Raw genomic sequence first — 72089 nt, forward strand, 5'->3', positions numbered from 1 at the left:
CTGACAGCCCATATTTGTTGACTTTTTTACTGACTGTCAGTAAATTTACTGACGGTTGGCAACACTGGTATGCATGAGTGCAGATGAGTACTCTTATTGGACCTTTTATCCCTCTCCTGACTGAGGATGTGAGGACTCACTGTCATCCCTTGGATGGGAGCTTTCCCTGGAGCTCTCCGGGGATGGGCTGCGGTTGGTACGTTTTCTGCGGAAAGTTCCTCTGCCTCGCGTGCGTCTGGGATTTTGGTTAGGAAGAGTATCTGTGCCTGCGATTGCCCCAGCTGCGTACATTTGGTCTAGTACAACAGGTAAGCGGAATTCACTGTACCAGTCTGGAAGATCAATGTGTGATATTTGAAGGACATCACAGAATTTTCCGAGGTCAGAGGGTGTTTTTAAGAAAGCAGCCCGGTCATTCTTTGATGCGTAGAGCCCAAATGGAAATCTCCATTTGTATGTGATCCCGTGCCTCTGTAGCTCGGATAGTAGTGGTCTTAATGCACGCCTGTTACGCAGTGTAATTGGGGAGAGGTCTTGGTAAATTGTGATAATACTGTCGTTAAAGTAGATGGTGTCCTGTTCTCTCGCCATCCGCATAATATCTTCCTTCATAGTAAAGTCTACCAAGCAACAGATAGTGTCTCTGGGCTGATCGTTAGGTTTAGCTCGTGGTCTCAGGGCCCTGTGCGCTCTTTCCATCTCAATCGTACTCTCTTTGGGTCGTCCCAGCAAGCCCTTAAAGATTGCTTGTAATGCTACCTGTATGTCTTCGTTTAGGACAGACTCAGGGATTCCCTTTACCCGTATGTTGTGGCATCTTCCCCTGTTGTCTAAATCCTCCATGTGACGGTTCATCTCGATAAGCTGAAGGTTATGGGAAACAGCAAATTGCTGTAGTTCCTCTATTGCTGCGTCACGGCTATTTCCCGCTTTCTCTACCTTATCTAGCCGCTCAACTAGGCCTTGCATCCCATCTTTGAGTTCCAGCATCGCCCCCATCATACTGTTCTTAATATCAGTAGCCAAGGAAGTCATATCTGACATTGTAGGTAGCTGGCGCATGTAGTTAAACATGGCGAGATTGCTTACCGGTGAGTCAGTATCGGCAGCGGGAGGGGGTTCAGCCGCATGGTCAGAGGCAGTAGCGGACGCCATGTTGGAGGCCTTGCGGTCAGCTTCAGCGGCTTTGTGTGAGCGGAAGATCGCAGGGATACTCCTGCTTTGGGTGTCGGGGTCTCCCTGAGCCTTTTGAGACGAGTTGGGCTTGTTCATTTTGCCTGCCATTTCTTTTTGAAAGGGTGGGAGAGGTTACGTGTCAGGAGCCCTGCCGGAGCGAGAAGTTAAGCGTCCATCTTGTTCGGCTTCCGGCCACGCCCCGATCCAGGGCTTTTACCTATGCCAGCATACAAAGGCAGCAAGTCTAATTGCAAGCCTCACTGACAATGAAAAGCGGGTTCTCCTTGTTCACAGTCTATTTTACATCCCTGTTAATATATTCCTCCCTTTAGGCAGTCTCTTTCTGTCAGTCCAATCATCACTGGCAAGTGGCAGCTTGCACCTCCTGGCTGGGTGGGCCCACTTGTCCTAAGAGACCTTAGTAGGATTTCCAGTAAGATGAGTTTCGTTTTCGCCCTCAGGTTATGGCCGACTTTAGCTAACTTTCTGTTCCTCAGTATGACCTCAGAGAAAGCCAGCCCTGGAATCTGGTTTAGAGATTGCCTCTTTTAATGGATTCTCCTTTGGCCTCTGGAAAGTGTAATGTCACTGTAAGGATACAAAAAAGCTATGCACAGTAACTGAGCTCCATATTCATATTCATTTCGTTACATTATGATATTTCTTAAAACAATACAGTAATCATATTCTTAAAGCATCACTCTAGCACGCTGGTTTGATTATATTAGCGCTATTCTTATAGCAGCAAAGGAATATAAAAGGTATACACACAATTAATTATAAAACTTTCATTGATTCTTTCCACAAATCATAAAGGATTCCAAAAAACACCACACCAATTACAAGAGTAATTGCTATTAGGCTTAATTATAGACGCAAGCAGGGCTGGTCGTAGTCAGTCAACTTCGCGACGCTGGAACTACGCGTAGTTTTACACAATTACGCTTTGCCAAACTACGGCTTCAAAATCAAATATTTGTTTTGTATACATTTTGCAGACTATGGGCTCGATTCACAAAGCGGTGCTAACCCAGTTAGAGACTTTAGGCATGATAACCATTGCACCACGCTGGTGAAAAGCCAGTTTAGGTGTGATAAGTTTAGGCGTGATAAGTTTAGGTGTGATAAGTTTAGGCATGCTAAGTTTAGATAAGTTTAGTTCGCTTGCAAAGTCCCGCACGCAAAGCAGCGCCATTAAACTCTATTCAAAGTGCACCAGACTTTGCTAGCGCAAAACTTTTGATCAGCTGTGCACTGCGGTGCTAACCCAGTTGGTGCTTAAACTTATCATGCCTAAACTTATCACACCTAAACTTATCATGCCTAAACTTATCACACCTAAACTTATCACACCTAAACTTATCATGCCTAAACTGAGTTTAGGCATGATAAAGGGTTTTTCACCAGCGTGCTAACTGTTAGCACCGCTTTGTGAATCAGGCTCTATGGGCTCGATTCACAAAGCGGTGCTAACCCAGTTAGCATGCCTAAAAGACTTTAGGCATGATAACCATTGCACCATGCTGGTGAAAAGCCAGTTTAGGCGTGATAAGTTTAGGTGTGATAAGTTTAGGTGTGATAAGTTTAGGCATGCTAAGTTTAGATAAGTTTAGATCGCTTGCAAAGTCCCGCACGCAAAGCAGCGCCATTAAACTTTATACGAAGTGCACCAGTCTTTGCTAGCGCAAAACTTTTGATCAGCTGTGCACTGCGGTGCTAACGCAGTTGGCGCTTAAACTTAGCATGCCTAAACTTATCACACCTAAACTTATCATGCCTAAACTTATCACACCTAAACTTATCACACCTAAACTTATCATGCCTAAACTGAGTTTAGGCATGATAAAGGGCTTTTCACCAGGGTGCTAACTGTTAGCACCGCTTTGTGAATCGAGCCCTATGCGTTAAAATACGCAATTATGCGTAGTGCGAAGCGTAGTGTATGCGGATGCTTAAGCCCGTATGCAGAAAATTTTACGCATTTATTCCTCATTATTTGCTAATACCGGGAACTCTTCTATGCGTACATTCACCTTTCCAATGCTTAAATTTGTAAGCATACAATCGCACGCGGAAAATTAGACGCGAGTAACGCATTTGTAGTTCACTACGCAATACACTTGTTCACTATGCATAGTGGGTGTAAGCTACGCGTATCGGTACTTCGCTACGAGTAAATTCGTAAGCGTAGTTTTGAAATTTCACCTACAAACTACGAAGCGTAAATTCGCACTGGCGTAGTTTCTGCTCATCCCTGATCGCAAGCCCTGAAGAATTTTAGAAGCATTGATGCTCCAAGACAAAGCATAGCAATACTGGTAGTTATAACCAAATTTGCCTGGTTTCAAGAAGAAAAAAGCAAAGTGCAAACAGTGTACAATAACTGGCAGTAGATTGTACAGTGCTGAAAATTGCACACCCAAAAATTGCATCAGAAAATGTGTCTGACGCTACACAAAGCGCTAGCGTAATTCGATCTTTCAAAGGAATTTTTATGATCAAAAATAATCTGATGGTAATTATTGATTGTTCAAATTTACTGAATAATTCTTTCTTCAAATTCTATTATAAATGCAACTTTCGGATCTATTTTATCCTGTTTAGTAATCGACCAAAGTTAAAGGGGCCTATCCTTCAGATCAGGGGCTCGATTCACAAAGCGGTGCTAACCCAGTTAGAGACTTTAGGCGTGATAACCATTGCACCACGCTGGTGAAAAGCCAGTTTAGGCGTGATAAGTTTAGGTGTGATAAGTTTAGATATGTTTAGATCGCGCGCAAAGTCCCGCACGCAAAGCAGCGGCATTAAACTCTATGCGAAGTGCACCAGACTTTGCTAGCGCAAAACTTTTGATCAGCTGTGCACTGCGGGGCTAACCCAGTTGGTGCTTAAACTTATCACACCTAAACTTATCATGCCTAAACTTATCACGCCTAAATTTATCGTGCCCAAACTTATCATGCCCAAACTTATCACGCCTAAACTTATCACACCAAAACTAATCACACCTAGGGCTCGATTCACCAAGCGGTGCTAACCCAGTTATCACGCCTAAAGGACTTTAGGCGTGATGACCTCTTCACCACTGAGTTAGCACCGTTTTTGCCTGCACTTCGCGCGAAGTTATCGCGCGCAAAGTTTTGCGCGCGCACCCGCACAGGCGCGCGCGCAAAGTCCCATAGGGTTTAATGGGCGCATCGCGCGAAGTGCGGGGCGCTTCGCGCGCACGCACGCGGGAGCGCGCGCAAAACTTTACGCGCGGAAACTTCGCGCGAAGCCCTTCTTATCATGCCTAAAGTGACTTTAGGCGTGAAGAGGGCCTTTTCACCACGGTGCTAACACTTTGCACCGCTTGGTGAATCGAGCCCCTAAACTTATTACGCCTAAACTTATCACACCTGGGGCTTGATTCACAAAGCGGTGCTAACAGTTAGCACGCTGGTGAAAAGCCCTTTATCATGCCTAAACTCAGTTTAGGCATGATAAGTTTAGGTGTGATAAGTTTAGGTGTGATAAGTTTAGGCATGATAAGTTTAGGTGTGATAAGTTTAGGCATGCTAAGTTTAAGCGCCAACTGCGTTAGCACCGCAGTGCACAGCTGATCAAAAGTTTTACGCTAGCAAAGACTGGTGCACTTTGTATAAAGTTTAATGGCGCTGCTTTGCGTGCGGGACTTTGCAAGCGATCTAAACTTATCTAAACTTAGCATGCCTAAACTTATCACACCTAAACTTATCACACCTAAACTTATCACGCCTAAACTGGCTTTTCACCAGCATGGTGCAATGGTTATCATGCCTAAAGTCTTTTAGGCATGCTAACTGGGTTTGCACCGCTTGGTGAATCGAGCCCCTAGGGCTTGATTCACTATGCGGTGCTAACCTACTTAGCACGTCTAAAGTCTTTAGGCGCGCTAACCAGGGTGCTAAGTAGGTTAGCACCGGTTTTCTCAATCAGATCGCACGCTAAGTACCGCACGGAAAGTATTACACGCGCAAAGTCCTATGCGCACGCTAAGTCCCATAGGGTTTAATGGACACTTTGCGCGGAGCGCCCTGCGCTCTGTGCAGTGCGCGCGTAAAGTTTTACGCGCGTAAAGTTTTGCGCGCGCGAAAAGCTCGTTTAGACGTGCTAAGGGGTTTTTCACAGGCGTGCTAACAGTTAGCACCGCTTTGTGAATCAAGCCCCTAAACTTATCACGCATAAACTTATCACACCTAAACTTATCATGCCTAAACTTATCACGCCTAAACTTATCACGCCTAAACTTATCATGCCTAAACTTATCATGCCTAAACTTATCACACCTAAACATATCATGCCTAAACATATCATGCCTAAACTTATCACACCATACTACTAGAAGTGTTCATGCACCAATGTAAAAAGATGACGTGCCAGGATCCACTCTGGAGTAAGAGTAAACGATTATGATACTTCAAGATCCGCACCGTCAATAAAAATAGCTTTTATTAGAAGTTTAAAACATCAACATGTTAAAAAGCATGGGTCCGGCCAGATGATGACGCACAGGCGTTTCGGACTCCCCTGGTCCTTTCTCAAATCCTCATAGACCCATACTGAACAACCTCTATTCATATCGTATTATATACACATCAAAGTGGACCACATAGAGAACTACCTACTTAGTGTGGTCGCATATGCATGAAAAGCAGCTCACCAATCACATGTAACCAACAGCTGGGCGCAACCAATCAGGACGCAGCACACTGGAACATATGCCCAAATAGAAATAGAAATAAATGGTACTCACATGTCCCACCACATATAAATCCTTATAGTGAGATAGGGACAGCGCTCATCATACCCCTGTGAAAAACAGTACTAATGCATAAAAATATCCAAAAGGGGAGATGTAGAGGCCGGCCAATCGTCAACTCGCCTACAAAGTCCGCAGCTGAAAACTGCAGCCCCATCCAATAAGGTTCTACAAGCAACCCCTCTGTGGTCCAATCAAAATCCACAGCACAATAGCCTATAGAAGAAAACGGGACCTACACCAAAGGCGCAACCTGTCGTCAACATGCCATTTTTTATCTATGCCACTTGTTTTGCTTCCACCAGCCCTAATTATGGGTGGTCACTCTAAAGGGGCGAATGTTTTTTCGTTGCCCTCTCTAGAGCCAGTTCTATCTGACTTATTGGCGCTTTTATTTTGGCGCACTTTTGCGTTTTGGTGGCAGTTTTGGGCCGTTTATTACGCTATATGCCATTAGAGCCATTTGAGTTTCCTCAGTGGCGGCTATGTGGAGGTAATTGCCGTTTTGGTGGCGCTCTGCGTTACGACTGCTCAGTCTTTACTGAGCGGCGGACGCTGTCGGCGCGCACCTGACTGGATGCGCTGTCGTCTCCGCCCCCATCCTTCTTGCTGTCAGCGGTATCAGTCTCTACTTGTGGCAGACGTTGCCGGCGCGCACCCAATTGGCTGCGCTGTCGTTTCCGCCCCCACCCCACTCTAGGTCAGTCTCTGTATGAGGCGGACGTTGTAGGCGCTCACGCGATTGGATGATTTTTGATCACGTGTTGCGCCTTTGGTGTAGGTCCCGTTTTCTTCTATAGGCTATTGTGCTGTGGATTTTGATTGGACCACAGAGGGGTTGCTTGTAGAACCTTATTGGATGGGGCTGCAGTTTTCAGCTGCGGACTTTGTAGGCGAGTTGACGATTGGCCGGCCTCTACATCTCCCCTTTTGGATATTTTTATGCATTAGTACTGTTTTTCACAGGGGTATGATGAGCGCTGTCCCTATCTCACTATAAGGATTTATATGTGGTGGGACATGTGAGTACCATTTATTTCTATTTCTATTTGGGCATATGTTCCAGTGTGCTGCATCCTGATTGGTTGCGCCCAGCTGTTGGTTACATGTGATTGGTGAGCTGCTTTTCATGCATATGCGACCACACTAAGTAGGTAGTTCTCTATGTGGTCCACTTTGATGTGTATATAATACGATATGAATAGAGGTTGTTCAGTATGGGTCTATGAGGATTTGAGAAAGGACCAGGGGAGTCCGAAACGCCTGTGCGTCATCATCTGGCCGGACCCATGCTTTTTAACATGTTGATGTTTTAAACTTCTAATAAAAGCTATTTTTATTGACGGTGCGGATCTTGAAGTATCATAATCGTTTACTCTTACTCCAGAGTGGATCCTGGCACGTCATCTTTTTACATTGGTGCATGAACACTTCTAGTAGTATACTGTACGGAGTACTGTTCACTGCACAATGGACGATCTGGGTGACAAAGCATCTAGCAGATCCTTTGCGTATTCGCAGGAACAAGCGGTCAACATTGTTGCCATGGTGTCGAATAGCGGAGGCTTCCTGAAAAAACCTGATCCCAAGACGATCAAACGTGAATTGGAACAATTGAAGAAAAAGTATATTGATCTGGATCTATATGCCAAAACGTTGGTGGAATACTACAAGGAAGGCAAGATTCCAAGGCAGATCAGGGCACAGATTGCACCCATCCTTTTTCCAAAAAACAAAGAGTACTGTGGAAGGTGGGAGTTTATATGGAACCGTGTTGCCTTTGACGCCATCTTGTGTATAGAGTTGGGCCGAACGGTTCGCCTGCGAACGGTTCCATGCGAACTTCCGTGGTTCGCGTTCGCATCCCGCAGGCGAACGTTTGCGGAAGTTCGGTTCGCCCCATAATGCACCATGGAGGGTCAACTTTGACCCTCTACATCACAGTCAGCAGGCCCAGTGTAGCCAATTAGGCTACACTAGCCCCTGGAGCCACTCCCCCCCCTACTAAAAGGCAGGCAGCGGCGACCATTACGGTCACTCGTGTGCCTGCATTAGTTAGAGTAGGGCGAGCTGCTGCACACTCTCTCATAGGGAAAGATTAGTTAGGCTTAGCTTGTCCCTGGCTGCATACCTGTTCTGTGAACCCACCACTGCATACCTGTTCTGTGAACCCACCACTACATACCTGTTCTGTGAACCCACCACTACATACCTGTTCTGTGAACCCACCACTACATACCTGTTCTGTGAACCCACCACTGCATACCTGTTCTGTGAACCCACCACTGCATACCTGTTCTGTGAACCCACCACTGCATACCTGTTCTGTGAACCCACCACTGCATACCTGTTCTGTGAACCCACCACTGCATACCTGTTCTGTGAACCCACCACTGCATACCTGTTCTGTGAACCCACCACTGCATACCTGTTCTGTTCAGTGAACCCGCCACTGCATACCTGTTCTGTTCAGTGAACAGTTTGGTGTGTCAGTGTGAAGCAGTACCTTAATTACACTACCTGATTGATGTATACACATGCAAGATGTTTTAAAGCACTTTAGGCCTGTCATTTAGCATTCAATATGATTTCTGCCCTTAAAACGCTGCTTTGCGTCAAATCCAGATTTTTCCCGGGGACTTTTGGCGTGTATCCCACTCCGCCATGCCCCCCTCCAGGTGTTAGACCCCTTGAAACATCTTTTCCATCACTTTTGTGGCCAGCATAATTTTTTTTTTCAAAGTTCGCATCCCCATTGAAGTCTATTGCGGTTCGCGAACTTTTCGGCGAACCGAACTTTCCGCGAAGGTTCGCGAACCCGGTTCGCGAACCGAAAATCGGAAGTTCGGCCCAACTCTACTTGTGTACAGTTCAAGAAATCATGAAAGAACTGCCTAAAATTGATGAACAGATCAAGTCTAAAACCATCCTACTGGGTGAAATAGTGGAAAAAGAGGAATTTGATACATTTGATACTACCCTCCGGCAATCCTTAAAAGAATATGAGATGTCATTGGAAGAATTGAAAAGGGGTAAATACAACAGAGATGTACAGGACTACAGCACTGGTTATGTGTATCGGTGGCAAAGAGGCATAGGGGATTCTCAACCCCGACGCCCGAGACCGATGAAACCGAAAAATCCCCATAAGAAACCTAAAGTGCCTAGAGATGGAGGTGAGGGTTCATCAAGTGATTTTTTACCCACCACAGACGACCAATCGGGTCAGTCCGACACCACAAGCGGAGGGGAGGAAAAAGGTATCAAAAACAAAAACAAAGAAAAAGTGAAAGACAACTCGAAGATGCAATTAAGGAAGAGAACATAGTTCCGGTAGATCTTGTGGTGAACATTTCATCCTACCAACTTACAGACACAGAACATCATGTGTTGAATCTGGGACTTTCTTTTTGCCCTAGTAATTTCCCGGACTTTTTCCTACTAGACCTCGAGCTGGCAAAATTTTTCAGAATTTTGAAATTGAAACAATTCTTTTCTGTTAACCATTTTTTCTCCCATACAGATGGACAGACAAAAAAACATCTCTAGTTAAAAGACTGGGACTTGAGGAATTCTAGTCAGTTCACACCTTCTACACATGGGGTGATTAATACCTATATAGAACAAGTGAATAATGACATACGTAAATTACAAAATAAGTTTGAGGCTAAAAAATGTTTACATATAGCTAACAATCTTTCCTTTCAGGAACGACAAGCGGTATCTTCATTGTCCAACAATAAATTGATTAGTGTCTGTGCAGCAGATAAGGGTGGTGCCGTTGTGATTTTGGATAGGGCACAGTATAGAGGTGAGATCCTTAGACAGCTAGCAGATCAGGCTGTATATGAACCGTTAAGCTCTGATCCTACCCCTGGACTTCGACGGCAGATTGACGTTATGGTCAATGATGCTGAAAGTAGAGGAATCATCGATACAGATCTTAAAATTTTTTTGATTAAAGATACCCCCAGGATTCCCATCATATACATACTTCCCAAGATACATAAGGGTCTAAAAGACCCTCCTGGACGCCCGATAGTCTCGGGTGTCGATTCTATCTTTTCCAGTATTGCTATCTTTCTAGATAGGATATTACGGCCCATGGTAGTGAATTTGCCCTCTTGTCTTAGAGATACTAACCATTTTTTGGAGATTATTGCAGGGTTTGAAAATGTTGATGATGAGACCTGGTTGGTCACAATGGATGTCAGCAGCTTGTATACTGCCATACCCCATGAGGGGGCTTTAGAGGCAATTGACTTTTACCTTATGTTGTACACGGATTTTGATGACGAGCAAAGAAAGTTTTTGATGCTGCTCTTAGAGTTTATATTGAGAAACAACTATTTTCTTTTTGAATCCACTTTTTATGTGCAGCGCAGGGGCACGGCGATGGGCTCGAACGTGGCCCCCTCTTATGCTAATCTTTTTATGGGTTTGTACGAGGAGGCGTTCGTGTACTCCAGTAGTTTATTTTGTAGTCATGCGTTGCTTTGGCAGCGCTACATTGACGACATTTTTTTGCTATGGCGGGGACCACGTTCGAGCCTTGATGCCTTTGTAGCTGAATTACATGATAGATGTACCACCATTGAACTGACTATCCATTGTGACTTAACCAAGGTCAGTTTTCTTGATACGTGGGTGGTGAAGGAAGGTGGTCGTTTGACCACAGATTTGTTTAAAAAACCCACAGACAGAAACTCTATCCTCCATTTTTCTAGTTTTCATCCTCTCCATGTCAGATATAATATTCCCAAGAATCAATTTAAAAGGATAGAGAGAATAGTTAAAGAACCTACCATTAGGGCACAGAGATTGGAAGAGATGAAGTACAAATTCTTGGCACGGGGTTATCCCATTGGGTGTCTTCAGGATGGTTACAGATTTAGAGGAGGTGGGAATAGGTTTGTCAAACATTCAGGTACTAGATTGGGGATTAGGGAGCGTGTCCCCTGTGTTACCACTTACAATGTACTTTCAGATAAAATCAGCCACATTATCAATAGACATTGGCCCATTCTTAAAAGGGGTGTACCCACGGTAAGGGAATTCCACGATTGGCCCCTAATGTCCTATAAAAGAGCCCCTTCTCTTAGAGATGCACTTGTACATAATGATCTTGGCCCCTCAGTGGAAACAACTGTGAGGAGAAATGGCACTTTTCCCTGTATGGGATGCCACCTATGTAGCTATATTGTAAAAGGAGATACTTTCACTCATCCAAGCCGAGGGACTAAGTATAAGATTAGGGGAAGCTATAGATGTGACTCTAGATTTGTCATATATCTTCTGAAATGTCCCTGCGGCTTGGGTTATGTAGGAAAAACCTCGCAAGCATTAAAGGATAGAATATCCTCCCATAAGTCCAACATCAGAAATCATAACCGTGAACTGTCTGTTTCTGATCATTTTTGCAGCAAGGGTCACTGTCTGGCCCAGTTGAGGGTTCAGGTGATAGAGGGGGTACCCGTTTTACGTAGAGGTGGTGACCGACATAGGAAGTTGGCCTTAAGAGAACATTTTTGGATCAAAAAGCTAGATACATTAGAACCCAGGGGCCTCAATAGAGATTATGATCTATCTAACTTGATTTAAATATTTATGTGGTTATGTGGTTTGCATATTAATCATTTGTACCATTATGTCTCCATCAGGACATGTCACTGACGGCTGGTTCATTGCAGTATGGTAATTATAATGACCCTTCTTTTACCTTGCATTATTTTTTACCTTTCAGACTGCGGCACATTATGAGGGTGATGTTATTGGCTGGCCTGTCGTCAACATGCCATTTTTTATCTATGCCACTTGTTTTGCTTCCACCAGCCCTAATTATGGGTGGTCACTCTAAAGGGGCGAATGTTTTTTCGTTGCCCTCTCTAGAGCCAGTTCTATCTGACTTATTGGCGCTTTTATTTTGGCGCACTTTTGCGTTTTGGTGGCGGTTTTGGGCCGTTTATTACGCTATATGGCATTAGAGCCATTTGAGTTTCCTCAGTGGCGGCTATGTGGAGGTAATTGCCGTTTTGGTGGTGCTCTGCATTACGACTGCTCAGTCTTTACTGAGCGGCGGACGCTGTCGGTGCGCACCTGACTGGTTGCGCTGTCGTCTCCGCCCCCATCCTTCTTGCTGTCAGCGGTATCAGTCTCTACTTGTGGCGGACGTTGCCGGCGCGCACCCTATTGGCTGCGCTGTCGTTTCCGCCCCCACCCCACTCTAGGTCAGTCTCTGTATGAGGCGGACGTTGTAGGCGCTCACGCGATTGGATGATTTTTGATCACGTGTTGCGCCTTTGGTGTAGGTCCCGTTTTCTTCTATAGGCTATTGTGCTGTGGATTTTGATTGGACCACAGAGGGGTTGCTTGTAGAACCTTGTTGGATGGGGCTGCAGTTTTCAGCTGCGGACTTTGTAGGCGAGTTGACGATTGGCCGGCCTCTACATCTCCCCTTTTGGATATTTTTATGCATTAGTACTGTTTTTCACAGGGGTATGATGAGCGCTGTCCCTATCTCACTATAAGGATTTATATGTGGTGGGACATGTGAGTACCATTTATTTCTATTTCTATTTGGGCATATGTTCCAGTGTGCTGCATCCTGATTGGTTGCGCCCAGCTGTTGGTTACATGTGATTGGTGAGCTGCTTTTCATGCATATGCGACCACACTAAGTAGGTAGTTCTCTATGTGGTCCACTTTGATGTGTATATAATACGATATGAATAGAGGTTGTTCAGTATGGGTCTATGAGGATTTGAGAAAGGACCAGGGGAGTCCGAAACGCCTGTGCGTCATCATCTGGCCGGACCCATGCTTTTTAACATGTTGATGTTTTAAACTTCTAATAAAAGCTATTTTTATTGACGGTGCGGATCTTGAAGTATCATAAACTTATCACACCTAAACTTATCGGCCTCGATTCACAAAGCGGTGATAACTCAGTTATCACGCCTAAAGGACTTTAGGCGTGATGACCTTTTCACCACTGAGTTATCACCGATTTTGGCTGCTCTTCGCGCGAAGCCTCCGCGCGCAAAGTTTTGCGCGCGCAAACGCACAGGCGCGCGCGCAAAGTCCCATAGGGTTCAATGGGCGCATCGCGCGAAGTTCGCGTGAAGCCCTTCTTATCATGCCTAAAGTGACTTTAGGCGTGATAAGGGCCTTTTCACCACGGTGCTAACACTTTGCACCGCTTTGTGAATCGAGCCCCTCATGCCTAAACTTATCACACCTAAACTTATCACACCTAAACTTATCATGCCTAAACTTATCACACCTAAACTTATCACACCTAAACTTATCACGCCTAAACTTATCACGCCTAAACTTATCACACCTTGGGCTCGATTTACCAAGCGGTGCAAAGTGTTAGCACCGTGGTGAAAAGGCCCTCTTCACGCCTAAAGTCACTTTAGGCATGATAAGAAGGGCTTCGCGCGAAGTTTCCGCGCGTAAAGTTTTGCGCGCGCTCCCGCGTGCGTGCGCGCGAAGCGCCCCTCACTTCGCGCGATGCGCCCATTAAACCCTATGGGACTTTGCGCGCGCGCCTGTGCGGGTGCGCGCGCAAAACTTTGCGCGCGATAACTTCGCGCGAAGTGCAGCCAAAAACGGTGCTAACTCAGTGGTGAAGAGGTCATCACGCCTAAAGTCCTTTAGGCGTGATAACTGGGTTAGCACCGCTTGGTGAATCGAGCCCCTAGGCCTCGATTCACAAAGCGGTGATAACCCAGTTATCACGCCTAAAAGACTTTAGGCGTGATGACCTTTTCACCACTGAGTTATCACCGATTTTTCCTGCTCTTCGCGCGAAGTTACGCGCGCAAAGTCCCATAGGGCTTAATGGGAGCTTCGCGTGAAGCGTCGGGTGTTGCACGCGCACTTACGCGCGTACGCGCGTACGCGCGGCAACTTCGCGCGAGTTTCTTCTTATCATGCCTAAAGTGACTTTAGGCGTGATAAGGGCCTTTTCACCACGGTGCTAACACTTTGCACCGCTTGGTGAATCGAGCCCCTAGGGCCTGATTCACAAAGCGGTGATAACTCAGTTATCACGCCTAAAAGACTTTAGGCGTGATAACCTTTGCACCACACTGGTGAAAAGTCAGTTTAGGCGTGATAAGTTTAGGTGTGATAAGTTTAGGTGTGATAAGTTTAGGCATGCTAAGTTTAGATAAGTGTAGATAGCGTGCAAAGTCCCGCACGCAAAGCAGCACCATTAAATTCTATGCAAAGTGCACCAGACTTTGCTAGCGCAAAACTTTTGATCAGCTGTGCACTGCGGTGATAACCCAGTTGGTGCTTAAACTTATCACGCCTAAAAACTTATCACACCTAAACTTATCATGCCTAAACTTATCACACCTAAACTTATCACACCTAAACTTATCATGCCTAAACAGAGTTTAGGCGTGATAAAGGGCTTTTCACCACGGTGCTAACTGTTAGCACCGCTTTGTGAATCAGGCCCCTAAACTTATCACACCTAGGGCTTGATTCACAAAGCGGTGCTAACAGTTAGCACGCTGGTGAAAAGCCCTTTATCACGCCTAAACTCAGTTTAGGCATGATGGGCTCGATTCACAAAGCGGTGCTAACCCAGTTAGCATGCCTAAAAGACTTTAGGCATGATAACCATTGCACCATGCTGGTGAAAAGCCAGTTTAGGCGTGATAAGTTTAGGTGTGATAAGTTTAGGTGTGATAAGTTTAGGCATGATAAGTTTAGATAAGTTTAGATCGCTTGCAAAGTCCCGCACGCAAAGCAGCGCCATTAAACTTTATACGAAGTGCACCAGACTTTGCTAGCGTAAAACTTTTGATCAGCTGTGCACTGCGGTTCTAACGCAGTTGGTGCTTAAACTTATCATGCCTAAACTTATCACACCTAAACTTATCATGCCTAAACTTATCACACCTAAACTTATCACACCTAAACTTATCATGCCTAAACTGAGTTTAGGCATGATAAAGGGCTTTTCACCAGGGTGCTAACTGTTAGCACCGCTTTGTGAATCAAGCCCGATAAGTTTAGGTGTGATAAGTTTAGGTGTGATAAGTTTAGGTGTGATGTGATAAGTTTAGGCATGATAAGTTTAAGCACCAACTGCGTGAGCACCGCGGTGCACAGCTGATCAAAAGTTTTGCGCTAGCAAAGTCTGGTGCACTTCGTATAGAATTTAATGGCGCTGCTTTGCGTGCGGGACTTTGCACGCTATCTACACTTATCTAAACTTAGCATGCCTAAACTTATCACACCTAAACTTATCACACCTAAACTTATCACGCCTAAACTGGCTTTTCACCAGTGTGGTGCAAAGGTTATCATGCCTAAAGTCTTTTAGGTGTGATAACTGAGTTATCACCGCTTTGTGAATCGGGCCCCTAGGGCTCGATTCACAAAGCGGTGCTAACCCAGTTAGAGACTTTAGGCATGATAACCATTGCACCACTCTGGTGAAAAGCCAGTTTAGGTGTGATAAGTTTAGGCATGATAAGTTTAGGTGTGATAAGTTTAGGCATGCTAAGTTTAGATAAGTTTAGATCGCTTGCAAAGTCCCGCACGCAAAGCAGCGCCATTAAACTTTATACGAAGTGCACCAGACTTTGCTAGCGTAAAACTTTTGATCAGCTGTGCACTGCGGTGCTAACCCAGGTGGCGCTTAAACTTATCATGCCTAAACTTATCACCCCTAAACATAACATGCCTAAACTTATCACACCTAAACTTATCATGCCTAAACTGAGTTTAGGCATGATAAAGGGCTTTTCACCAGGGTGCTAACTGTTAGCACCGCTTTGTAAATCAGGCCCCTAGGGCCTGATTCACAAAGCGGTGCTAACAGTTAGCACGCTGGTGAAAAGCCCTTTATCATGCCTAAACTCAGATTAGGGGCTTGATTCACAAAGCGGTGCAAAGTGTTTGCACGCCAGTGAAAAGCCCCTTATCACGCCTAAACTCACTTTAGGCGTGATAAGAAGAAACTCGCGCGAAGTTACCGCGCGTACGCGCGTACGCGCGTAAGTGCGCGCGCAGCACCCGACGCTTCGCGCGAAGCTCCCATTAAACCCTATGGGACTTTGCGCGCGCTCTCACGCGCGTACGCGCGAACGCGCGTACGCGCGGTAACTTCGCGCGAAGAGCAGGAAAAAGCGGTGCTAACTCAGTGGTGAAAAGGTCATCACGCCTAAAGTCTTTTAGGCGTGATAACTGGGTTATCACCGCTTTGTGAATCAAGCCCAAGGCATGATAAGTTTAGGGGCTCGATTCACAAAGCGGTGCTAACCCAGTTAGCATGCCTAAAAGACTTTAGGCATGATAACCATTGCACCATGCTGGTGAAAAGCCAGTTTAGGCGTGATAAGTTTAGGTGTGATAAGTTTAGGTGTGATAAGTTTAGGCATGCTAAGTTTAGATAAGTTTAGATCGCTTGCAAAGTCCCGCACGCAAAGCAGCACCATTAAACTCTATGCAAAGTACACCAGACTTTGCTAGCGTAAAACTTTTGATCAGCTGTGCACTGCGGTGCTAACACAGTTGGCGCTTAAACTTAGCATGCCTAAACTTATCACACCTAAACTTATCATGCCTAAACTTATCACACCTAAACTTATCACACCTTGGGCCTGATTCACAAAGCGGTGCTAACAGTTAGCACCCTGGTGAAAAGCCCTTTATCACGCCTAAACTCTGTTTAGGCATGATAAGTTTAGGTGTGATAAGTTTAGGTGTGATAAGTTTAGGCATGATAAGTTTAGGTGTGATAAGTTTTTAGGCGTGATAAGTTTAAGCACCAACTGGGTTAGCACCGCAGTGCACAGCTGATCAAAAGTTTTGCGCTAGCAAAGTCTGGTGCACTTTGCATAGAGTTTAATGGCGCTGCTTTGCGTGCGTGACTTTGCATGCGATCTAAACTTATCTAAACTTAGCATGCCTAAACTTAGCATGCCTAAACTTAGCATGCCTAAACTTATCATGCCTAAACTTATCATGCCTAAACTGAGTTTAGGCATGATAAAAATGGTTATCATGCCTAAAGTCTCTAACTGGGTTAGCACCGCTTTGTGAATCGAGCCCCTTGGGCCTGATTCACAAAGCGGTGCTAACAGTTAGCACCCTGGTGAAAAGCCCTTTATCACGCCTAAACTCAGTTTAGGCATGATAAGTTTAGGTGTGATAAGTTTAGGTGTGATAAGTTTAGGCATGATAAGTTTAGGTGTGATAAGTTTAGGCATGATAAGTTTAAGCGCCAACTGCGTTAGCACCGCACTGCACAGCTGATCAAAAGTTTTACGCTAGCAAAGACTGGTGCACTTTGTATAAAGTTTAATGGCGCTGCTTTGCGTGCGGGACTTTGCAAGCGATCTAAACTTATCTAAACTTATCATGCCTAAACTTATCACACCTAAACTTATCACACCTAAACTTATCACGCCTAAACTGGCTTTTCACCAGCATGGTGCAATGGTTATCATGCCTAAAGTCTTTTAGGCATGCTAACTGGGTTAGCACCGCTTTGTGAATCGAGCCCCTAAACTTATCATGCCTAAACTGAGTTTAGGCATGATAAAGGGCTTTTCACCAGTGTGCTAACTGTTAGCACCGCTTTGTGAATCAGGCCCTAAGGGCTCGATTCACCAAGCGGTGCAAAGTGTTAGCACCGTGGTGAAAAGGCCCTTATCACGCCTAAAGTCACTTTAGGCATGATAAGAAGAAACTCGCGCGAAGTTGCCGCGCGCGTAAGTGCGCGCGCAACACCCGACGCTTCGCGCGAAGCTCCCATTAAGCCCTATGGGACTTTGCGCGCGCTCTCACGCGCGTACGCGCGAACGCGCTTACGCGCGGTAACTTCGCGCGAAGAGCAGGAAAAAGCGGTGATAACTCAGTGGTGAAAAGGTCATCACGCCTAAAGTCTTTTAGGCGTGATAACTGGGTTATCACCGCTTTGTGAATCGAGGCCATCATGCCTAAACTGAGTTTAGGCATGATAAAGGGCTTTTCACCAGCGTGCTAACTGTTAGCACCGCTTTGTGAATCAAGCCTCAGGTGTTTTGTGGCTGCACTTGTTATGGGTGTGAAGATCCTGATGGCCACACTTGTTTTATGACATTTTCAAGATGGGCCCCCAGACTGTGAGGGTTACAAGCGGGAGGCAAGGGACAGGGTGTGAATATTGGGGGGCCCATGATTTGTAGTTTTTCTGGGGGGGCCCATGATTTGTAGTTATTCCACTGCCACTGCCACCATGCTACATCCAGTTTTGTTGCTAGGGAGGGGAAGAGGGAGAATGGTGGAGCAGTGTCTGGCAAGAAAGGTAAGGCAAGGAGCACTGGGCTTGGTCGCCAGGCAGGCATCACAATTGCAGCTGTCAACAAGTGAGGAAAGTACAGCATAGACAGTCACCCCCCGTAGCAAAGTGTGGCCAGTGGCCCCAATTTAATTTTTACCAAGTATGTTCCCCTTGCTCACACACACCTATTTGAATGTTCAGAGTAGTGCAGCGGAGCACACATACCTGTTCCAGCAATGGGTATTCTTGTCTCCCTTCCTCTTCACAACAGCTGTTTAGTGCACAGCAGTATTTTTCCATAAGGCTCCCGATCCATGTCATGTGACCTGCATAGTGAACCTGACAGGGAAATGCAGCAGCAGCACCATCGGTAGCCATAAAAAGAAGAGAGGAGACAAGACTGCCCAGAGTCTGAGCACGTAACCTGTGCTACTCTGAAAATGCAGATAGGTACAGTGACCAGATTTTTCTTGGCTCAACCTGGGACGGAGGGGGGTGCTAGTGCGGCGCGGGAAGTGTGCCGCGTCAAAAAATGGGTGTGTCCATGACATGGTGTGGGTGGAGCGAACTGTAATGTAACTCTGAGGCTGTGGGCTAGAGTTTCCTCCCAAAACACAGATAGGCAATGTTCCGCAAACACATAAGAAAGCAGTGTTCCCACAATGATGTGGTGAAATGGGAGATTTGCATCTTAGATGTCAGTCCATGACATGACTATGTACTCTGTAAAGTGCTGTAGAAGATGCAAGTGCTACATAAATACATAATAATGATGATATGGAGGGACATTGCACTTTGGCTATGGCCGGAATTCGATTGTTAGCTCTGCCAAGGACATGACTACATTCTCTGTAAAGTGCTGCCTTAGATGTCAGTGCTATATAAATACATAAGAATATTGTAGGACATTATACTATGACTATAGTGGGATTGGATTGTCTGCAAAATCTGCAGAAACTGTTAATGCTACAGAATTAGCATACCATTTAATAATTTTGAGCTCCCAAAATGCCAAATGCTGCAACAATAACCCCAAAAGCAAATGCAGTCTCTATGGCCTTAAAATAATAACTGCAGCAACCTGCGACAAATGAAATGCAACTACAGTTACCTCTGACACATGAAATGCAACTAGCTTTATCTCTGACCCATGAAAGGCAGCAGAAAACGTTTACTCCGACTCCGCAAACGGTAAATGAGACAAACATTACCTCATGCGGCCACAGAGTCTCATGCCTGCTGGGACACCCAGCGGCCAAAAGTGGGACATAACCTGGGACTCATTGCAGCCTGGGACAGGGGACCCTGAATGTGGGACGTGTCCCAAGTAAAATGGGACGTATGGTCAAGGTAAGATAGGGAGAGGTGGACCTTTTTAGACTCCAGTTTAGTCCTCAGTGCATGTAGCAGAGGCACTATCAGGAGCAGCTTTATTTCTTCTGTTGCAGCTGTCTCTAAAGTTTGAAGAAGAGGAATCCCTGGTGCAGATCTTTAGGGGAGGGAAGGAGTGAATCAGCAGATTCTGTACAGTGATTTCGAGGCTCTAACAGGGAGTATGTAGGAAGGGGCAGAGGATAGTGGCCCGATGCCCCCTGCTATATGCATGTGAGAAAGGCACCTGGAAAAAAGGGTGCTGGTGATTGCCACTAGTAAAATATTGGTAACATGACCCATATTCTACTACTTGATTTCAACAGTAAGATATGCAATCTTTACTGACATTTTACTATACAGTATCTTAATCTAACCCTACTCTCACACAGAATCCTCCCTCTACTGATGCCTAACCCTTAGACCTTCCTCTACTGATGCCTAACACAAAGAACCCCCACCACCTATGCCTAACCTTTAATCCCCCCATGGTGGTGCCTAACATATAAACCCCCCACCCCCCCAGAGGGGCTCACAATCCTAGGAATTAGATTGTCAGCTCCTCTGAGAGGCAGTTAAGTGACAAGACAATATACTCTGTACTGCACTGAGGAAGATGTCAGCGCTATATCATATCTTATTAATATTATAAACTAGCTTGACGCCCGGCATTGCCTGGTTATGTATTTGGCTGGTGTTGGCTCTGCCCACTTTTTCTAACCCTAACACACAATTACTTAATTACTTAATGGCCAAGTTTGTGAGATTTGTGGTCTTTGGCATCAATAATTTGCTTTGAAATGAAAAAAATCTGATTGGCTGTTTGTGGCTCCACCCCTTTTCTGAATTTTAACCCAAGTCACCCAATGACCAACTGTAACAGGTTTAAGGCTTGTGCCATTAACAGTGCAAGAATGGTAGCAATTAGATATTCCCCCAGAAAATCAATAGGTGAATTTTGATTGTCTTTTGTAGGCCCCACCCACTTTTCAAAATATTAATCCCAGTCACCCGGTGACCAAACTGTGCAAAGTTTGAGAACCCTGTCATTAACAGTGCCTACCATTAACAATGCCTTACATTTTCCCAGTGAAATTTTTGTACTTGTCTCCGCCCACTGGTGATTCGGCGTTGCCTGGGTATGTATTTGGCTAGTGTTGGTTTTGCCCACCTTTTCTAACCCTTAGCGACATTGTGCATTTAATGGCTGTTAGTTTTTGTAGATTCTGAGCCTTTATGTTTTGAATGATGGATTTGGGTTTGTGCATTTGTCCATGTGCAGGCACGTGCAGAGGGGGGGTGCTCTGGGTGCCCAGGCACCCCCCCTTTTTAAAATCAGTAAAAAAGGCCCCTCTGATCGCGCAAAACAAGCCCCGCCCCCTACAGCGGTAAGCCCCGCCCACCCGCGAGAAGCTCCGCCTCCTCCTGGGGCACTTTCAGGTGAAGAGGTCTGGATAGGAATCCTAGTGTGGCATACTGACCTCACCCTCCACCTAGGACCCATACTGACCTCTACCTCCCCAAGCACCCATAGTGACTTCTTCCTCACCCACAGGCACCCACAGTGACCTCTCCATCCACCTAGCACCCACAATGACCTCTCCCTCCACCTAGCACCCACAGTGACCTCTCCCTCCACCTAGCACCCACAGTGACCTCTCCCTCCACCTAGCACCCACAGTGACCTCTCCCTCCACCTAGCACCCACAGTGACCTCTCCCTGCACCTAGCACCCACACTGACCTCTCCCTCCACCAGCACCCACAGTGACCTCTCCCTCCCACAGTGACCTCTCCCTGCCACAGTGACCTCTCCCTCCACCTAGCACCCACAGTGACATCTCCTTCCCCAGCACCCACAGTGACCTCTCCCTCCACCTAGCACCCACAGTGACCTCTCCCTCCACCTAGCACCCACAGTGATCTCTCCCTGCACCTAGCACCCACAGTGACCTCTCCCTCCACCAGCACCCACAGTGACCTCTCCCTCCCACAGTGACCTCTCCCTGCCACAGTGACCTCTCCCTCCACCTAGCACCCACAGTGACATCTCCTTCCCCAGCACCCACAGTGACCTCTCCCTCCACCTAGCACCCACAGTGACCTCTCCCTCCACCTAGCACCCACAGTGACCTCTCCCTCCACCAGCACCCACAGTGACCTCTCCCTCCACCTAGCACCCACAGTGACCTCTCCCTGCGCCTAGCACCCACAGTGACCTCTCCATCCACCTAGCACCCACAGTGACCTCTCCCTCCACCAGCACCCACAGTGACCACTCCCTCCCACAGTGACCTCTCCATCCACCTAGCACCCACAGTGACCTCTCCTTCCACCTAGCACCCACAGTGACCTCTCCCTCCCCCAGCACCCACAGTGACCTCTCCCTCCCACAGTGACCTCTCCCTCCACCTAGCACCCACAGTGACCTCTCCCTCCACCTAGCACCCACAGTGACCTCTCCATCCACCTAGCACCCACAGTGACCTCTCCCTCCACCAGCACCCACAGTGACCACTCCCTCCCACAGTGACCTCTCCATCCACCTAGCACCCACAGTGACCTCTCCTTCCACCTAGCACCCACAGTGACCTCTCCCTCCCCCAGCATCCACAGTGACCTCTCCCTCCCACAGTGACCTCTCCATCCACCTAGCACCCACAGTGACCTCTCCCTCCACCTAGCACCCACAGTGACCTCTCCCTCCACCAGCACCCACAGTGACCTCTCCCTCCCACAGTGACCTCTCCCTCCCACCGTGACCTCTCCCTGCCACAGTGACCTCTCCCTCCACCTAGCACCCACAGTGACATCGCCTTCCCCAGCACCCACAGTGACCTCTCCCTCCACCTAGCACCCACAGTGACCTCTCCCTCCACCTAGCACCCACAGTGACCTCTCCCTCCACCAGCACCCACAGTGACCTCTCCCTCCCACAGTGACCTCTCCCTCCACCTAGCACCCACATTGACCTCTCCCTGCGCCTAGCACCCACAGTGACCTCTCCCTCCACCAGCACCCACAGTGACCTCTGCCTCCACCTAGCACCCACAGTGACCTCTCCTTCCACCTAGCACCCACAGTGACCTCTCCCTCCCCCAGCACCCACAGTGACCTCACCCTCCCACAGTGACCTCTCCCTCCACCTAGCACCCACAGTGACCTCTCCCTCCCACAGTGACCTCTCCCTTCACCTACCACCCACAATCACCTCTCCTTCCCCAAATCTAGCAGTGATCCTGCCTACCCCAGCACCCACACTGACCTATCCTTCCCCCAGCACCCACAGTGATCTTTCCCTCCCCCAGAGGCTACCCTCCTGTCCCCTGCAGCACTTACAGGGACCTCCCATCCCAAAAGCAGCGCCCACACTGATCTCTCCCAACACACAGCATCCACAACTACTCCCTCCTCCAATAACTACAATGACCTCTCCCAGCACCCACAGTGACCTCCTCTTCCTCCAGCACTCATACTGACCTCTTCCTTCCACAGAACCCACAGTGACCTACCCTTCCACCAGCACCCACACTGTCCTCTACCTCCCCCAGCAACCACACTGACCTCTACCTCTCCTAGCAGCAACTATGCTATTCATAGCAGTACCCACAGTGACCTCCCACTCCCTGCACCCACCACAATCCCACCAATATTCAGCACCCACATTACACTCAACCAGTAACCCCCACTATAGCAAGCACCCAGTACTTGCACCAAGCAACTTTCACCTAATACTTATATCTGACCTCCATATGGCACTTAGTACTTGCATCATTCACCCTATAGCTGGCACCCAGTACTCACACCCACTTGGCACAGTACTTGCACATTATCTGAACTCACATAAACTAGTACTAGCACCCAAAGTACCTGCACTCAGAATCCACATGACACACGATGCCCACCCATAGCTAGCACCTAGTGCAGGCAATGCACCAAGTATTCGCACCAATGTACCTGCACCCAACACCCACATGTTTCATCTGCAGTAGTTCCAGTTGCACTAAGCCTCCACTTGGTGCCCAGCACTCACACCAAACACTCACATATGACATCCAGTACTTGCACCCAGAACTCACAAGGGCTTGAGTAACTGCAATCAACACCTACATGATGCTTGACACCAACCCATACAGCCAGAATGCACATGACACCCTGTGCCAGCACCCAGAACCCACATGGCACCCAGCTTCTGCATTTAGCACCCACATGACAACAAATACCCCACTAGCCAGCACCCATTACCCAGATGTTACCATGTACTTGCTCCCAGTACCCACTTGGCACTCAGTATTTGCACCTAAGACCCACATGACACCCTATAACCCCCATAATCAACACCCACATGGCACAGTACTCACACAGCACAAAGTTCCAAACCCATTATATGCACCTAGTACCCATCCATGGCCAGCACTCAAATAGCAACCAGTACCCACCCTTGGTCTGAACCCATATGAGACTCAGTACTCTCCCATGGCACACATCCAGACCACACATGGCACTCCCTACTCACTCATGTCCAACACTCATATGGCTCCCTGTATCAATTAGCACTCACATGGCACCCACTATTGTTTATCGCCTTCTGCTACTCATTCAGCACCCAATATAGCATAGCATCCACTGCAAATAAACACCCAATACAAACTGGACCTTGGTACCCACAGCAGCTTGACACGGACTGTACTTTGGCACATCGGCACCCACTGCAACTTAGCACAAACTGGACCTTTGCGTCTTACCACCCACTGCATCTGTGCACCCACTGCACCTTGGCACTTACTGCAGTTTTGCATCTACTAATGCTTAGCAACCACTGCATATTGGCAACCACTGCTTCTTTGCCTGAAAAGAAGCTTGGGTGCTGATCTAGAGGGACAGAGGTCCCAGTAATGAAAGGTGAATCCATGCCTACATCAGGCTCCACTGTGCCCACACTAATAGTGCGCACCTATGACTGCTAATTTGAGGGTGGTGGCACCAAAGAAGTTGGTTGGAAGAAGACACAAAGTCTGCCTGATACTTCTATAAAGGTGTGTGTGTGTGTGTGTGTGTGTGTGTGTGTGTGTGTGTGTGTGTGTGTGTGGGGGGGTGGTGGGGGGGGGGTGGTTAAGACTGCCTAGTGCTTTCTGGAGAAGGGGTATTACATACACAATTTAGCACGATTTATCGATTAGGGCCCCTTTTTAAAATTTGAGCACCCCCCCTTGAGAATCCTCTGCACGGCCCTGTCCATGTGTATTACTACAAGTCAGCAGATTGATTAATCCTTTGGTCGGCCTGGTTGTTCTTAGGTTTATAAAGTGGACTACAAATGTACATAATAAAGCTGAATACTGATGAAAGTCAAACTGGAATGATTGAAATGACAATTTAGCCTTTATCTATATTCTTGATGAGGGGCGATCAGCTGATGGTAACTTTCTAGGTAAGAAGTGCTTGAAGAGTCGGCCCCTTATCCACCTGATGAAGCCCGGAATGGAGGGCGAAACATGTTGTGGAATGGCTTGTGTACCATTGGTATGATAAGCCAATGTTTCTTAACATTTTTGAAACATGTACCTCTGTAATAATGACTGGGTTGGCCAACTAGCCCCTGTTATGAGTAGCATATTCTCAAATACCCCTTGAGGCACATATATTGCTCAGGATTACTTCACAATTGTGTATAAATGCTTTTTAAACATTCATTAATGTTTTTGATTTAGGACGACTTATCCAGGATAATTTATATGGTTGATCATTCTCAAAATTTAAGGCAATTTATTAAGACCCAAGTACTTCCAAAGCCTTTTGAGTAGACCTGAAGGTAGGACTGGATCTACCATAAGGCACTGTAGGCACATGCCTACAGGCGCATGATGATGGAAAGGCGGCTCACTCCCCTCCCTGTGCGCCTCCCTCCCCCCTTCCCTATGCAGAGTCCCAAGCAGAGTATAAATGAGAAGTTACTCACTCCAGTCTCGGCATTCCACTGACCAGATCTCCCTTCAGTCAGGGGCACCTCTAGCTATCTAATACCTGGGGGCACCTGTAGCTACTTATGAGGGCAAGGGAACTAAGGGAGATGGGACAAAAGGGCCAGCCAGCACACTTGTAGGTACATGGAGGGCGGAGTCTAGGGTGCCAAGACATCTGTGCCTATAGGCTCCTAACGTTAAAGATAAGGAACGGGAAGGCTCTTAGGTGAGTTTATAACTTTTTTTCATTGGCTACAGGCATGGTCAGGGTCGGGCCAAGGCAGAGGCGAGATAGGCTCCAGCCTCAGGGCGCAGTGTAGGAGGGACAGGGCCAGGCCGATGCAGAGGCGAGATAGGCTCCAGCCTCAGGGCGCAGTGTAGGAGGGACAGGGCCAGGCCGATGCAGAGGCGAGATAGGCTCCAGCCTCAGGGCGCAGTGTAGGAGGGACAGGGCCAGGCCGATGCAGAGGCGAGATAGGCTCCAGCCTCAGGGCGCAGTGTAGGAGGGACAGGGCCAGGCCGATGCAGAGGCGAGAGAGGCTCCAGCCTCAGGGCGCAGTGTAGGAGGGACAGGGCCAGGCCGATGCAGAGGCGAGAGAGGCTCCAGCCTCAGGGCGCAGTGTAGAAGGGACAGGGCCAGGCCGATGCAGAGGCGAGATAGGCTCCAGCCTCAGGGCGCAGTGTAGGAGGGTCAGGGCCAAGCCGATGCAGAGGCGAGATAGGCTCCAGCCTCAGGGCTCATTGTAGGAGGGACAGGGCCAGGCCGATGCAGAGGCGAGATAGGCTCCAGCCTCAGGGCGCAGTGTAGGAGGGACAGGGCCAGGCCGATGCAGAGGCGAGATAGGCTCCAGCCTCAGGGCGCAGTGTAGGAGGGACAGGGCCAGGCCGATGCAGAGGCGAGATAGGCTCCAGCCTCAGGGCGCAGTGTAGGAGGGACAGGGCCAGGCCGATGCAGAGGCGAGATAGGCTCCAGCCTCAGGGCACAGTGTAGGAGGGACAGGGCCAGGCCGATGCAGAGGCGAGATAGGCTCCAGCCTCAGGGCACAGTGTAGGAGAGGCGCAGGGCGGGGCTAAGGCAGAGGCGAGATAGGCTCCAGCCTCAGGGCACAGTGTAGGAGGGACAGGGCCAGGCCGATGCAGAGGCGAGATAGGCTCCAGCCTCAGGGCGCAGTGTAGGAGGGACAGGGCCAGGCCGATGCAGAGGCGAGATAGGCTCCAGCCTCAGGGCGCAGTGTAGGAGGGACAGGGCCAGGCCGATGCAGAGGCGAGATAGGCTCCAGCCTCAGGGCGCAGTGTAGGAGGGACAGGGCCAGGCCGATGCAGTGGCGAGATAGGCTCCAGCCTCAGGGCGCAGTGTAGGAGAGGCGCAGGGCGGGGCTAAGGCAGAGGCGAGATAGGCTCCAGCCTCAGGGCACAGTGTAGGAGGGACAGGGCCAGGCCGATGCAGAGGCGAGATAGGCTCCAGCCTCAGGGCGCAGTGTAGGAGGGACAGGGCCAGGCCGATGCAGAGGCGAGATAGGCTCCAGCCTCAGGGCGCAGTGTAGGAGGGACAGGGCCAGGCCGATGCAGAGGCGAGATAGGCTCCAGCCTCAGGGCGCAGTGTAGGAGGGACAGGGCCAGGCCGATGCAGAGGCGAGAGAGGCTCCAGCCTCAGGGCGCAGTGTAGGAGGGACAGGGCCAGGCCGATGCAGAGGCGAGAGAGGCTCCAGCCTCAGGGCGCAGTGTAGAAGGGACAGGGCCAGGCTGATGCAGAGGCGAGATAGGCTCCAGCCTCAGGGCGCAGTGTAGGAGGGCCAGGGCCAAGCCGATGCAGAGGCGAGATAGGCTCCAGCCTCAGGGCGCAGTCTAGGAGGGACAGGGCCAGGCCGATGCAGAGGCGAGATAGGCTCCAGCCTCAGGGCGCAGTGTAGGAGGGACAGGGCCAGGCCGATGCAGAGGCGAGATAGGCTCCAGCCTCAGGGCACAGTGTAGGAGGGACAGGGCCAGGCCGATGCAGAGGCGAGATAGGCTCCAGCCTCAGGGCACAGTGTAGGAGAGGCGCAGGGCGGGGCTAAGGCAGAGGCGAGATAGGCTCCAGCCTCAGGGCACAGTGTAGGAGGGACAGGGCCAGGCCGATGCAGAGGCGAGATAGGCTCCAGCCTCAGGGCGCAGTGTAGGAGGGACAGGCCGATGCAGAGGCGAGATAGGCTCCAGCCTCAGGGCGCAGTGTAGGAGGGACAGGGCCAGGCCGATGCAGTGGCGAGATAGGCTCCAGCCTCAGGGCGCAGTGTAGGAGGGACAGGGCCAGGCCGATGCAGAGGCGAGAGAGGCTCCAGCCTCAGGGCGCAGTGTAGGAGGGACAGGGCCAGGCCGATGCAGAGGCGAGAGAGGCTCCAGCCTCAGGGCGCAGTGTAGAAGGGACAGGGCCAGGCCGATGCAGAGGCGAGATAGGCTCCAGCCTCAGGGCGCAGTGTAGGAGGGCCAGGGCCAAGCCGATGCAGAGGCGAGATAGGCTCCAGCCTCAGGGCGCAGTCTAGGAGGGACAGGGCCAGGCCGATGCAGAGGCGAGATAGGCTCCAGCCTCAGGGCACAGTGTAGGAGGGACAGGACCAGGCCGATGCAGAGGCGAGATAGGCTCCAGCCTCAGGGCGCAGTGTAGGAGGGACAGGGCCAGGCTGATGCAGTGGCGAGATAGGCTCCAGCCTCAGGGCGCAGTGTAGGAGGGACAGGGCCAGGCCGATGCAGTGGCGAGATAGGCTCCAGCCTCAGGGCGCAGTGTAGGAGGGGGCTCACAACTCACTCTTGTCCTGACTCTGGCTACAGGTATCCTTTAAGTTGCATTGAGTAAACTTTACTAGGTAATGGCATCATCTCTCTGCATGTTCCTGTTTCTGTAGAGAAGCCTGATAAAAAAGGAACTGTACACAGAGGTACAGATAGTTTTCTCTAGTTGTGCTGCATATTTTGGAAGCAGACAAACAAGTCATTTCATTTTTGGATAGAAATGTCTAACACTGCAATAACTTTTCTCAAAAAATCCACACGACATGTCAAAATATCCTCAGCTAGTGCATATAAACTGCTGGTATTAGCTACTCTGCAGAGCTGCACTAAGGAGGATCCACACGGCTGCCGCTAGTAGTTAGATCTCTGATATGAATTGGGTTTTGATTTACACTTTCCTCTATGGATGTGTTATAATTCTACACATAAAACCTCATGTAATGCTGATGAAGAATGTGGCCTCTAGCTGCACCCTCACCGCCCTCACACCTCTGCTAGAGAACGAATATTATCAAGCTGGAGACGTCATTATTGGGGGACTGATTTCTGCCCACAGAAAATCTCTTCAATCTCTTAATTTTCTTTTTATTAAAGACGTCCACAAAGTAAATTCTTTCTGTGTACAGTGAGTAACTACTTCTACTTTGTCATTTAAACTGTTGCTGATTTGCATTTTACTGAATCAAATCCTTTCATTTTACATTTTTAGCCCTTTTTATATCGACAATATAATTTCATTTTCTGAAGTTTGTTGGGATTATGTGTTTTTGTTTGTTTTTTGTGCAGCCCAACATGTCAGTCATCTCTTAGTAGTTTCTGCTATGACTGTGGCTACATTTCTTTTTTTTTCATAGTTCTTACAGTTTACTTGACATTGGGCTTTATTCACTATGCAGTGCTAACCTACTTAGCACTTCTAAAGTCTTTAGACGTGCTAATCAGGGTGCTAAGTAGGTTAGCACCAGATTTCTCAATCAGATCACGCGCAAAGTTTTACGCGCACAAAGTCCTATGCGCGTGCTAAGTCCCATAGGCTTTAATGGGCACTTCGCGCGGAGCGGCCTGCGCTCTGTGCAGTACGCGCGTAAAGTTTTACGCGCATAAAGTTTTACTGCGTAAAGTTTTACGCGCGAAAAGCTGGTTTAGACGTGCTAAGGGGGTTTTCACAGGCGTGCTAACAGCTTTGTGAATCAAGCCCATTATCTTGTGAAAAGACAGATATGACTTTATTTCTTTAACAAATATTTATTTCAGTATATTAAGAAATATATGAATGTGCAAAGAAAGTAAAATGTCATTAAACATGTTGTTTATGTTGTCAAGATACTATTATATCAGGAAAATACTGATACTTCTAACACTTACAATAATAATAATGATTATTATTATTATTATTATTATTATTATAATCTGACATTTTCCCCAATAGCCCTTTCCAGAGGTTTTTTTCTTTTCTTTTTATTCCCTAAAAAATAAAGTATCATGCCTTTCCCTCATGTTTTCTCAACACCTTAAAAGATACCCGAAGTGACATGTGACATGATGAGATTGACATAGGCATGTACAGTGCCAAGCACACTAATAACTATGATGTGTTCATTTTTTTCTTTCTCTGCCTGAAAGAGTTAAATATCAGGTATGTAAGTGGCTGACTCAGTCCTGACTCAGACAGGAAGTGACTACAGTGTGACCCTCACTGATAAGAAATTCCAACTATAAAACACTTTCCTAGCAGAAAAAGGGCTTCTGAGAGCAGGAAAGAGATAAAAAGGGTCAACAGATCATAGATTTTAGCTCTGGCATACTTTAATAAATGTGTCATTGAGCAAAAACAATAAAACAGTTAAAACATAAAAAAGTAGATTTAAACATAAAATAAAACTGTGGAATATCTTAAAAAGTCATTTTTAGGAGAAGGAAGATAGAAACAATTGTTTATTTCTTTAGTTTATTTTCGCTTTGTGTGTCCTTTAAAATGCATGAAAATAATAAGTAAAATAAAAGCATGATTATTATATATTACAATACATATACACTTTATATTACAGCATAACTGTACAGATCGGATGTTAGACATTAGCTCTGCACTGGTTTTGTTGTTGTTGTTTTTTTGATGGATGGATCTATAGCTGTTGAGTGACTCTGTATCATTCAGGGTCACACAAGTCATGTTAGGTACACACAATGCAATATCCTGCCAGATTGGTGGGCAGGGAAAGTAGGACACGCTTGTGGCTGAAAGCACGCTTGTGACAGGAGCACCTGTCACGCTTTGCTGGCATCCGATCCTGCTCTCCGATCCCGCCTTCCACTAATACCGGACACGGACACCCACTCTGCCTCACACTCTCCTGAAGGCACTCTCCTGCCATCCAAGACGCCAGGACTGCATCCCGCATCACGACTGAAAGTGGAGGAGCTCCTGTTCCCACACAGAAATGGCCACTCAAAGTAGGTGACTCGTATACAAGCCGAGACCCCCACTTTTGGGCCACTTTTTTGGGGTCAAAAATTCAGCTTATATATTATAGTATATATAGTATATACGGTACATTTTTTTCCAGAGTAAGATGAGCCATAAATTACTTTTCTCCTATGTTGCTGTCACTTACAGTAGGTAGTAGAAATTTGACAGAAGCAACAGGTTTTCGACTAGCCCATCTCTTCATAGGGGAGTCTCAGGGTTTTGTTTATCTTCAAAAGCACTTAGTGAATGGCAGTTGCTCTGTCCAACTGCCAAAATAGTGTGCAGCGAGCAGGGAGGCTGGCCAGCATCATTGTATACATCCTTTTCAGGGAATGCCTTTATAAAGAATAAGAGCCTTGCTGAGAATCCCCCATGATGGTTTTGAGGTGGCTCGGGAGGAATTTAGAAACTTCCTGTTCAATGCGATAAGTGTGCTGAGCCCCATTGCCTTACATTGCCATCAAATCACCATTTGGTAAAACAGAGTAATACAACACACACTTGCAAAGCAAGTGTAAAAGGGGCTTATCCTGAGTACACACAATGCAATTTCCCGCCTGACAGATGGGAATCGGTCGATTATATCCAACATATCCGATCGGCTCCTGTTCAATAAAGTGATCGATTTTGCATGCTTATTATGGGGAAATTGATTGCTTTATTGATCGGGTGCACTTATACATGTATACACGATGCAACTTCCCATCTGATCACCCGTCCATGGGGCAGGAAATTGCATCGTGTGTACCCAGCATTAAGATACAATAATTTCCTCAAATGCAATCATTCAATCAGATTTTGCAATCAAATTGTACAGAAAATCATCCTCACCGGGATGTACGGGATGTTTGGTCCTCCTGACTGGAGATGATTCTATCATGTGGTCTGGTCTACATAGACCAATCAATACAAGGGTTGTGCTGGCATCTGGGCTAACGCCTGCCCATCATCTTCACGTTTAAAAGAGTAGAGTTCCATTATTGTGATGTGCGGGCAGCGCCGTGGTTGCTAGAGCATTGGGGGGCCCAGTCATGTGGTCTTTACAGACCAATGAACACAAACCTCTGTCTAGTTGTTGGAGTAACGCTTGTGCCCTGTCACATGGGTTACCCACATCAGGAAGTAGGAGGCAGCATTTACAGGCTGGAGCACTTACTCTGGCTGAGGTGGACGAGCAAATGAACAGACAGTGCAGGTGAGAGCCCAAACATGGAACACACTGCAGCAACCGCCCCAGCCTTCCCAGCGCACTAGGCACTGGCCTATGTGTCCTGCCTTCAAGTGGTTATGACCAGTAAGATTCTTTCCAGAGATAGAATTGTACCACTCTTAGAAAAACTTTTTCAACCTCTGCTTCTTGTGAGATATTTACTTTAAGGCAAAATAACCTACTCATCGTATCCTAATTCTTTCACAGACTTCATTTGATGGAATATATGATCATCTTGGCCTTCATATTTGCTATTGAGGAGATTAATATGGACTCCAGTCTTCTGCCTAATATCACTCTAGGCTATCACATCTATGACACATGTGCAGATCCAAAGAATTCGGTAATGTACGCCCTGAAGATATTGTCTGGTTACCAGCGAGAGACTCCTAATTATTCCTGCATGAAGAGCGGTGAAGTTGCCGGTTTTGTTGGTGACTCCGGCTTTACCACAACGCTTGCCCTGGCTCAGCTTCTCAGCCTGTACCGCTATACCCAGGTCAGTGTTATCAGCAACAACTCACATTCTTATAGACATAGCGGTGTATTCATCAGCCTACGGTAAAGTTGGCACTTGCAGTGAGTGCACTGCAATTTTACCATTAATCCAGACAATGGTGTAGCATGCATTGCGCAATCAGCCTGACCCACGTCACCTAGGTAATACGTATGTTACCTGGGTACGGTTTGTTGTGCAAGAAGTTTAGTGCACGGTACCCCAATAATGTATCCGTTACCTAGGTAACACGGGTCACACTAATTGTGCAACTCATGCTGCTTTACTATCAGGATTCCTATGAAAATTTCACATGGCAGATTTACCCTTCGGTTGCTGAATACAATCCATAGCCAGCAATTCGAGACTCCAATGAGAGATGAGATTATTTCACCTTGCAGGGGTGTAACTAGAAATCACTGGGCCCCCCTCCTAAACTTGGGATGAGGCCCCTCCCCCCCTCGCTTTCTGCACAGGTAAACTGAGAAGCAATGTTATTTAATTGGCTAGTGCACACTATAATGTGCTTTCCCCATGCAGATAAAACAGACAGCAGTGAAGCACTGGAAGCATTTTCTCTATCAGTTACATTAGCTTCTGTGATAAAACGTGCATGTTTTCACACATACAGACACACATGGGGCTTGATTCACTAAACCGTGATAACCCATAGCATGGCTGCTCTAGCGTTTTTGCCTGCAATCACAAAATTTTGCGTGCAATCGCAAATTTTCACCCGCTATTGTGCGCGGAAATTTGCGATTGCGCGCAAACACTCGTGATTGCGTGCGAAAATGCACGTACAAACGCTAGTACGGCGGTGCTATGAGACAGGTGTGCTCCCAGCCTCGGCTTATTACACTCACTCTGTCCATCTCTGGTGGAGCAGAAATGGCTCTGCAGACTCCTCCAGCATTACTACAGTACAGACCACTTGAGAAAGGAGTGGAGAGGGCCGGGCACAGCTGTACACAAGAGCTTGCTGCACACTGAATAAAGACTGTCTACAAATCCTTGTCTACAGCATTTTGTATGATTCCTTATCAGTGGCTGAGGTAAGCAGATGTAGTCATAGGAACAATTGTACAGAGAACAGTAAGCTTTTTCTCTCAGTACCCTTACATGTCGGTCTCAAAGGACAGGGAAAAGAAACTTCTCCTTCTTCTTCTGGGCCCCCTGCTTCTTCTGCAGATGCATCCCTTGCAGGTTCTATTGTTACGCCCCTGTCACCTTGGTGTTGCTGCTTGCCCTACAAATCTTCCTAAACTGAAACTCCACTTTAATAAAGAACTAAGCAATTCATTCTGTTCAGCTTTGCACAAAGTTGGAATTTATGTAAAAAAAAATAAAAAAATTCACCTTCCTTACCTTTGGTTTTTACAGATACACCCCAGCCACTGGCGTCACAACAATAGGGGAAGCAGCCCCTGCCCCTGCGGGTGGGGGGCCCGGGGCCACCCTGGGGCCCGCTTATGGCCATTTTGGGGGGGGGGCAGGAGGGGTCGCAGCATGAGGGGAAAGCTTTGCACATCAGCGGGGAGGGGGGACAGTCCCCCTCCCTCCCTCACCTCGGGCTCTCCTTTCTACGTTTCCCCTCCTGCATCTATCTAAGTGGCAACAGCAGCAGTGGCTGCAGCTATAATTACCTCCATTCACCACGGAGGTCTCCGATCTGCAAGCAGGAAGTAATGTGAAGCCCTTGCAGATCGGAGACCTCTGGTGGTGAATGGAGGTAATTATAGCTGCTGCTGCTGCCACTTAGATAGAGGCAGGAGGGGAGCGCAGAGGGGAGAGCCCGAGGTGAGGGAGGGGGAGACTGTCCCTCCTCACCGCTGATGTGCAAAGCTTTCCCCTCATCCCGTGACCCCTCCTTCCCCCCAAAATGGCCATGAGCAGGCCCCGGGGGGGGGGGGGGGGGGAGGGAACTCAATTTTTTGCAGGAGGGCCCGGGGATTTCTAGTTTTGCCCCTGGCCCCAGCTGTCCCATGGTGGTCTTACTCCTAACCGAGTCTGTCATATTGTAAGTTTGTGAGGACCAGAGCTGCTGCCAATCACTCAACATGGTGGTGTAGTGCTTAGCACTCTCGCCTTGCAGTACTGGTTCCCTGATTGGAAGGTCACTAACTGCACAGAGTTTGTATATTCTCCCAGGGTCTGTGGGGGTTTCTTCTGGGCACTCTGGTTTCCAGGCAAACCAAAGGGTGTAAATATTGGTGGGGTCTCACCAGGGGTGCCTCTGGCCATTTTGTCACTCTAGGCGAGGAAACCTGTGGCGCCCCCCCCATGAAAGTAATCAGTGCTGTGTAATATGTTGGCGCTATATAAATACTTAAATAAATAAAGAAATATAATAAATAAATATTGCGGAAGCATTTCACCAGAAAATAATCATATTACAGCAGTGTTTCAGTGCAATACCACGAGCCGCCGATCTACCGCCGTCATCCGCCGATCTACCGCCTCTATACCACTTTGTCCAATTGAAAAATGTACCGTTTGTAATTTTTATACATTTTTTGGAACGGATTGATCGAAATCGTGATCGATGTGGGGGGTTGGAAATCACCGGATTTGATCATAGTGAAAGAATTTGTCAGTAAAAATGAATGCATGTATTAACAGCTATAGGCGAGGGTTACTAATAACAATATTGAGGTGATTAAACTGTGAGGGTAAGATGGGGGGGGGGGGGGGGAGGGGGGAGTAGAGAGTGACAAGGAACATTTGTATTGCTTTTCTCCTGACAGACTCAAATTGCTTGAGATGCAGCCACCCACTCTACGCTGTGTTTTTATTTCGGAGATTGTAAGTGCAATATATTTTATACATTTTATTAAAGTTACAGTATTACACTATTTTGAGCCTTTTTATTGAGGTTGGCTTGTAATGAAGATTTCAGCAAAGAGGAGAGGATCTGGGATTTAGCGGAAGTGGTGGGAGACGACCAGATAACGGTCCCAAGACGTCAATAGACCTATCAGAGGGTCTTTCCATTTGGTGAGTGTCTCTCACTAAGGGTGTGGTGGAGGCTCCCTGTCGAGTGGCTGTTTATAGGAGTACCTGTGACATCTTCACAGGAACTGTGTTATAGGAATCCATGTGGAACAGATAACAGTATCGTATGGAATTTGGACTGGGATCTGCATGAACATTATGCTAATCATTCTATAGTGCTGGACTATATGTTTGATGTAAAGTAGGAGGAAGGTGTCTTTCTTCCTTTTGCTGCCAATAGATTGTGTTTTTTTGGTGTCATACTGCACTGTGAGCATCAGCCTCTGAGAGTAAAATATCTACACCCCTAGTTGTAAGTTTTCAGAGGCGTAGATATGCGTAGCAGTGGTTGGTAAGTGGTTATAACCTTATAACCTCTGTGGGTGGGTTTTCTGCTGCCTTTATTGCATCATTGTGAGGTTCAGTCAAGGGGAAGAGCACAGGCTGAATCTCTCTGAGTTTTCTACCTATAGCAATACTAGTCTGGGATTAGGTGATCAATGGCTGAGCTTCTGGCCAGGTACAGCAACAGTGATTTATCAGATATCAGTTATTCAACAAGTTTCTACATGTGTAAAATCAAGCTTTGACACTCAGTCCAATCAAAGCTTTAGGAATATATTTGTTCCTGGATTGGAGCTGTAACTAGGAAACCAAGTTCATATTAAACTGTAGCACAACTTCAGAAAAACTTTTATATCTCTTATAAAGTCTACCATGTTTTCTACTTCTACTCAAGATTGTGTACCAAGTCACAGATCCCCTCCTGAGTGACAGAGAAAAGTATCCAAACTTGTACAGGATGGTTCCCAATGACAGCTTCCGTTATCTAGCATTTGTAAAGTTTCTGGAACATTTTGGATGGAACTGGGTTGGGATCATCACACCAAAGGATGGAGGTGGGGAAATGGAATTAAGAGAGCTCAGAAAACTAATGACCAGCCATGGAATATGTATTGAATTTGTCATTAAATTGACCGAAAGTTGGGAGACAAATAAGAAGATGGTGCTTAATAAAAACTGGTCAGCTGAAGTAGTTGTAGTTTGCGGTCTCTGTTTCGTAGAATGTGTCCGTTTTTTGGAAGATCTCAGAATAATCCGACATAATATCACTCTCATCTTCAGTGAGTCATGGAGATCTTATAATTTAAACTCACAACTCTACTCCATCCTCAACTGCAGTTTACTCTTCATGTATCCTGATAAAATTGTCCCTGGACTTAAGATGTTTGTAAATAATCGATGCCCATCCCAGAATCCAAATGATCCAATTCTAGAAGAAATTTGGATTTGCAAGTTTCATTGTCTGTCTTCCAAACCAGAGAAAAATGGCTGGCTCGCCAGATTATTTTCACTTCATTTAGTCAACTGCACGGGAGGGACGAAGGTCCTGGGAGATGTATATCCTCTTACGCATTTTCCCATACATTACTATACCTATATTGCAGTATATTCTATAGCTCATTCTTTTCAAAAAATGCTTCTCAATAAAAGAAGATCTGGAAAGCATGGATTAAGGCAAAAAGTAATTTGTTTCCTTCTTCACATATGTTGATGCTGTTGCTGTTTGCATAAAAAAATCATATTGTGCTAAAGGACTTCCGAGGCGAGGGAGGATGAAAATCTGTTTACTCACCTGGGGCTTCTTCCAGTCTCTCGCAGCCAGCTCAGTCCCGCGCCACAGCCCCAGTCCTCCTTGGAGCAACAGCTGGCCGCCCGGCAGGGTTGGCTCTTTTGCGCCTGCACGGGCACTCATGCCCACGCGTCCATGTCATCTGGCATGTATTGCGCCTGCTCAGTAGTTGTGCACAGGTGCCAGATGACGTGGGCGCAGAAGAGCCGTGACCCACTGGTTGGAGTTGGCTCTTCTGTTCCCACGTCATCTGATGCGTACTGCACCTGTGCACAACTACTGAGGAGGTGCAATATGCGCCAGATGACGTGGACACGTGGACATAAGGGTGGTATTCAAATAAGGGTGGTATTCACTAAATATTAATGAAATTAATGTGCGCGGAGAATTCACATAATTTTTTCCTGGTGTTACGCACACTACCCTGCATACATTACACACTTTGCGTTACACACAATGGGTTTGATTCACTAAAACATAATAACTTATATCACGGCCGCACTAGCGTTTTTGTGCACGTTTTCGCGAGCAATCACAAATTTTCTATTTGCGATTGCGCGCAAAAATTCACGATTGTTCGCAAAAACATGAACACACAAGCAAAACCCAAAAACGTGTGCGAAAATACTGGCACAGCCGTGATATGACTTATCACAGTTTAGTGAATCAAGCTCCATGTGTACATTTCTTCTATAAGGAGTGTTACTCATTTTTCATAACTTGCATTACATTACACAGACAGCATAGGCTTTTCAGGCAATAACACCAGTATGTGATCCAATGAGAATTTTTGTTTTGGGGTTTTTCTATGAATACCGATGAATCTGCTTTATATGAAAATGTACTACAAAATTGCACTTACATTTTCTTTTTCAATATTTTTTATTGGAATTTCCAAAAATTTTTAACAATATGCCAAGACATATTAAAACAATATAAAAATAAACTTACTTTTTACATTACAGCAGTCCAATGAGAAATATACTGTTGATTTTTCAAATATACATTCAGTTTCAGTTATACATAAACAGTGTATAATAACTTTCCCTTATAAATCAATGGCTAGTATCTCTTAAGATGATTGCTGAGTTTAGTATACTTGTTGCTATTTAGTTCTTAAAAGGTTAAATATGTGCATCTCTACACGCAAAAATACGCATAAAAATACACATGAGTGCAACCCAATGAGGTTTTACGCATAATAACGCGTAAGCGCGTAAAAAACGCGTCAAACGCCACTTAAACGCGCGATAAAGCGCAAAAATCGCTAAACGCGCAGAAAACGCCTAGTAAACGCGTAAAATCCACGTAAATAGCGCGTAAATATGCAAATAGTGCAAATTTCAAGAAAAAAAAATGTTTAAATCAATTTTAAACCATAAATTTTTAAAGAAAGGATTGTTTATTTATCTTTGTAGGCCTAATAGCACCTATCTTTCCAAAATAACCTAAATGTCATTTTTGTTATTTTAAACAGTGATCCTGTTAGTTACATTCTAACGAATTCCTAAAATGTATTGTTAATTAAGGTTTAGTAGGAGCAGTACCTCTGGAGAATGGGGGCCTTAAATCCTCCCTACAGAGACTCCAGAGGACGCATCCTCTTTAAGTATTATTCCTATATACTTGCCGTCCCCACAGGATCACTGCTATCTCACTTAGCTGTTAAACTACATCGAGTTGGGCTACATAGAGTACATGTAGATATTTTGGTATACGTCTTGCTTTCCCAATTCCAATTAATTATTCAGATATTAATGTTATGACTTAACTAATATAATTAAACTAATTCTAAACTAAACTAAACTAAACTATACTAAACAGCTGAAAATTACTTTTCACAGTTCTTACTGAGGTATTCTTGTACAATAACAGTAATATACTTATCTTATTACTTTGTAGGTCCAAGTGATGTAATGTAACAGTGGAGAGTCCAAGCCAGGCAACAACAACACTAAGTTTCTAGACAATGCCCTAGTACAACAACATTAATAGTCACTATTCATTTATCCATGTGAGGGTTAGATAAGAGATTAGACTTCTTGAATCTTAGAATCAACATATATAGTAGGCCATAGATAAGCTTTTTTCCAAAATGCACCTATAGTACTGTTTTTTATAGCCCAAGATCTTTCAGCTCTCATGTTGGATTCCACTTTCCTTAATACTTCTTCTAATGTTGGTACATAGTGTGACTTCCAGTTGTCGGCAATCAATATTCTAGTTACTACACAAATGTGGTTGAAAATAAACCTTTCACTCGGGGGAAGGTCCCATGTTCTAACATGGAGTAATACCATTTCAGGTGAAATTGTGCTCAGAAACATAGGCAATTGTTTAAGAAATGTCTCTATCTCTCCCCAGAGATTAGTGATCTTTGGATTGCACTTACATTTTGGTGCAAAAAAACAAACATTTTTTTTCTGGCTATTTGATTTAGTTCCAACTGGCTTGCCTTGAACTCACACATCACAAATGTGAAAAGAAAACACGTGAAATCCACAGCTCCCAACTGTCTCTCTTTAGGAGGGACAGTCCCTCTTCGGGAGCCCTGTCCCTCTGTCCCTCTTTCTTCCTCATTTGTACCTCTTTCAGGACTGATGTACAGATCTCTATGTAAATATATATATTTTTCTACTGAAAATGTGTTTAATTGACTCTATTCTCATCCTTTAAATTGATATATTTCTCATTTTTACATGTTAATATGAAGGAAAACTAACCAGGATGGCAAGAACCATTGTAGTTTGAATCATAAAACTACATATTTTTTTCGAATTAAAAATATAGGGGTGTGCTGAGGGCATGGTTAGGGGTGTGGTAGGGGTGTGGCTTAAGTGTTCCTCTTTCTTATTTCAAAAAGTTGGGAGGTATGGAAATCTAAGTGTAAACTGATTATAAAGTATGTATTTGATTTTTCCTTTGTTTTCTGTAAGATGAACAAATATATGCAAAAAGTTAACTTTGAGGATAAATGTGGAGATAGCATTTCCTTTAATGAATACGGAGAGCTGCCCAACGTCCTGCACATTGAAAACTGGATTGCGCTTGATTTGAAGCAGGATGGCTATTTCCAGGAAAGAATCCGGGTGGGTTGGTTTGAAGAACCATTGGAAGGAGGGATGCAGTTCAGTGTTCGTGATGCAGACATCACATGGAAAAACAACACAGTAAGTCAAACATAAATAGATTTATGGTTCTATCTGTGGTATTTGGACTCATTCATGCTTGCAGTACTCTGCACAGCGCATACATGTACTGCAAACAAATAAATGCAATTTAGCAGGACACCTCTTTGTCTTCTAAAGGATGTTCTATTACTGCATCAAATTTTGGTACTTATGTAATATCCCGTCTAGCAGGACGGCTCGGCGGTTAGACAGGCTGGGAAAGTGTATGCAACTTTTCTTCAGCAGATGATTCGTCATGAATTCCTTTCAGCTAACAGTGAGGGAAGGGTGGTGATCGCAGTGCAGTGGGTGGGGCTTGTGCTCCCGGCAGGATCCCTCCCAGACTGACTCCCGGGGTGGCTAGCCTGGGAGCGGATGGAGGGGCCGCCCAGGTTGTGATGGAGAGTGACGAGTTCAGGGATGTCAGGGTGTTGCTGCTCTGATTGGGTAGAAGAGGTAGTGGAATGGCTGGGGGATCATCAGGCCCAATACGGAGTTCAGAGCTCTGCTCCCCACTGGCCTCAAGCTGCAGCCTGGGTCACTGTCACTCCCTCCCGAAGTTTGTTCGCAGAGAGTTCCGGTTACCAGAACAGTAGCAGCCCACAACTCTATGGCAACCCAGCCAAAAACTGAGTGCCACAGCCCCACCTCCGTTTGATACTATGGGGGAGAGCTGACAGCTCTGTCTCTATTTACAGAGGTCCCCAGCATGTACACTATCACGTGAAACTTGGGCACCTTGTTACGAGGTCACAAAAAAAGTTGTGCGGAATGGAGCAGCTGATCCGTGGTGCAGAGCCGGCCTTTGGGGGTGGCAAGTGGGGCCATTGCCCCAGGCCCCGCGCCTGGAGAGGCCCCGCACCCTCTGCGGCGGTGGGGAGTGCGGGCATAGTTGTTAAAACTCACATATCTTCTGCCGATCATCGCAGGTTCCATCTCCTCCTCTCCCAGCATCTGACGTATCGGTAACAGCACCCCCTGTGATGACGTGACCGCATGTCACCACAGGGGGCACTGTTACCAATACACAGATGCCGGGACAGGAAGGAGATGGAAGGTACGAGGATCGGCAGAAGAAAGGTGAGTTTTAACTTCAATGCGCGCTCTACCCACCCCTGCAGCCACTTGCCAATCTAACTTTTACTCAAAGAACCTACCTGTCTAACCTGTACTGCAGGGCACGTACCTGTCTAATCTATACTGCAGGCACCTATCTACTCTATACTGCGGGGCACCTACCTATTTAATCTATACTGAGGGCACCTACCTATCTAATCTATACTGCAGGCACCTATCTAACCTATACTGCAGGCTGGCACCTATCTAATCTATACTGCAGGGCACCTACCTATCTAATCTATACTGCAGGGCACCTATCTAATCTATACTGTGGGGCACCTACCTATCTAATCTATACTGGAGGCACCTTCCTATCTAATCTATACTGCAGGCACCTATCTAACCTATACTGCAGGCACCTATCTAACCTATACTGCAGGCTGGCACCTATCTAATCTATACTGCAGGCTGGCACCTATCTAATCTACACTGCAGGGCACCTACCTATCTAATCTATACTGCAGGGCACCTATCTAACCTATACTGTGGGGCACCTACCTATCTAATCTATACTGGAGTCACCTTCCTATCTAATCTATACTGCAGGCACCTATCTAACCTATACTGCAGGCTGGCACCTATCTAATCTATACTGCAGGCTGGCACCTATCTAATCTATACTGCAGGGCACCTACCTATCTAATCTATACTGCAGGGCACCTATCTAACCTATACTGTGGGGCACCTACCTATCTAATCTATACTGCAGGGCACCTATCTAATCTATACTGTGGGGCACCTACCTATCTAATCTATACTGGAGGCACCTTCCTATCTAATCTATACTGCAGGCACCTATCTAACCTATACAGCAGGCTGGCACCTATCTAATCTATACTGCAGGCTGGCACCTATCTACTCTATACTGCGGGGCACCTACCTATCTAATCTATACTGCAGGCACCTATCTAACCTATACTGCAGGCTGGCACCTATCTAATCTATACTGCAGGCTGGCACCTATCTAATCTATACTGCAGGGCACCTACCTATCTAATCTATACTGCAGGGCACCAATCTAATCTATACTGTGGGGCACCTACCTATCTAATCTATACTGCAGGGCACCTATCTAATCTATACTGCGGGCACCTATCTAATCTATACTGTGGAGCACCTACCTATCCAATCTATACTGCGGGGCACCTATCTAATCTATACTGCAGGGTACCTACCTGTCTAATCTATACTGCAGGCTGGCACCTATCTAATCTATACTGCAGGGCACCTACCTATCTAATCTATACTGCAGGGCACCTATCTAATCTATACTGTGAGGCACCTACCTATCTAATCTATAATGCGGGCACCTATCTAATCTATACTGTGGAGCACCTACCTATCCAATCTATACTGCGGGGCACCTACCTATCTAATCTATACTGCAGGGCACCTATCTAACCTATACTTAGTGTTGGGCGAACATCTAGATGTTCGGGTTCGGGCCGAACAGGCCGAACATGTCCGCGATGTTCGGGTGTTCGACCCGAACTCCGAACATAATGGAAGTCAATGGGGACCCGAACTTTTGTGCTTTGTAAAGCCTCCTTACATGCTACATACCCCAAATTTACAGGGTATGTGCACCTTGGGAGTGGGTACAAGAGGAAAAAAAAATTTAGCAAAAAGAGCTTATAGTTTTTGAGAAAATCGATTTTAAAGTTTCAAAGGGAAAACTGTCTTTTAAATGCGGGAAATGTCTGTTTTCTTTGCACAGGTAACATGCTTTTTGTCGGCATGCAGTCATAAATGTAATACATATAAGAGGTTCCAGGAAAAGGGACCGGTAATGCTAACCCAGCAGCAGCACACGTGATGGAACAGGAGGAGGGTGGCGCAGGAGGAGAAGGCCACGCTTTGAGACACAACAACCCAGGCCTTGCATGAGGACAAGAAGCGTGCGGATAGCATGCTTTGTACCACCATGCAGTCATAAATGTAATAAAGATAAGTGGTTCAATAAACAGGGACCACGCGGCAACGCTAACCCAGCAGCAGCACACGTGATGGAACAGGAGGAGGCGCAGGAGGAGAAGGCCACGCTTTGTGAGACACAACAACCCAGGCCTTGCATGAGGACAAAAAGCGTGCGGAGAGCATGCTTTGTACCGCCATGTAGTCATAAATGTAATAAAGATAAGAGGTTCAATAAACAGGGACCACGCGGCAACGCTAACCCAGCAGCAGCAGCAGCAGCAGCACACGTGATGGAACAGGAGGAGGCGCAGGAGGAGAAGGCCACGCTTTGTGAGACACAACAACCCAGGCCTTGCATGAGGACAAAAAGCGTGCGGATAGCATGCTTTGTACCGCCATGTAGTCATAAATGTAATAAAGATAAGAGGTTCCATAAACAGGGACCGGCAACGGTAACCCAGCAGCAGCAGCAGCAGCAGCAGCACACGTGATGGAACAGGAGGAGGCGCAGGAGGAGAAGGCCACGCTTTGTGAGACACAACAACCCAGGCCTTGCATGAGGACAAAAAGCGTGCGGATAGCATGCTTTGTACCGCCATGTAGTCATAAATGTAATAAAGATAAGAGGTTCAATAAACAGGGACCACGCGGCAACGCTAACCCAGCAGCAGCAGCAGCAGCAGCACACGTGATGGAACAGGAGGAGGCGCAGGAGGAGAAGGCCACGCTTTGTGAGACACAACAACCCAGGCCTTGCATGAGGACAAAAAGCGTGCGGATAGCATGCTTTGTACCGCCATGTAGTCATAAATGTAATAAAGATAAGAGGTTCCATAAACAGGGACCACGCGGCAACGGTAACCCAGCAGCAGCAGCAGCAGCAGCAGCACACGTGATGGAACAGGAGGAGGCGCAGGAGGAGAAGGCCACGCTTTGTGAGACACAACAACCCAGGCCTTGCATGAGGACAAAAAGCGTGCGGATATAGCAGCAATGCTTTTTGCCGCCATGCAGTCATAAATGTAATACAGATGAGAGGTTCAATAAACAGGGACCGGAAACGCTAAACCATCCCAGATGTTCATCGGTCATGTTACTTGGTTGGGGTCCAGGAGTGTTGCGTAGTCGTTTCCAATCCAGGATTGATTCATTTTAATTTGAGTCAGACGGTCTGCATTTTCTGTGGAGAGGCGGATACGCCGATCTGTGATGATGCCTCCGGCAGCACTGAAACAGCGTTCCGACATAACGCTGGCTGCCGGGCAAGCCAGCACCTCTATTGCGTACATTGCCAGTTCGTGCCAGGTGTCTAGCTTCATGCCCGGTTTCAGGTCCAGCGGTGCCAGCCACAAATCCGTCTGTTCCTTTATTCCCCTCCAAATTTCCTCCCCTGTGTGCTGCTTATCCCCAAGGCAGATCAGCTTCAGCAACGCTTGCTGACGCATGCCAACAGCTGTGCTGCACTGCTTCCACGATCCTACTGCTGCTGGTGCTGGGTTAGCATTTCCGGATGAGGTACAGCTTTGAGATGCGTTGGAGGAGAAGGAGTCAGAGAGGTAGGTGCTGCTGTTGTTATCCAGCTGTTTGCGGCGTGGGCAACACCCGCGCCGTAGCAGGTGAGGAATCGCTGCCAGGCTCCACAAGGTTCACCCAGTGCGCGGTAAGGGAGATGTATCGACCCTGGCCGAACGCACTCGTCCAGGTGTCAGTGGTGAGGTGAACCTTGCAGGCAACGGCATTCTTCAAGCTTCGGGTTATTTAGCTGACCACGTGCTCATGCAACTCAGGCACTGCAGAGCGCGCAAAGTGGTAGCGGCTGGGAACAACGTAACGTGGGATGGCCACTGACATCATGCCCTTGAAGCTGTTTGTCTCCACCACTCGATATGGCAGCATTTCGCAGGCCAGAAGCTTGGCTATGCTGGCTGGCTGTTACTGCCACGGCCCGGGGGTCATTTGCTGGCAATTTCCTCTTGTGCTCAAACATCTCAGAGACAGACAACTCAACCGTAGCGCTGCACACCGAAGGGCTGTTGGTTGTTGTGTTTGATGAACACTGGGAGACCTCAAGAGCACTAGTCCGGAAAGTGACAGTGTCAGCATCGTCTGATGTTTGTGAATGTTGTGAACCACGCAATGGCTGGGCTACTGCTGCTGCTGAGGCGGGTCTGGTGGTGAGTCTGGTGAACCCAAGGGAGGCAGTGTTGCTGGTGGTACCCTGTCCTGCCGCGTTTGCCCACAGAGTGGGATGTTTGGATAGAATGTGGCGGCTCATGCTGGTGGTGGAGAGGTTGTTAATACTTTTCCCCCTGCTCAGGCGGGTCTTGCACACCTTGCAAATCGCCATGGTAACATCCTCAGTGCAGTCTTCAAAGAAAGCCCAGACTTTAACTGGCTGAGGACTCGGACCTCGTGCGTGATGTGCTGGTGCTGCTTAACCCACTGCTGGACGCTTGAGAGGTCATCCAAGTAATTATCTGGTCCTGTTCTTTTGGATCTGTGAGGGTTGTTGTCCTGGACAACATGGGCAGTATTGAGTGGGTTTTCTTGGGTGCTCCCCTGTGGCCTGTACGTGAACCGTCAGGGGAAACACCTCTTCCCTTGCCCCTCCCTCTTTCACCGGATTTCTTCCTCATTTCACTTATCCTTAAAGTACACGCTGACTGGCAGCAGTACAGTGGCAGTACAGAAATGCTATACAGTGGTGGGTGAGCGGTGTACCACTATTGTCAGCAGTGACACAGAGCACAATGCTATACAGTGGCGGGTGAGCGGTGTACTACTGTTCCCAGCAGACACAGAGTGGAAGTAAACACAATGCTATATAGTGTGGCTGAGCCGTGTACACAGAGTGGCATTAAACACAATGCTATATAGTCTGCTATATAGTCACCCCGAACAGGGTGATGTTCTGCAGAACCCGAACAGTGGCAAACACTGTTCGCCCAACACTACTGGGAGGGAACGCAGATTTTAGTACCTAAACACACGATACAACATGTTTTCCGGGGTCGGACTCTGAGGCACATACAGATGGTCCCGATCATCATCCTCATCATACAACTCTTCTCCTGAGTCTGACCCACCCACCACCTCTGCCACCCCAACATCCCCAGACACAGACCCCTCATCGTCCTCAACATTAACTTGGGATGCTGGCCTGAGCCAGACCTCCTCCTCCACATCAGGCCCCATCATCTCCTCAATGGCAGCCCTCATTAATCGCTCTGGCGACCGACTGATGGACACAACGTTCTCCTCCGGGGAGGGCTGCTGCTGACCACTGGCTGCTGGGGTGGATGTTATAGCTTGCGTGGGGCGTTGGCTGTTGCTGTTGTTGGGAGTGCTGCTCACAGCGGAGGTCTCTGGGGAACTCATGTTGAGCTCATATAGTGGTTGACGGTGAGTGGAGTATTACTGATCCCAGCAATATACACACTGACTGGCAGAGTACGCAATGCTATATAGTGTGGCTGAGCGGTGTACACAGAGTGGCAGTAAACACAATGCTATATAGTCTGGCTGAGCGAGCGGTGTACTACTGTTCCCAGCAGAATCAGAGTGGCAGTAAACAATGGTATATAGTCTGGCTGAGCGGTGTACACAGAGTGTCAGTAAACAATGGTATATAGTCTGGCTGAGCGAGCGGTGTACTACTGTTCCCAGCAGAATCAGAGTGGCAGTAAACAATGGTATATAGTCTGGCTGAGCGGTGTACACAGAGTGTCAGTAAACAATGGTATATAGTCTGGCTGAGCGAGCGGTGTACTACTGTTCCCAGCAGAATCAGAGTGGCAGTAAACAATGGTATATAGTCTGGCTGAGCGGTGTACACAGAGTGTCAGTAAACAATGGTATATAGTCTGGCTGAGCGGTGTACACACAATGCTATATAGTCTGCTATATAGTGTCAGTAAACAATGGTATATAGTCTGGCTGAGCGAGCGGTGTACTACTGTTCCCAGCAGAATCAGAGTGGCAGTAAACAATGGTATATAGTCTGGCTGAGCGGTGTACACAGAGTTTCAGTAAACAATGGTATATAGTCTGGCTGAGCGGTGTACACAGAGTGTCAGTAAACAATGGTATATAGTCTGGCTGAGCGGTGTACACAGAGTGGCAGTAAACACAATGCTATATAGTCTGGCTGAGCGAGCGGTGTACTACTGTTCCCAGCAGAATCAGAGTGGCAGTAAACAATGGTATATAGTCTGGCTGAGCGGTGTACACAGAGTGTCAGTAAACAATGGTATATAGTCTGGCTGAGCGGTGTACACAGAGTGTCAGTAAACAATGGTATATAGTCTGGCTGAGCGGTGTACACAGAGTGGCAGTAAACACAATGCTATATACTCTGGCTGAGCGAGCGGTGTACTACTGTTCCCAGCAGACACAGAACAGTGAACAGAATGCTATATAGTGTGGCTGAGCGAGCGGTGTACCACTATTCCCAGCAGACACAGAACAGTGAACAGAATGCTATATAGTGTGGCTGAGCGGGCGGTGTACCACTATTCCCAGCAGACACAGAACAGTGAACAGAATGCTATATAGTGTGGATGAGCGAGCGGTGTACCACTATTCCCAGCAGACACAGAACAGTAAACAGAATGCTATATAGTGTGGCTGAGCGAGCGGTGTACCACTATTCCCAGCAGACACAGAACAGTGAACAGAATGCTATATAGTGTGGCTGAGCGGGCGGTGTACCACTATTCCCAGCAGACACAGAACAGTGAACAGAATGCTATATAGTGTGGATGAGCGAGCGGTGTACCACTATTCCCAGCAGACACAGAACAGTAAACAGAATGCTATATAGTGTGGCTGAGCGAGCGGTGTACCACTATTCCCAGCAGACACAGAACAGTGAACAGAATGCTATATAGTGTGGCTGAGCGAGCGGTGTACCACTATTCCCAGCAGACACAGAACAGTGCACAGAATGCTATATAGTGTGGCTGAGCGAGCGGTGTACCACTATTCCCAGCAGACACAGAACAGTAAACAGAATGCTATATAGTGTGGCTGAGCGAGCGGTGTACCACTATTCCCAGCAGACACAGAACAGTAAACAGAATGCTATATAGTGTGGCTGAGCGAGCGGTGTACCACTATTCCAAGCAGACACAGAACAGTGAACAGAATGCTATATAGTGTGGCTGAGCGAGCGGTGTACCACTATTCCCAGCAGACACAGAGTGGCAGTAAACAGAATGCTATATAGTGTGGCTGAGCGAGGTACACAGAGTGGCAGTAAACAGAATGCTATATAGTGTGGCTGAGCAAGCGGTGTACTACTATTCCCAGCAGACACAGAGTGGCAGTAAACAGAATGCTATATAGTGTGGCTGAGCGAGGTACACAGAGTGGCAGTAAACAGAATGCTATATAGTGTGGCTGAGCAAGCGGTGTACTACTGTTCCCAGCAGTGACACAATGACAGGGGGGACCCTGGCTAGCGTGGCTGGAGCGCGAACTACCCTGCCTGCCTACCCAAAGCTAAACCCACAGACAAATGGCGGAGATATGACGTGGTTCGGGTATTTATTTACCCGAACCACGTGACCGTTCGGCCAATCAGAGCGCGTTCGGGTCCGAACCACGTGACCCGTTCGGCCAATCACAGCGCTAGCCGAACGTTCGGGGAACGTTCGGCCATGCGCTCTTAGTTCGGCCATATGGCCGAACGGTTTGGCCGAGCACCGTCAGGTGTTCGGCCGAACTCGAACATCACCCGAACAGGGTGATGTTCTGCAGAACCCGAACAGTGGCGAACACTGTTCGCCCAACACTACCTATACTGCAGGGTACCTACCTGTCTAATCTATACTGCAGGGCACCTATCTAATCTATACTGCGGGCACCTACCTATCTTATCTATACTGCAGGAACCTATCTAATCTATATTGTGGGCAGCACGGTGGCGTAGTGGTTAGCGCTCTTGCCTTGCAGCGCTGGGTCCCTGGTTCGATTCCCAGCCAGGGCACTATCTGCAAGGAGTTTGTATGTTCTCCCCGTGTCTGCGTGGGTTTCCTCCGGGTACTCCGGTTTCCTCCCATATCCCAAAAACATACAGATAAGTTAATTGGCTCATCCCTAAATTGGCCCTAGACTACAGTACTTACTTTACATAATACAAACATAGACATATGATAATAGTAGGGATTAGATTGTGAGCTCCTTTGAGGGACAGTTAGTGACAAGACAATATATATACTGTACAGCGCTGCGTAATATGTCGGCGCTATATAAATACTAAATAATAATAATAATAATAATAATATTGCGGGGCACCTACCTATCTAATCTATACTGCAGGCACCTATCTAGTCTATACTGCGGGGCACCTACCGATCTAATCTATACTGCAGGCACCTATAATCTATACTGCCAGCGCCTACCTATCTAATCTATACTGCAGGCACCTATCTAATCTATACTGCGGGGCACCTACCTATCTAAACTATACTGCGGGGCACCTACCTATCTAACCTATACAGAGTGTGTGTTTCCACAGCATATCTGTGTGTGTGTGTGTGTGTGTGTGTGTGTGTGTGTGTCTGTGTGTGTGTGTGTGTGTGTCTGTGTGTGTGTCTGTGTGTGTGTGTGTGTGTGTGTGTCTGTGTGTGTGTGTGTGTGTGTGTGTGTGTGTGTGTGTGTGCATACTCTAAGGCCGCCTCTGCATGATGTATCAGCTGCTCAAGAAACACAGTGCAGACTTTTTCAGCCTGTCTAACTGCCGAGCCGTTCTACTAGATGGGATAATACGTAAGTACCCAAAATGTTTTCTTTTCTGTTTCCGGATAGTAAGAAACCATCACCTGGAAAATAATTTCTTTTTAAATGTCTCCAGTTACATATTTACACAGGACACATTCCATCAAGTTTAGCCTCTTGGGACTCAATCCAGAGGAAAGTAAAGTCAAAAAAGCAGAAAGTATGTTTCTGAGGCATTCAATGGTATCATCCTCTCACACCAGGTAATCATAGCTTAGCTGTGGGTACTCTTCAAAGTGTGGTAGATACTGAAGACCTTTTTAAACAATTTTAAAGAGGCTTTAGATTGTAAGCCTTTGGCAGGGTCTCCCCCCCCCCCTTTAGTGTGTCCTTAATCTTGCAACCTCAGCAATGACACCCTTCCCATGGACTAACCCGGCCTGATTTTCTGGGTCTCTCTGAGTCCAAAAACAAATTCTTGCTTTAGGACAATTCAGCAGTGATGCATTGCAGGACACCTCAGAGCTCACTCCAACCTGAATAATCACAAAAACTTCTGTTTTAAGAAGGTACAATTTCACAAACAATAGAAGGTTCTATTTCACATATGTTTGCTTTAAGTACTATAGGTCACTTCTGAGCTCTCTGGAGCCGGTTTTCATCCAGATTGTCTGTGTACATTGCTGCAGTCATCTTTCCCTTTATCCTGACTAGTCTTCATGTTCCTGCCACTCAAAATAACATTCCCAAAGCATGATGCTGCCACCACCATACTTCACTGTAGGGATGGTATTGGCCTGGTGATGAGCGTTGCAGCAATGAAATGAAAGCATGTTGGCCTAAGCTGGTTGCTGCTTAGGCCAACATGCTATCATACTGTTACTTGATGTGATAAATTTACACATTGAACTTTAGCACTTAGAACCTTGTATGTGTGGCACTTTTCGTTCCCCTGAGGAAGGTCCCCACTTATAGAGGGACTGAAACATGCAGGGTTGTTAATGTAGGGGGTGTATTTTGTATTTATCATTGCAGTGAGTAGAGTGAATGTATCCCTTGCAATATAAGCTGAGGATATTACTATTCATTAGTATCACCTTCCTCTGTTTTGTCACCAAACTAGTATGTGTTAGCAACTCTACTACGTTTTTATCTTTGATCTTTCATTAAAAGTTATGTTTTTATTTTTGTTTTTCCTCTTTCAAGGCTGATCTGGGTTGAAATATTTAAATCAGGTGTGTGTTCTGTACTCTACCATACAGGCCTGATTGGTGGATGGTTTTCCTTCTCGAAGGTTCTCCTCCCTCCACAGAGAACCTCTGGGGCTTTGACAGAGGGACCATTGGGTTCTTGGTCACGTCAGTTTAGATGGCAAGCCAGCTCTAGGAAGAGTCCAGTGGTTTTGGACTTCTTCCACTTACAAATGATGGAGGCCACTGTGCTCATCAGGACCTCCAAAGCAGCATACATTTTTCTGTAACCTTTCACAGATTTGTGCCTTGAGACAATCCTGTCTCGGAGGTCTACAGAAAATCCGTTTGACTTTATGATTGGTTTGTGCTCTGACATGAACTGTCAACAGTGGGACCTTATATAGACAAGGGTGTGCCTTTCCAAATCATGTCCAATCAAATGAATTTACCACAGGTGGACTCCAATTAAGCTGCAGAAACATCTCAAGACTGATCATAGTTACATAGTTACATAGTTATTTGGGTTGAAAAAAGACATACGTCCATCGAGTTCAACCAGTATAAAGTACAACACCAGCCTGCTCCCTCACATATCCCTGTTGATCCAGAGGAAGGCGAAAAAATCCTTACAAGGCATGGTCCAATTAGCCCCTAAAGGGAAAAATTCCTTCCCGACTCCAGATGGCAATCAGATAAAATCCCTGGATCAACATCATTAGGCATTACCTAGTAATTGTAGCCATGGATGTCTTTCAACGCAAGGAAAGCATCTAAGTCCCCTTTAAATGCATTCATGGGAAACAGGATGCACCTGGGCTCAATTTTAAGCTTCATGGCAAAGGCTGTGGATACTTATGTGCTTTCTCAATTTTTGATATTTTTTAATAAAATTGCAAAAATCGCAAGTAAACTTTTTTCACGTTGTCATTATGGGGAGTTGTGTGTAGAATTTTGAAGGAAACATTAATTTAATACGTTTTGGAATAAGGCTGTAACCTAACAAATTGTGGAAAAAAGTGATGAGCTGTGAATACTTTCTAGATGCACTGTACTAACAATTAAGATTATTTCATACTGAGGATACACACTGAGGAGTGCATTTGTGTGTGTAATTTAAGTAGATAGCTTTTTAACCACTTGAGTATCACAGTATTAAACCCCCTAAAGACCAGGCCATTTTTCTCTTAATAGTCCAATGCACGCTGCAGGTCTGCACAACACAGCACACAAGTGATCCCCCCCTCCCCCCTTTTCTCCCCACCAACAGAGCTCTCTGCTGGTGGGGTTTGATTGCTCCCCCTGTGTTTATTTATTTTTTATTCTTTGTAAATATTTGTGTCATTTGTTTTTTAATAAATATAGCTATTTTTTTATTCCCTCCCTCCCTGCCGCTAGCCAATCATGGTGATCGGCTGTCATAGGCTTCAGCCTATGAGAGCCGATCGCTCTCTTGTGCCCCATGGGGACAGCGGTGTCACACGGCTGTCCCTAGTACAGCGCTGCTGCAGATCGCAACGCTGTACTAAGTGAAAAGACGGCGGTTTCGCCATCTAACAGTCTCCGAGCGGCGATCGCAGAGCTCCGCCTTCCAAACAGGAGATGCGCGCGCAGCCTGCACATGATCTCCTGCACAAGCCGGCTCCAGGACCTGATGCCAATTGGCAATAGGCAGTCTTAGGGTAGTTAAACTGAAAATGTAACCTATAATAGAGAATGAACTGGTATATTTTTATTTTTAAATACATCTTTATATTTTTGTGTTTTTATGTTTCAGTATGATAGTTAAAGCGGATCCGAGATGAAAAACTAACTTTAACAAGTAACTTGTCTATATATGTTACCTAAAGTTTAGATAGTTTACACAGCAAATCTAGCTGCAAATAGCTTTAATAGTGTATGATTATTTCTTCCTGTGATACAATGACAGCAGCCATGTTGTTTGTAAACATTACACAGAGGCAGGCTTATCTGCATCTTGAGCAAAGAAAACGAATCCCCCCTCCTCCTCCCTCCTCCCCTCTGCCTCTGAAATCTCTGGCTAGTAATACCTCCCCCTCCTCCTGCCCAGACTGAGCTCCCATGAGCCCTTGCTACTGTCTGAAAGTGCCTTGGCTCTCTGAAAACCTGTGGGCGTGGCTTGTGTAGTTTATAGGGAATTAGAGTATTAAAACAAAAACTAAAAAGTATTTGGCTTGAAGAATGCCCTATAAACAATAGGAAAGGAACACAATTATGCAATGAGTAAAAGTTCATCTCGGATCCACTTTAAAGAGGAACTCCAGCCTAAAGAAACATACTGTCATTAAGTTACATTAGTTACGTTAATTAAAATAGATAGGTAATATAATCTCTTACCAACACTGTTTTCAAAGATCAGGCAAATGTTTGATTTCATGATGGCAGCCATCTTTTTGGTTGAAAGGAGGTGACACGGAGCATGAGACACAGTTTCAACTGTCCTGTGTCCTGATCACCCCTCCCAGTTGCTAGGCAACGAGAAAAACAACATAGGAAATCCCATCATGCTCTGCACAGCATCAGGGAAAAAAAGCCCGGGCTTTTTTTCTTTGATGGGTGGAGCTTAGGTAAAAATGCAGCTAAAAATGAGGCTTTGGTAAGAAAAACAAAGTTCTGATGCTGTGAAACTGTTAAAGAAACACCAAGCCTATTCAGTGCTGCTGAGTAGATTTTTAGTCCGGAGGTTCACTTTAAGGGGAAAAAAAGACAGAGTTATTTCAAATGGTGATGTGTGATTACCCAAATTGTTGAGCCAAATCAATCCATGGTATCAGCTACATCTTTAAGAAATGTTCTCTTCTCTCATTATTTATTGAAAGAGAATCTGAAGTAGAAGTAAAAAAAAAACAAATACCTAAGAAGAGGGAAGGTTCTGGGTACTATAGAGCCTTCCCGGTCTCCTCATGGTCCCCACGTTCCCCCACAGGCTCTACGCATAGCAGTCTCTGATTGGTCGTAGACTGCTCTCTTCCACTTCTGTTCGGCTTCTGGAGTCTTCGGAACTCGGAAGCACTCTGGCTACCGAAGACAGGCTGCTCCATAATGCGCACGTGCGAGTGTCCTCTCTTGCACACGTGCAAGTGCTCCTGTAGACTTCCGAAGCCTCCCATGGTGGAAGATTTGAACCGGGGATCCAAGGGTGGAACGGGGGGACCGTAAGGAGAACGGGAAGGCTCTATTGGATTCAGAGCCTTCCTTCTCCTTAGGTGAGTTTCTGCTTTTTTTTTTTTTTTTTCCACTTCAGATTCTCTTTAACTTCCACTTTGTTTTAAGAAGTTTTATTTTTTTTTATTGTCCATAAAGATGCCAGTGCTAGATAGTTTCTGAATCTGATTTATCTTTCTAACTAGATTTGTAATTCTCATTTCCATGTATAAGAGGCCAGAGTCTCGGTGCAACAAGAGGTGCCTTCCTGGACACAGGAAAGCCTCAACAAGAGGAATCCATTCATGCTGCTATCATTGTGTCCCGTGTGCTAAAGGGGAGGTGTCTAATGTAACAGGTACGGGAAACAAAGCAAAGTAAATCTGTAACGATGATGGGCAAGAGTACAGGGAAGCCTCTGGATCCTCTGAAGGCTTCCCACGTCCTCCTCCCAACCACCAATAGATGCTGGGACCCTCTGAAAGTTCACAGCTGTGCTCCTGTACATGAATAGAGATGTTGCAAACAAGAAATTTTCAATTCCCAAACAGCTAATGTGAACTTCCGCAAATGTTTGCAAACTGGCGAACCCGGCGAACTGCCATAGACTTCAATGGGCAGATGAATTTTAAAACCTTCAAAGATTGTTTCTGGCTAAAAAAGTGATGGAAAAGTGGTTTCAATGGGGTATAATACCTGGACTGTGGCATGCCGGAGGGGGGTCCATGGCAAAAGTCCCACCAAAAATTAACCAAGTCATGTTTTAAACCCTAAAGGGCAGAAATTACATTATGCACAGATCTGGGTGTCTGTGGGCTGGGGAGTGTCTTACTTTATCCCTCTCAATAAAGCCCGCTTGCAACTCTGTAGGGAGGTAGGAGAGGAATCCAGTCACCCAGATTCACAGCTTATGTGGGCCGGATCAGGCCCGCGGGCCGTAGTTTGCTCCAGGCTGTTCTAGAGAAAACTCATTTAACATTACTTTTTTTTTCTAAATCTAGGAGATAGTTATATCTGGGCCAGCTGTTAAAGGATTAGTCGATATGTTGAAAAAGAGTAACAACAGCCTCTGCTTTGGGTGGGCAGCAAGCTTGGGGTTTTGGACATTCTCATGGCAACAATATTACAAAAAGAGTACACAGAGTACCGCTGTCCAAGTTACACATAAGAAAGGTTTTAGCCTGCCTTTATTTTTTTTTATTTTCGAGCTGCTGACCAAATAAGTATTACAGAAGAATCTCATTATACTAAACTCTGATCTAGTAAACCTCTAGCTATAGTAGTATATCCAAGTCCCAGTGCAGTGATGATCGTAACCAACTAATTACAATTCCACAAAATTTAGCGTAAATTTTCACATTTACACTTATACGTAATTATGAGTTGTAAATGCAATTGATTTCGTATAGTGATTTATAACTTCGCCTAAAATTTCGCGTAATTTTCGTGTAATTTCGTGCCGACTTTAGCAGTGAATAGCAAAGCCCCCATAAATGGTAGTGACACCAAAATTGCTACATATGTTACGGAGAATAGTAAGTACAAGTAAAAAAAAAAGAATTTTTCCAAAAGACCTTACTGTTTTTGAAAAAAATCGATTTTAAAAATGCAAAGAAAAATGGTTTTCAAACTAAAAAAATTAGTTTGAAAACCATTTTTCTTTGCATATTTAAAATCGATTTTCTCAAAAACGTCAATGTCTTTTTGAAAAATATTTTTTTTTTTTACTTGTACCCAATGTTCTCCTTTAACATATGTAGCAATTTTTGTAGTAATAGCCTGTAGCGGGGCTTTGCTTGTAACCGCTAAAGTTGGCACAAAGTTTCACGAAATTGCATGAAAATTACGCAAAAAGTTAAGTCAAATTAAGAAATATTACTATTACATACAAAATTAATTATGATTTGCCCTGAAATTTCGCATTATGATTACGATGCGTAAATGCGAAATTTCGGCCCACCACTGCAACCATGGACCTGTATAAATTATACACTGTAAGACAAATTCTTCTGATATAGTAAACTACAAGTCTCTTGATTTTTCTCAACATTGGAATTTCACTGCCACTTGGACTTTAGAGATTATCTTTTGAGTGCAGACTCTAATGTAAGTTTAACCCTTTAAAGAGAACCAGAGACAAAGCACCCTCATGTATTTTACTACATTTATCAGTGGGAACATGACAGTAAACACCTACCCTGCTTTTAGTTTCATTCTTATCTCCTTAATTAGTCTGTTATCAGCTGTGATAAGAATCCCCGACTGAGGCTTCAGTCTGGGTTTGACCTGGAAACATTATAGCTGAGTCACTCTTCTGTGGATTCTTTTCAAGCCAAAGCCTGCCCCCTCCTGGCTCAGCTTTCCTGCTTTGCATACTGAGAGCTCTGACATGGGAGGGGCTGCTGCTGCTGAGAGAGAAGCTGTGAAACAGACAAGTGTGGCTGCAATATGATCTGTGTGCTCTGTGTGCACTCTGCATAAATAATGATGATCACTGCAGTTTCATTCCTATGAGAGAGACTTCCTACAGGCAGCTGCACGTCATACCAAAATGAAAGCACACAGATGAAAGGCTGCAGCAGCCTTTCTCATATAGCCTAGACAGCAGCCTAGTCTCATATAGCCTAGACAGCACATCCAGAACAACTAACATAACCTGGAAGCAGAAGGGATATGAGCTGGTGGCCATATTGGATTTTTCCTGCAGCAATAATGGATAAAAAACACTAAAAAAGGCACACCAGAGTGGTGAAATTATCAGGTAGAGCATTTATTCTTTACAAGCTATCGACTGATATGTTTATTGTGTGTGAAACGTTCATCTCTGGTTCCCTTTAATTGCAGACAGTGAAAAGTGCCAAACGTGTCCCGAAGAAGAGTGGCCGGATGAGAAACAAGTAAAATGTATCCTTAAAACCTATGAATTTCTCTCATATGAGGATGTTTTAGTTCTATTTTTTACAGTAATTACAGTAATATATTCAGTTATAACATTGGCTATTTTGGGAGTATTCATTCATAAATGGGACACTCCAATTGTGAAAGCCAATAACCGGACTGTGAGCTTCATTCTCCTGACCTCCATCCTGCTGAGCTTCCTCTGTGTCTTCTTGTTCCTCGGACGTCCTGTGGATATAACCTGCATGCTGAGACAAAAATTGTTTGCAATATTCTTTTCCGTGGCTTTGTCATCTGTTCTGGGCAAGACTATCACTGTCTGCATTGTTTTTAAGGCCACCAAACCTGGAAGCTCCTGGAAAAAATGGATCTCAGTTAATGTGGCCAGTTATGTGGTCTGGTCATGTTTCTCTTTCCAAGTTCTGAGCTGCATTATTTGGTTGTCCATCTTTCCTCCACATAAAGAGTATGACATGACCTCTCATCCAGGGAGGATCATCATTCAGTGTAATGAAGGGTCAGTGATTGGCTTCTACTCTGTGTTGGGTTATATGGGGTTTCTGGCAGCTGTGAGTTTTCTCCTGGCTTTCATGGTGAGGACATTACCGGACAGCTTTAATGAGGCCAAGTACATCACGTTCAGCATGCTGGTGTTCTGCAGTGTCTGGATTGCCATGATCCCGGCCTATCTGAGCACCAGAGGGAAATACATGGTGGCTGTGGAGGTATTCGCCATACTGACCTCCAGTGCTGGGATTTTAAGCTGTATATTTTTCCCAAAAACGTACATTATTGTTATTAGACCTGAACTTAATTGCCATAAACTCATGATGAGGAAAAATTAAAGTTATTGTGATAATTAATAAACATATAAACATACAAACATATAAACATGAGCAGTATGGTGGCGTAGTGGTAGTGCTCTCGCCTTGCAGCACAGAGTCCTTGGATCAAATCCCAGCCAGGTCATCACCTGCAAGGAGTTTGTAAGTTGTGTCCATGTGGGTTTCCTCCGGGCACTCCGGTTTCCTCCCACATCCCAAAAACATACAGATAAGTTAATTGGCTTCCTCTAAATTGGCCCTACACCAGGATACATACACTACACAATATAGACATATGACTATGGTAGGGATTAGATTGTGAGCCCCTCTGAGGGACAGTTAGTGACAAGACATTGTATACTCTGTACAGCGCTGCGTAATATGTTGGCGCTATATAAATAGTTAAATAAATAAATACTTAAATGTTAAAGTATTAAATTTATTTTGTTAAATGTAGTTAAAGTAAAATGTATGTAGTACTTAATGTATCTTGCTTCTGATTGGGTGTCTGGGCAGTTAAATGTGTGTGCATGCATGTGTATGGCCATGGGCAGAGGCACATGATGTAACGATGTGCTTCATGACATTGGACTTGGTACAGCATGTGCAAAGTTTGGTGACTGCAAATGTGCATGCGTACAACCTGAAAATGCATAACAGTTCTAACAGCTCTTGTGGTTGTGCCTGACCCTGTGAGATGACACTCGCCTACCTTTTAATTCCTGCTCTATATTCACATTATTCTATATTCACATTAGACCCAAATATTCTGATTATCCTTTTTGACCAGGGGTGCTCGGATACCCCTTTTTAAAATCCGAATTGATTCGGACCCGGATACTCAGATATCCGTCGGTATCCGGATCTGAATCGGATATCCGAATCCGAACTTTTGGGTATCCGAGTAGAATCAAATAGAAATCCGAATTAACTCGGATAGTGCTATTCGGACTTGCACGGCTATCCGGAATCCAATCCAAAGTTTGGATAGTGCTAAAAAGTTTAAATTATCTGGGTAGTTCGGATACCCGAATATTGGATGAGCACCACTGATTAACCTCCTGAGCGATAATCCCGAGCTGAGCTCGGGGTATATCGCGCAGGAGGATTTCTCAGGCCCTGGTGGGCCGATTTGCATAATTTTTTTTTTGTTACACGCAGCTAGCACTTTGCTAGCTGCGTGTAACTTCCGATCGCCGCCGCTCGCCGCCGATCCGCCGCCGCTCGCCGTGCCGTGCAGCCCCCCCCCCTACCGACCCCTTGCGCAGCCTGGCCAATCAGTGCCAGGCAGCGCTGAGGGGTGGATCGGGACTCCCTCTGACGTCATGACGTCCATGACGTCGGTGACGTCATCCCGCCCCGTCGCCATGGCGACCGGGGAAGCCCAGCAGGAAATCCCGTTCTGAACGGGATTTCCTGCTTACTCTGATCGCCGAAGGCGATCGGAGTGGGTGGGGGGATGCCGCTGCGCTGCGGCTATCATGTAGCGAGCCCTGGGCTCGCTACATGATTTAAAAAAATAAAAAAATTTAAAAAATAGTGCTGCGCCACCTCCTGGGCGATATAATTGTATCGCCCAGAGGGTTAAAACCTAAGTCAGTGCCATTTACTTTGCAATTCATGAAAGTGTTTCAGGGGAAAATTGCGGTAGCACTCTAATGAAATTCTCAGTAGACAGTCAGAGGCGATTTTGCTTATCCCAGCTGGTATGTCTCTGTTCCACTCACATCTTTATACTTGTCTAAGAATGGTGCCTGCCCATCCCTTTCATCACAGCTCCTCCCACCTGTGAGAACTAGGCACATGCCTGCCACACCCATTTGTCAGCCACCCCCATACATGCTGGGATCAGATCTACAAGCCCGTAGACATGCCCATCAGCATTTTACATGCAAACAACTCAGCTCTTCTACATAAGTTGAATACCACTGGGCTAACCAGGCTATTGGATAAACCTCAGTATGCTCCCATTAATTACTGCCTCTGCATTGGTTATGAAGCTATTTGAGTGACACCCCTACATCAGCATAGGATGGCAGTTCTTGAGAGCTCCTTCCATTCGTGTAAACCTGATCTGCTTACTAGAGGTCTATGTTGGGACTTACATTACATACGGGGATTCTCGCTGCCTGTCATTTTGGTGCAGGGTGAGGCAAATGACTGCTCACCCTGCTACCGCAAAAAATCCAGGCAGCGTTAATTACTCCCCTCCGAGTCACTCCTCTCCAAATGAGAAGCTATTCGGGGTTCGGCAATCATCGGCATATGAATTCCACTGCTAGGCGCCGGCGGTCATGGAGATAATAACCATATGTCTATGGCGGAGCCCAGGTTGGGTACAGCACAGAGAAGACCGCGCACCAAAATGTCTTTCTTTGCCTACATTGTCCTTCCCAGGGGTGTCTCTAGCCATTTTCTCACTCCAGGAGAGAAATCCTGTTGCGTGTCCCCCCCCCCCCCCCCCGTGATTGCCCCCCGGCCCCATACCCCCACCCTCATGGTGAACACCACCCCCAAAAATAATAATAATGCAGCAGCCTTTCACCAGAAAATCAGAAAATACACTTATTGCGGCATGGGTTCAACAGAAAATGGTTGTAATGCGGCAGAGCGCTTCACCATAAAATATACAGTACTTATTGCAGCATGCACTCACACACACCACACACAGTACACACACACACACTATACACACACACTATACACACACAGTACACACACACACTATACACACAGACCACACACACTACACACACACACACTCTACACACACAGGGGCAGCCCTAGACCTTTTGCCGCCTGAGGCAAATTTTGAAAAAATTAATGCTGCCCCCCCCCCCCCCCCCCCGGTGGGAAGAGGTGAGTCCTCCCCGCCCGTGCCTCTTACGAGTAGCGGCTGCTTCTGATCTATTTAAGGCTGGAGGGGAGCGCAGATCGGGGGACCCGCCGCTAGGCCCAATACCCCCGTCCTGTCCGCTACCCCTCCAGCTCGGCGGCCGGCTCCCCGCACCCACCGACGGGCGGATGCTGCCCCTAGAAATGTGCCGCCTGAGGCAAAAGTTTCACCCCGCCTCATGAGCAGGCCGGCCCTGTACACACACACACACACACACACACAGTACACACACACTATACACGCACACACACCGCACACAACACACACACACTATACACAGCACACACACACTATAGACACGCACAGTACACACGCACACACACTATACACACAGACCACACGCACAACACACACACACACACACACACTCTACACACACACACAGTACACACACACTATACACGCACACACACCGCACACAACACACACACACTATACACAGCACTCACACGCTATAGACACGCACAGTACACACGCACACACACTATACACACAGACCACACGCACTACACACACACACACACACACACACACAGTACACACACACTATACACGCACACACACCGCACACAACACACACACTATACACAGCACACACACACACACACACACACACACTATAGACACGCACAGTACACATGCACACACACTATACACACGTACACACACTATACACACACACACACACACACTACACACTACACTATACACACACACTATACACACGCACACACACAGCACCCACCAAACGTTTATATACACTGTGCCAGCAGTGTGTCAAGCACTCAAGCTATAATACTCACTTGTCCATGCTCCTGCGCCTGCTTTGACTTCCCTGTTCTCATGCTTCACTGGCTTTGACATTATGACTGTGGAGCTATGTGTACATATGTGCAATTCAGTGCCTGACTTTAAGGGTTCCTGTGTAAATGCACATGCACAGCACATACACATTTTATTCATGTTGCTGACCCATCCCATCTAATTATTTCCAGATACCATCCTACACGCAATCTCCGCTCTGCTAATGATATCCTTCTGTCTTCCTCCCTGATCACCTCTTCCCACTCCAGCTTACAAGACTTCTCTCGATCCTCTCCCCTCCTCTGGAACACTCTCCCTCAACACATCCGCCACTCACCCAAACTTACTCTTTTTAGTCTCAATCTGAAAACTCACCTCTTCAGGCAAGCATACTCTCCTACCTAGAACACTGCCCACTGACCACCATTTATACCACCCCATACACAGCTTCCCTTTACCTATTGTCCCCTATACCTTAAACGTTTAGACTGTAAGGCCTTTTAGCCAGGGCTCTCTTCCCTTTTGTCTCACAATGCTGTGTAATGGGTGTACATACCTCTCACCCCTTGTAAAATATGTAGTTAATGTGTTCACTGCATTAGCTGTTATACCCTCTTGTCTGTTGTACAGCGCCACGGAAGATGCTGGCGCTACATAAATCTTATATATATATAATAGAGTAAAGTGCCTCAACCTTCAAACAAGAAGAAGAAGTAGCGCCCTGCCCCCAGGGCCGGTCCAACCAAGAAGAAGGGGCTGGTCCAAGCAAGAAGAAGAAGTAGTGTCATATCAAACCAAGGGCAAAGAGGGATAATTTGCATATTCAGTAGCAGTGCATTGTGGGTAACCACAAATGTTCACTTATAGCTGAATTATAGCAGATTTGCTTCTGTTTTAAGAAGGAAAATTACACCAAGCTTTGCTTTTTTTTAGTAGGAGGGCTTTTTGGTCTCTTTTATCCGCCTATACACATTCCGAGTGGTTTGGGTCACCCTGAGCTGCTTGGTTACTCTGTTGTACTGGTCCAAGCCCTATCTCATACAGCCATATCAATCCTTACTATGTACTGATGAGGCCCAAAAGTCTGAATTAGGCTGTCACATGTGGGATTGATATGACTATGTAAAATTTAAAGCTACTATAGGGCTTGATTCACAAAGTGGTGCAAACTGTTTAGCACGGGTGTGCTAAACAGTTAGCACGTGAAGTGCCGTTCGTGGACTTTTGTGTGCGCAAAGTGCCGTGATTCACGCTATTACGGTCTTTTGTGTGCGCAATTTGTGCGATCGTGCATTTTTGCGCGAGCAAAAGACTGCGATCGCGCAAATCGCGGCACTTTGCACGCGCAAAAGTCTGCGAATGGCACTTCACGTGCTAACTGTTTAGCACACCCGTGCTTAACAGTTTGCACCGCTTTGTGAATCAGGCCCATAGGCTTGCTTGACTTACCAAGGGTGAAAAGGAATAATTTGCATATTTAGTAGTGGTGCATTGTGGGTAACCACAAATGTTCACTTATAGCTGAATTATTGCAGATTTGCTTCTGTTTTACGAAGGCAAATTACACCAAGCTTTGATTTTTTTAGTAGGAGGTCTTTTTGGTCCCTTTGATCCCCCTATACATGCCGAGTGGTTTGGGTCGCCCTGAGCTGCTTGGTTACTCTGTTGTACTGGTCCAAGCCCTATCTCATACAGCCATATCAATCCATGCCATGTACAGATGAGGACCAAAAGTCTGAAACAGGCTGTCACATGTGGGTTTGATATGACTGTGTAAAATTTAAAGCTATAGACTAGCTAAACACCAGTGGATCTGGATGCTTGCTTGGGTTACTAAGGGGGAAAAAGAATAATTGGCATATTTAGTAGCAGTGCATTGTGGGTAACCACAAATGTTCACTTATAGCTGAATTATTGCAGATTTCTTTCTGTTTTAAGAAGGCAAATTACACCAATACAGTGGGTGGCATTGCAGGAAGTGACAACAGTGGAACACACGCTGGAACACGGAAGAGGTGAGGCATCCCCGCCCGCTGCCTCTTACTAATAGTGGCGGCTGCTACTGTGCTTAAAGTGGACCCAAATTAAAAATACAAGATTTCAGAAATAAAATGTATTTTCTAAATTACAATAAATAGCAGCCTTTTTTCAGCTGCATGATGACAAATATAAAATATTTTACATTCATTGGAGAAACCCCTCCCTTCCTTTCAAATTGCCGGGACAGAATCCGGCAAAATGCTGGAGTAGGTACTGTCTGGCAATGGAGGAATTGGTAATGGCTGCCACCTGTATAACCCTAGTTATGAAAAGAGAAGGGTGAAAAGCATGCACTGAAATGCTCATAGGCTTGAAGGAGTGTTTATTTATCTTTGTATGTGTCAGAGTGGTGCAACTAAATAGTTTGAATTAAAAAAATGTTTGGTTTGGGTCTGCTTTAAGCAGGAGGGGGAGCGCACATGGGGGACCCAAGTGAGGGAGGGGGGTTCCTGCTGAGCTTAAGCTGGAGGGGGAGCACACATGAGAGACCCAGTTGAGGGGGGGTCTGACCCCCCCCTCCCCGCTGCTGTGCCCAATACCCCCTTCCTGCCCTCTACCCCCTTATGCGGCGTATGCTACGCTGCGGGTCGGCTAGTCAATAATAATAATCTTCTCTTTAGGTTTGACCTTGGCTTGTCACCTTGACTTAGTCTGTTATCTGTCTGCCCTGACGGTTTAAGGTTCAGGGAGAAACATGAAAAAAGGAGCTCAAGTGTGATAAAATGCATTAAACAACAATGAAAAAATAAGAGGTGGCTTACCTCAGTAGAGGGCACAAATACTGGATACAAATGTAGTTTGTTTGCACTATGGCAACGCATTTTGTGGGTGGAACCCCCCCTTCCTTAGGCCAATACATAGTGCCTGCTTTATGAATAAGCCAAAATCTGAAGGCCATAGTGCAAATAAACTACATTTTTTATTCAATACTCGTGTCATCTACTGGGGTAAGCCAGGTCTTGTTTTTTTTTTTTTTTTTCATTTTTTTTTTTTTTTTTACTAATTTTGTCACAGTTGATTGCCTCGTTTCCCCATATTACACTATGCTCCTACAGAGGGTGGCCATCAGCACCTTCTGACTAGCTGGTGACCATTTTTTCTTGCTTCAAGAGAGCTACCATCCCGCACAGGGGTGTTGGGTTTCACAAGTGGAGAAGGGTTATCTCAACATGCTATGCAAGTAGCTGCTTATTCAGTGACTGTTGTGGGTATACTCCATTTGAATCACTTTTCCTCCAGCCTAGCAGTATTATATTATTTGGGCTGCCATTGTCAATGTGTTTTTTTCTCCAAAGCGTCCACAACATCTTATCTCTCAATTTTTTTTGTTTTTTGTTTTTTTTTCAGCTGCTTCTGAAGACTACATATTTTTCACCTCTGCATTGTGGCATCACCTGTTTGAATGGCCAAATACTTCTGATTTGACTCTGCATTCTCTAAATGGTCCAATGCTTCCGAGTTCTGTAATTGGGCTAAAGTTACAGGTTGTGGTAATGCGGTATTTCTGAGGGGTCTTTTTTTAGTAATTTTTTCGCATTGTTTTGATTGGCCAAATACTTTCAAGTTGACTCTGCATTCTCTGATTGCTCCAGTGCTCCCGAGTTCTATGATTGGGCTAAAATTACCGAGTTGCGGAAATGCGGTATATTTCCTCAGAAATCGGAAATGCAAAAATTTCAATTCCCTGAAATCTGAATGAGCATCCCTACCACCCTCAATGTTCACCTTCCTACAGACTTAGGCCCCATTCACACTTAGAAACGCAAAATGCCGGAGATCTTTTCTGGCGTTTTGCAGGAGTGATTTTTCCGCGATTTCACGCGCAAAAATCACTGAACAGTGCGGCGATTTTGCCGCAATTGCATTTAGCGCTTCTTTAGCACTGAAACGCGATCGCCGGGAAATTGCCTGAAAATGGTGCAGGCGACGCGTTTGCGTTTTGAGTTTTTGCCCGTTTTTGGGCGATTTGCGGCGATTAGCGCGAATCGCCCAAGTAAGAACGGGCCCATAGGGTTTCATTGCACTAGCGCTTTTAAAAAAAATTGCGGCAAAACGCTCTAGTGTGAATGGGGCCTAACAACACCTTTGGTAGTACAAAGGAGCAGTGGCTAAATACTGTAAAGGCTAAATGGGCCCTATGGCGAAAAAACAATTTTTTTTTAATTTATAGAAAGAAACAGACAATTTTTTAGGGTATAGAAAAGACAAAATAAATTATAAGGAAAAGTATGTAGAGCCTTTACATACCTCATCTAACTCATCACTTATATGGTTAGCGACATGATGCAGGAGGAGATCAATTATAACTCCTAGTTTTTAGAAATAATCACCTCCTAGTCCCTATATGGAGGAGGTAGGATTGGTGGTTCGTTCATATCTCCCTCATCTCTCTCATGCTGCTGCTGACCAAAAATTGTGTGCATGGAAAAAGGGGGCCGTGAAAAAAGGGCCCGGCTGGATAACGAAATGTCGCTGGTGGAAAACGAAATCTGATAATGAAAAAAAATTCTTGTCAAACTTTGTTAAAGGGACTCCGAGTTTAAAATCAAAATGAAATTTGTACTCACCTTGGGCTTTCTGCCGCCCACCGTAGGTCGGGAGGTTCCACGACGGCGTCCTGGCTCTTCTCCCAGGCCTTCTCCCCGAGATGGCTGCCCGGCGGCTCCAGCCGACACTGGCCCGAGTGTCGTGCTCCTTCTTCCGCATTCGTCACGTATGACTTCACACGCTGGCCGCCTCGCGTCATCACGGCGGCCGGCGTGACAGTACGGCACATTCACGATTTATTCGCTCATGCGCCGTACTGTCACGCCAGCCGCCGTGATGACGCGAGGTGGCCCGCGTGTGAAGTCATACATGAAGTATGCGGAAGAAGGAGAACAAACACTTGGGCCAGTGTCGGCTGGAGCCGCCCGGAAGCCGCCGGGCAGCCATCTCTGGGAGAAGGCCTGGGAGAAGAGCCAGGACGCCATCGTGGGACCTCCTGACCTACGGTGGGCTACAGAAAGCCCAAGGTGAGTACAAATTTCATTTTGATTTTGAGCTCGGAGTCCCTTTAATGATAAATACAGTTGTAAAAACAGATGATAAATATTAATAAAATATATTAACATTAAAAATTGTTATGTAATTCCACAATGCAGCTTAACCCAACCCTACTCTCACACAGAACCCTCCCCTGGTGGTGCCTAAAACTAACCACTCCCCTGGTGGCGCCTAGCCCTAACCACTCCCCTGGTGGCACCTAACCCTAACCACTCCCCTGGTGGTGCCTAACCCGAACCACCCCCACCTGGTGTTGCCTAAAACAAAACGCTGCTCGGGTGGTGCCTAACCCTAACCACTCCCCCTGCTGAAACACCGTTTTACACATAGAAACACAAATATCTTTGATAATGTAAAATCCGTACATACAAACAAAATAATATAATGAAAACTATCACCTTGCAAGCTTCTAAAACAATAACATACTTCAAAAACTTGAATGTTCTAAATGTTGTCAATGATATTTATTGCAGTGCCCTTTTTTCTGCTTTTTTTCACTGTATTAACGATAATTGTATTAGAATCTATGGCGGCGACCTTTCCGTTCACCCTGACCCGGTGCCCTTTTTTCCTGCTACCCAAAAATCTTTGTTTTGTAAATTCCTAGCTGCCAGCAAACTGAAATGAAAATATATATTTTAGCAGCTGCAATTTCCCTTTTACCTCACAATTTAAAAATCCCAACAAATAATTAATTTAAAGAACCCCAGATGTATATGTATTAGATGAACTGGAACCTTAGAGATTATACTGTGAATACTGTGAGTTATACTGTGAATGCAGACACTAATGTAAGTTTAAATGTTTAATTGCAGACAGTGAGAGATGCCGAACGTGTCCCGAAGAAGAGTGGCCAGATGAGAGACGACTAAAATGTGTCCCTAAAACCTATGATTTTCTCTCGTATAAGAAGGATGTTTTGGTTCTGATTTTTACAGTGATTACGGTAGTATTTTCAGTTATAACATTGTTTGTATTGGGAGTTTTTATTTATAAATGGGACACTCCAATTGTCAAAGCCAATAACCGGACTGTGAGCTTTGTTCTCCTGGTCTCCATCCTGCTGAGCTTCCTCTCCCTTTTCCTGTTTCTTGGACATCCCGTGAATAAAACCTGCATGCTGAAGACAAGTATTCTTTGGAATCTTCTTTTCCATTGCCTATATCATCTGTTCTGGCCAAGACTATCACTGTCTGCATTGTCTTCAAGGCTGCCAAACCGGGAAGCTCTTGGAGACAATTTGTCTTGGACAATGTTGCCAGTTATGTGGTCTGGTCATGCTCCTCTTTGCAAATAATGAACTGCATTATTTGGTTGTCCACCTTTCCCCCACATCAAGAGTATGACATGAACTCTTTTCCTTGAAAAATCATCATTCAGTGTAACGAGGGGTCAGTGATCGGCTTCTACTCCATGTTGGGATATATAGGGTTTCTGGCAGCTGTTAGTTTTCTTCTGGCTTTCATGGTGAGTAGTGTTGGGCGAACACCTGGATGTTCGGGTTCGGGAAAGTTCGCCGAACATGGCCGCAATGTTCGGCATGTTCGGGCCGAACCCCGAACTCCCCGAACATCCCGCTTTTGGGGGCCCTATGGGGTCGCAGGCATAAGGGGGGAGCATGCCCCGATCGCGGGGGGGGGGTCGGAAATTCCCCCCACCCCCTCCGCTAGCGCTCCCCCCTCTGCCCGCTTCCCCATTCAAAAGTTAGGAAGTGAAACTGTACCTGTGCGGCCGGTAGTGGGTGACTGGCAGTGGGCGGCACTATGGAGAGACTGAGGAGGAGGAGGAGTCCGGAGAGTGACGCGTTGAGGGAGGCCGGGCAGCGGGCGGATCAGCAGTAGTACCGTACTACTGCTGATCCGCCCACTGCCCGGCCTCCCTCAACGCGTCACTCTCCGGACTCCTCCTCCTCCTCAGTCTCTCCATAGTGCCGCCCACTGCCAGTCACCCACTACCGGCCGCACAGGTACAGTTTCACTTCCTAACTTTTGAATGGGGAAGCGGGCAGAGGGGGGAGCGCTAGCGGAGGGGGTGGGGGGAATTTCCGACCCCCCCCCCGCGATCGGGGCATGCTCCCCCCTTATGCCTGCGACCCCATAGGGGGCCAGTATTCGGGCGAACAGGGCCCTGTTCGTGCCGAACAGGGGCCCTGTTCGGCCAGGCAATGAGCCGTTTGGGCGAACCCGAACAGTTTGGCCGAACACCACCAGGTGTTCGGCCGAACGCGAACATCACCCGAACAGGGTGATGTTCTGCAGAACCCGAACAGTGGCGAACACTGTTCGCCCAACACTAATGGTGAGGACATTACCGGACAGCTTTAATGAGGCCAAGTACATCACGTTCAGCATGCTGGTGTTCTGCAGTGTCTGGATTGCCATGATCCCGGCCTATCTGAGCACCAGAGGGAAATACATGGTGGCTGTGGAGATATTCGCCATACTGACCTCATGTGCTGGGAGATTAGGATGCATATTTTCCCTCAAAATATACATTATTGTTACAAAACCTGAACCGAACTACCATAAACACATGCTGAGGAAGACAAAAGCTACTAATACATTAATACGTAAAACAACATGTTACAAGTAAAATCTATTAAGCCTCCTTGGAAATTAGGGTATTCAATATCTTGATGGCGAGGACATTAGTTTCCCACCTTTTTGCAGAGTTTAGAGTCAATGGATAAGTTTTGACCATTTTTTGTAGTAATGTACGCTTCATTATCTCTCTCTCTCTCTTTTTAGAAGAGGGGGATGGGAAGTCATTCAAGGCTTCATTTTGCTCACACATTTCAAGAATGGGTATTTCAATGTATGTAATACAAGACCAAAAATAGAACAGAGGCGCCAAAAGTATAAAAACAGTAATTAAAAGGTTTAAAAGTGCTTAGGAGGCAGTGGTGGACTTACCTCCTGCAAGCAGATCCAAGAGACATAAAGTATTTATTTGGTATACTCCAGGGGGTTTCATAGGCTTGTATCTGCTTCCTCAGACAATAGACAATAGGAGCACATAACAGCAAATGGTCCCGGACACACCTGAGGCGCCAGGTGCATCCTGGACCATTTGCTTTTGTGTGCTTCTATTGTCTATTGCCCGAAGAAACAGGTACAAGCCTATGAAACGCGTTGCGAACCCCCTGGAGTATGCCAAATACATACTTTATGTCTATTGGGTCTGCTTGCAGGAGGTAAGTCCACCACTGCCTCCTAAGCACTTTAAAACCTTTTAATTACTGTTTTTATACTTTTGGCGCCTCTGTTCTATTTTTGGTTTTATATATATATATATATATATATATATATATATATATATATATATATATATTTATATATATATCAACCCCTGGTGGAGGGGGATGCCCTTTCTTTCTCCTGTCTACAGAGAGCGACTTCTTAATCCTGAGTGAGGACAGGTCTGATCTCCTCACCTGCCTATACAGTGGTTGCCTGGAGGTAACCCTGGTAGGTGAGTATGAAATTGTACTCTGTCATTGTACCTATTACACTATATTGGGTTCTCGGTTTCTCTTTTACATATATGTAATACAAGAGGATAAGTAAAAGCATAAACCCATATGGCTTTCACTGAGTTGATAATAAGGTTACACCAGCTAAACAATGCCACCATGTGCTGGTTTTACATTGCAGGACACGTAACTACATTTATCTGTAAATAGTGTTCAAGGAAATTTAAAGTGAAAATACGTTTATGAGAGAATTAATTGTATGTGTACTACAGCTAAGAAATAGAACATTAAAGCACTATTATTATATAATAGTATATTATTATACAGTATGAGCCTAATATTGTTTCCAGTAGAGGAAGAGTTAAGAAACCTCAGTTGTTATCTTTGCAAAATAGTGTCTCTGAGCTCTCCAACCCAATTTGCATTTTATACAGTGCTGTTTTCTGAAACACTTATACATCAAAGAAACAGGGAGATGCAGCTTCAGATAAGGTTAAGGAAGTTCAAAGGGTCATTATCTCTGCTCTGATTGAAAGTTTAAAATGCAGAGTGTGTTTTCTAAACTGCAAATATTAGAGAATGATGCTCTGTTATAAAAAAAGCTATATAACTGAAAAATACAAATATTTTATTTTCTTTGCTACTAATGTTCTATGAATTATCCGTACTACACAAATTATATGCATTGGATCATATGTTTTTTTCTCTTTAGTGTCTATTTGATGGTATTTCTTTCCTTAAAGGGAACCTGAACTGAGTAAAATTATTTGAAATAAACACATGACGTAGCTGCAAACGAATATTACATACTTACCTCACTGTCTGTTCCTCTCAGAAGCTCACCATTTTCTTCTAAGGGCCGGTTCACACGGATGCTTGGCGGCATCTACCGCCAAGCGTTCGAGACCCATCGACTAAACGCTCCCATTCAAGTGAATGGGAGCGTTTAGCATTGCGCGGTTACCGTCGATTACCGTCGATTGCATAAATGCGGCGTTCCGATCCCGATTTACCGCGCCGTTTCAGCCGTCCCTAGAAGCCGCATGCGACGTCCATGGACGGCTAGCCGACACGGCTTCATGTCCCCTTGCGGGGACGAGAAACGCCGATCGCGACGATCTCCATACTGCCGCCACCGAACGGGACATCACAGGACGACGCAACTTCCTGGCCGCCCCAACGCCGCCTGCCATCCGTGTGAACTGGCCCTTAACAGTAATCCCTTCTGGGTTTGATAAAATTTTGTCAGAACTGAAATATACCTGTTGCAAACATTTATTTATCAGCTGCTGTCAGTTACAACTGAATGTGCAAGGTAATGTCCATGTTTCCCTATGGCTCAAGTGGGCGATATTACAGTTTAACAGTGTGCTGACCAGGAAGCTGTTATGGAGTAATGGCCATTTTCAAAATGGAGGATGGAGAATTCCATTGATCACAGTGGACAAACAAGACGCAGGAGAGGAGAAAGAGATTGATGAGCAGACTACACAGGAGGTAAGTATGATGTGTGTGTGCTCATTTTGACTTTTAATTTTCGGTTCAGGTTCTCTTTAAACATTAGACATATTTTTGCATTGATTTATTTTCATTCTCTACAACTGATTACTTTAAAGGTGGCCACGCATAACACAATATCTCAAAGAAATATAAACAGTATCACAGCACAGGCTTTTTTGATTAAA

General features: G+C 46.1%; 1 protein-coding gene across 1 annotated transcript; it reads left to right on the plus strand.

Moving 5' to 3' along the window:
- Positions 1-7426: 7426 nt before the first annotated feature.
- On the plus strand, positions 7427-58168 carry LOC137524509 (vomeronasal type-2 receptor 26-like). Its single transcript, XM_068244881.1, has 6 exons — positions 7427-7707; positions 32229-32520; positions 36251-36517; positions 40081-40314; positions 54660-54783; positions 57390-58168. The coding sequence occupies exons 1-6, from the start codon at positions 7427-7429 to the stop codon at positions 58166-58168; spliced, it is 1977 nt and encodes a 658-aa protein (XP_068100982.1).
- Positions 58169-72089: the final 13921 nt, after the last annotated feature.

Source organism: Hyperolius riggenbachi, chromosome 1 (genome assembly GCF_040937935.1).
Source record: "Hyperolius riggenbachi isolate aHypRig1 chromosome 1, aHypRig1.pri, whole genome shotgun sequence".
Lineage (NCBI taxonomy): Eukaryota > Metazoa > Chordata > Amphibia > Anura > Hyperoliidae > Hyperolius > Hyperolius riggenbachi.

Bases quoted from the DNA above. Each gene is read 5' to 3' on its own strand.
- LOC137524509 (XM_068244881.1), top strand. From the start codon at position 7,427: ATGGACGATCTGGGTGACAAAGCATCTAGCAGATCCTTTGCGTATTCG. The intron at 32,521-36,250 runs GTCAGTGTTATC...CTTCTACTCAAG, and splicing joins GCCTGTACCGCTATACCCAG to ATTGTGTACCAAGTCACAGA. The intron at 54,784-57,389 runs GTACGGGAAACA...TATTTTTTACAG, and splicing joins GGAGGTGTCTAATGTAACAG to TAATTACAGTAATATATTCA.